Source organism: Nansenia antarctica (assembly GCF_963989245.1).
Source record: "Nansenia antarctica genome assembly, chromosome: 4".
In the NCBI taxonomy this organism is placed as follows: Eukaryota; Metazoa; Chordata; class Actinopteri; order Argentiniformes; family Microstomatidae; genus Nansenia; species Nansenia antarctica.
This window is the reverse complement of record NC_137689.1, coordinates 33224553-33296641: the sequence shown is the minus strand read 5'-3', so window position 1 is coordinate 33296641 and position 72089 is coordinate 33224553. Positions and strand designations below refer to the sequence as shown.

The 72089-nt window shown below is 43.6% G+C and overlaps 1 protein-coding gene across 1 annotated transcript; it reads right to left on the bottom strand.

Moving 5' to 3' along the window:
- Window positions 1-25359: 25359 nt before the first annotated feature.
- Window positions 25360-71112, bottom strand: LOC308154982 (CLOCK-interacting pacemaker). Its single transcript, XM_080528208.1, has 4 exons — window positions 70879-71112; window positions 28569-28759; window positions 28039-28184; window positions 25360-27784 (listed from the first exon to the last, which is right to left on the bottom strand). The coding sequence occupies exons 2-4, from the start codon at window positions 28750-28752 to the stop codon at window positions 26483-26485; spliced, it is 1632 nt and encodes a 543-aa protein (XP_080384334.1). The 5' UTR covers window positions 28753-28759; window positions 70879-71112; the 3' UTR covers window positions 25360-26482.
- Between the last annotated feature and the right edge of the window lie 977 nt (window positions 71113-72089).

Sequence of the window (72089 nt, the reverse complement as noted above, 5' to 3'; positions counted from 1 at the left end):
GCTTTTCAGGTGAACACATATCAGTGCCTGACATCTCAACTCTGTTCACTAGCACACCCTCACTGGGCCTTTTACTCACGGCTGCGGCAACACCGTTCGAGCACACCTGAGTGTGGAACTGGTCAAGTACATCTTGGACCTCTACAGCAGTCCACTTATCGATCGTCTTTGATCTGAAAGTCATGGCAAGCTCTTTGGATGGACAGTTCCTGATGAACATACGTGTCACCTCCAGGAGAGGGCACTCAAGTGTTTTACCTTGTTCTTTGAGGCGATCAGTGGCAACATCTGCAGCTTGATTGAGGCGTAGCCAGTAGTCATACGCTTCCTCACCACTCTTCGGCAGCGTGGTGTAGAAGTCGGCTAGGGGGATAGGTGAACAGGGAACAGCAGCAAAATGCTTACGTAGAAGACCATAGATGGCCTCTGGGTTTTCAGCGACATTAATGCCACTGCTCCTCGTCCCATACTTCACTACATCCTTAGCCCTGCCCCTGAGATGGGTGAATATTTCTTCCGCCTGCTGATCTGCTCTGATGTTCGCCTTTTTCACAAAACTCCTCATTATGTCTTCCCACTCACGCACATTCACTGCGTCCTTATCATCCCCTCTGTACGTTGGAGGCTCCTTCACCCTCCTGTGAGGTACCAACTGGACTTGGGACAGGTCTAGACTCTGGGTGTATGTATCAGTGGGCGTGGTCTGTGCATGCGCAGTGCTAAGAGGAGTAGCATTGAGGTAGCTAAGAGGGGGTAGCGTTGAGTCAAGGCGTGCAAGTATGCTATCTGCCAGCTGTAGACCAACATCTCTAATTATGTCACTCATCTGGCTCACTACATTAGGTAACTGGAAAGCAGAGATTGGGGATGGGGCATCACTGACCCGTGTGCTCGGTGCATGATCAATGTCGTGGCTCTGAGAAGGAACTGTGTCCCCACTAACTGAAAGGGCCCCAGCAGCATCCTGACTACCCACAACATGAACATCACCCCCCTGAACAGGACTATCATAACTCAACACTGGAATCCCCCTACCTCCACTGAGGAGGATCGCTCTACCCCTCCCAATGCTACTGCTTAGTGGCGTACTGAAACATCCTGGTCTGTGGCTCATGTTGAATTACAATTCAAGAAAACAGTACTATACAGACTAATCAGATAAAAGACCAGTAAAGAAAAATGTCACCAAAACAGCAATAAAACTAAAATAAATCACAGATCACATTCATTAATTCAACAATCCATTTGTGCATAACATCACCGAATGAACTGAGTGAAACCATACGCCGCCCACCAGACAGCACGCAGGAGCGGTCCAGCAGAGTGATCCAGTGGTGTGGTCCCGGGTCAAGGTGAAGAGTTGACTTCAGGTCCACAGGTCACGGCACCAATGTGACGGGGTGTATCTTTTCATGAATCACTCTCAGCTGGATGGCTCACGTTCATTTATTCTGCAGAACAACAGTGCATCAATTTCTGCTTCATCAACGGAACGTGCAGGGTCATTGGTCTAATTTCGTCTCAGTGGTTAAGAATGCACTGTTCCATATAGTAGTCACTCACACTACACAAATTATAACAATAATATAAAACAAAAATACAAAATGTGTAGACTACATAAATCTTCACTTGTGTGATCATACAGTGGCACTCACTCAACAACAACAACAAGAAATCATAACATCCAAACGCATGGAAAAACCCCGCACCCGGAATACGCATGGAAAAACCCCGCACCCGGAATACGCATGGAAAAACCCCGCACCCGGAATACGCATGCGCACCACGTGCAACAATGGCTGCTACCTGACTGCTAGGTAAGCCGCGAGCGTGTTGCAAACTAGCGAGGTGGAAGACCCAACCTCATACAATACGGTCTACTAACAGAACAACAGACATATAATAACACAACAATAATAATATTACCTGCAGAACAACAGTGCATCAATTTCTGCTTCATCAACGGAACGTGCAGGGTCATTGGTCTAATTTCTAAAATGATATTACACACGAACAGTCACATTAGCGTCATCAATGCTAACAACAGAAAACTCATTTTACCAATGCTATGATATGTTCCAAGTAAAATACAATACATGGGGAAACTCAAAACAGCTATCTTAATCATCAAACATTCAAATAAAACATAGGTACATTAATAATCTCTTAAATTATATGCGATCTCAGACCCTGCAGAAAACATGACCTTACCGTCTCAGTGGTTAAGAATGCACTGAGGGAGATCACGTTACGTCCCGTGCAAATGCACTGTCCAGCTATATTTACACAGCATCCGGGTCACGGACACAGCATCCGGGTCACGGACACACCCCGGATATACCACGTCATTAAACCCTTAGAAGGCGCAGTTTATACCTATTTTAGTTATAATTGAACTTGCCCTTTCTACTCCGTTACATATGTATAGGTCTCTAAATTTTACAAGGCCCACCTGTTGCCAAAGAGAAAAAGTTACATCTTGCTTCGCTGGAATAAAGAGGTGGTTGTGACATATTGGACTCTGGATTGAAAAGCTTTGAAGTTTGAAATGCGCTCTAAACTGGGACCATATTCGGAGAGTAGAGACAACAACTGCACTGTTGGTGTATTTAGAGGGAGATAATGGCATCTTAGATGTGACCAGGGCGTGAAGAGAGGACGAGGAACAAGACTTTGCCTCCATCAGGCACCAGCCCGCATCTGAAGAGTGAGTCCAGTGGACAACTTTCTGTATGTTAGTGGCCCAATAATAGAAAATAAGGTTTGGAAGAGCTAGGCCCCCCATCCGTCTGCCTCTGAAGTAGTTCTTTGCGGACCCTCAGAGATTTACCACCCCAAATAAAATATGATATAAACCTGTCTATAGATTTAAAGAAGGATTTTGGAAGGAACACGGGTAGGCATTGGAATAAATATAAGAATCTGGGTAGGGCATTCATTTTATCCGAATTTACTCTGCCCGCCAAGGACAAGTGAAGAGCATCCCATCTCTGAAGGTTAGATTTATGTTTGTTTTACGAGAGGTTCGAAATTATGTTTGTAGAGGCCTGTGAAGTCACGGGTAATATTAACTCCTAAGTATTTAAAACCAACTTTGGATGTTTGAAAGGGCAAGCTTCTCTGGGGGATCTGAAGCGCCAAGGCGTTTAACAGGAAGCATTCGCTTTTAGAGAAGTTCAGCTTATATCCAGAGAAGAGGCCAAAACTGGAGAGTAGCTTTGTAATGTCACACATACATGACACAGGGTCGGACACATATAATAACAGGTCATCCGCATATAAAGATAGCTTGTGTTCCGAACCCCATCTCTGTATCCCATGCATAAAGGCTGCAGATTTGAGTGCTATTGAGAGGGGTTCAAGTGCCAAGACAAATAAAAAAGGGCTCAATGGACAACCTTGCCGTGTTCCCCTTGACAAGGAAAAGTACTGATAGCGGGTCCCATTTGTGACCACCGATGCCCTAGGTAAAGCAACTTAATCCAGGAAATATATTTGTGCTCAAAACCAAATCTTTGTAAAACTTCAAACAGATATGTCCACTCGACCCTGTCGAATACCTTCTCAGCATCTAGTGAGACAACTACTTCTGGCATAGTATCAGACGCAGGGGAGTGTATCACGCCTAAGAGGCGGCGAACATTAGAATAGGAGTGGCGGCCTTTGATAAAACCAGATTGGTCTGTCGATATTATATCAGGTAGGATGGGGTCTAAGCGGGTAGCCAGAGCCTTCGCTAGTATCTTGGCATCAACATTTAAAAGTGAGATAATAGGCCTGTAAGAACCACAATTTGAAGCAACCTTTCCTGGTTTAAGCAGAAGTGTAATAGATGCCTCTGTAAGTGTTTGTGGTAAAGTTCCTCTGTCCATGGAGCTTGTACATATCTAGAAGCAAAGGGGCCAATTTAGTGGTGATTTTTTTGTAAAATTCGATTGGATAGCCATCAGGGCCTGGAGCTTTCCCTATCTGCATTCCCCTAATTGATTAAATTATTTCCTGCATTTCCAAGGGTCTATCTGCAATTCCTTTTTGAGAGCGATTCATTAGGGGAATATTTAATTTATCAAAAAACTTTAGCATAGGTGAACTGTCAGAAGGTGTTTCAGAGGTATATAACTTTGAGTAAAACGTTTTGAAAGTGTAATTAATTGCAGTTGGATTAACTATGTGTTCGTTTGAAGTATTTATAATCTCTGATATAAATTGAGTGGCAGACCTGCATTTGAGTTGATGAGCCAGAAGTCGTCCTGCCTTTTCTCCATGTTCGAATACTAAACCTCGTGAACGAAGTAATAGTCTCTCAGCCTGATCAGTAGAAGACAAATTATACTGTGTTTGAAGACCCAATCTTTCTTTGTATATCTCCGGTGAAGGGGATATAGAATATTGTCTGTCCAGTTCAGGAGGTTAATCTGTTCATTTAGTTTTGCCTTCTTTAACCGGGCCGAGTATGATCTCACCTCTAATGACAGCTTTTAGTGTTTCCCATAATAAAGATGGGGAAGTTGAATCATTTTTGTTTGTTTCAAGGAAATTGTCAATTGTCACAGACACTGTCGAACAGAAATATTAGTAAAGCTGTATTTAATCTCCATGGTGGGCGTTCTCTTCGGTTAAGAGAGAAGGAGAGATCCATCAAGACAGGAGAGTGATCGGATTCAGCTATGGTTGAATATGTAATTATCCTTACTGAGGGGAGAAGTGATTTGTCTATAAAAAAAATAATAGATCCTGGAGTATGTGTGGTGTACATGTGAGAAAAATGAAAACTCTTTGCTTTGAGGAAAACTGTATCTGGGGTCCACACATCCTATCTGGGATATAAAAGTGTTCAAAGCTGAAGCCATTTTTGAAGGGGACCTAGATTTAGGGTGGGACCTGTCTAAGCTTGGGTTGATGGTACAGTTAAAGTCACCTCCCAGGATTAATGATTGTGACTGCACATTAGGCATGGACGAAATAAGCCTTTTGATAAAATGTTCATCATCCCAATTTGGAGCATATACATTCGCAAGCAAAACTTGTGTGTGAAAGAGGGAGCCAGAAACCATAATAAAGCGACCTTGGGGATCAGAAATGATATCTGTTGGAGTGAATTGTATTTTTTTGTTAATTAAGATTGCTACTCCTCTCGCCTTAGCACTATAATTAGAATGGAATACTTGCCCCACCCAAGATTTCCTAAGTCTATTGTGATCCTTGACTACCAGGTGTGTTTCTTGCAAAAAAGCTATATCAATTTTATGATGTTTAAGATGGTTGAAAAATCTAGTTCTTTTAACTGGTCCATTAACACTAGAAGAGACCCCTGTGAGTAAAAAATGTTTTCTATCTTTGCACTCAAATTTCAGGACCCTCCTTTCATGACTTTTCCTAGATATGTGCGTTCTACCACCCCAGTGTTTCCTCTATATGTATTTATTGGTGGCGGGCCGCCACGAATGAATTTCCTCCGCCACTAATTGATTCAGTCCACAAAAAAATAAAAAAATAAAAAATCTGAACATTTTAGCTGATTAAAATATATCTGATCCTAGATCAGCGCTATAATGGATGTTGACTAAAAGTGCACCTAAATCCACGACCATCTCTCTCTAACCGCTGATCCAAAATCAGATTAATGACATTAAACATTCAGTTGACGACGTGACACAAGGGCTACTCCTGATTGGTCTAAATGTGAACCGGCATGAGAACCGTGCAGACTCAACCATCCCTGTTCAGCAGTCTTACCTGCCGAAATGCTCGGGCGCCTGTGTTTTCTCCTCGCAAATAACGGGCTAAAAGTCACCGGTAGTACCATCTAAAAGATACAAAAAGCTGATCTAGCTAGCTAGGTGCACAAATAAGATATCACGTTAAATAACTTCGAAAAATTAAACGAAAACAGCGACAGATGGATGGATTTTTCAAGAAAAAAGATGTCCCAGACACTTCAAACATTGCTGAAGCTAGCAGTGGCTATGAGCGATCCGAAACTGCATGGCTGGCAAAGGAGCTAGGTGGTGGATCAGCTAACAACGTTTATGGCGGGGTACCACCACCACCAGCTACAACTACAGCGGGAGAGCCATCAGCATCGGCTAGCTGTGTTGGTGTATCAGCAGACATTAGCAAGTCAAAAAACGATTCTTATGTGCCGTCACTTTAGCAACGACAGTATTGGCAGGGGGAAAAGAAGGGGAGTCGATTTTTTTATTGACAACGGAATTACATGCTGGAAAAACATGCAGCTAAAATTCAGGGAACATTTGGACAATAAGAGACACACAGGAGAAGTACGGGAAAACAGGGCTCATGTGGGTGTCATCAAAGGTAAGAGTTTGTTTTCTTTAACTCAGCTGATACTCAGCTGTTAACCGAATGCTCCATCTGACTGTGATTTTACTTCTGTAATGTGGTGGGTTGACATAATTCACGCATGGAACTATGGGTTGGGAGTATTGTTCCGTCCGCAGTTGAGTGCGTAGTAACCGAGTTGTTTAGTCTGTTCTATTTACTGCTTGAGTGTGTTGTTGACAATCGTTCATGTCCTTCATTAAACGTTTAGCTTTGTCATTTGATACGCTGCCTACTATGGAGGGTGTATCATGCCATATTTAAATGCAATACACACATCGGAATGCAATACACACATCGGAATGCAATACACGTGTAACACTAAATACAATGCAAAAATACGGCATATTTGTGCCAAAATAAAATCAATGTGTATTACATTTGAGCGCAGCGTATTCCATTCGGTCATGAGTGTATTCCATTGAGCATGTGTATTACATTTGGTCACGAGTGTATTCCATTGAGCATGTGTATTACATTTGAGCGCAGCGTATTCCATTCGGTCATGAGTGTATTCCATTCGAGTGTCGGTGTACTCATTTGCATTGCTTTTCGATAGCCCATGTAAATCCGATGTAATTTGCATTGTATTCCATTCCGATGTAGGTATTATGGCACCTACATCGGAATGGAATACAACCTTCCGGTTCCGGCCATAGGTTCTGCCCTTTCCGGCCATAGGATTCGCGATGCCAACGAACGATGACGACGAAGACCCATCTTTAAATACCACATTCGCTCTTGGAAAATGTCACTACAGTTTCTGTAATAGCTTATTAATGAAGATTCGAAAAATTATGCAGACCATCGTATTATCTTAGTTTAATGTCATTTCAATGAATCATAGAACTTTTATTTACAACAAGCATAACGCAAAAATCGCTATTATGCACCGTCTTTGCCCGTGAATAACACCGGCTGTGAAGCGGCTAAAAATACAAGACTATGCTGGATAACTTCACAGCGGTCATTTTAAGCCATCAACCACCCCGCTGGCACCCCGGGAAGTAATGTTTCGAACCCCGAGAGCATGCATAAATGTCTATCCGAAAAGAGTACACTCTCATCGGCCTCTGCACGCGCCTCTCCTCGGTAACGTGGAGGTACGAAAACCCTCCATATCAACACTATCAGACCCTAACCCTCCATATCAACTCTATCAGACCTCCATATCAACTCTATCAGACCGTAACCCTCCATATCAACTCTATCAGACCTCCATATCAACTCTATCAGACCTCCATATCAACACTATCAGACCCTAACCCTACATATCAACTCTATCAGACCTCCATATCAACACTATCAGACCCTAACCCTCCATATCAACTCTATCACACCTACACCTGTCCACGGGCCGCAATTTGAATAGGCCTGATCTAAAGTATAGATAGTCATGTGGAACAAAGGAGCACTTGAAGACAAAGGACTGCAACAGAGAATTTTATTTCATTTTTTGTAAAAAATTGTAAACATACATCATAATAACAATAAATGAATAAGAATAAATACATTTATACATTTTAATAAAAATAAAATAATGAAATACAACAGATCAGCAAACGAGATAAATAATCTACTGTTCATTAAGAGTTAATTGTATCAAGTGCTCTTTTATTGTTTTCTTGAAAGTGCATCTAGAATTAGTTTTACTAACATGCTTGGGTTAATGAATGAATTAATGAATGAATGAATGGTCTTTATTGTCATTGATATAGTACCAAATAACGAAATTTGGGAGGGGGGGCTCCCCTGGTGCTAGGAAAGAAAACTAAAAACAAGAAGGGAAAAGAGCTGGTTTACATAAATAAAGGCTATGTACACTGTCCACTATACTATACTATACAAATAAACACTGTGCTGTACTCTATGCTATGCTATACCTATTCTAACATTTCCTATCTCTGAACCTTATGTACCCGAGGGTTGTCATATTGCACATAGTGTTATTGCACATTCATTTAAAGTGTCGCAGTTTGCAGGTTTGAAATGTTCACAGTTGTGTTTCAGTATTGCACTTGATTTCAATCTAGTAGCTGCCATCAAATGTCTAGATTGTCCAGGGCCTAGAACCTAGGTCTTTGCTGTGTTCAGGGCCTGAATGGCCCTGGGGTAGAAGCTGAGCTTCAGTCTGTTTGTCCTTGCGAACATGGTTAAGAGTTCCATCCTGTTATGGCTCTGTGAATTACAGTAGATTTGTCCTAGGTCTAGGAGGTAAGAGATGTTCTGAAATGGCCTGTCTGGTCAGATAGTTATTTTATACACACTACTTGGTCAGAAAAGTACTGTGGTTTCTGTGCCCCCTCGTTAATCCTTCAAGCAGTAAACATCGTTGTGCATGTGAGCGCATTTGGACAGCATACATGAGGGTACATCAGGGCAAGCTGCCATTTGAATCTAAACAGTGGCAATGTTACAGACAGTTCTATTAACATCTACACAGTGGCAATGTGACAGGCTGGGGGTCAGGCAGGCGGAGTGACTAGAGAAGTCCAAATCCAGTGTCAGTTGTGGACACAGAAGCCACAAGATCATTTGCAAAATCCTGGAAGGATGTGTAGCGACCAGGTAGCTTTAACAGTTCTGAGCATGTGGCTGAAGTGGGCATCTGGACCGAGCAAACTTCAACATGAAGTACTTCTGGCAGAACACTCCACCCTACCCTGAACTTCAAAAGCTGGTTCAGTTCTTCTGATGTGGCTGCAGAAAAAAAGACGCGTTTAACAAACTGACTATTTGACAACTGGACATCCACAGTGCTGTAAAATGTAACTACATTCCCTGAAATGTTCTGTCGAATACAATTGGACATTTCAATTTACCTGCAAGTCAGACAACAGAACATTCACGTACACAACGGTCTAGAATAAATAGCAATACAAATCGATTACTTACCTTTCTCAATATATTCCCTCAAGAACCCAGTCACACGACACCGGCATTCAAGTAGCGAGATATTGGTGGAGTAGTCGTCGTCCGAGTCTTCGCTCTCTGCTGTTGGCCACACAATTCGCCCTAGAATCATCTATGAAAATAAGACGATTTTACTCAAAATATTTGGATTATAGGACCAGTTAAAACTGTCATGTACACTTCCATAACATGGGACATAGTGAGTATCAGGGGCGGATTTAGGATCGTAGGAGATCCGGGGCTTAGCCCAGAGGGAGAATGTAATGTGCGCGCGGAGCGCTCCGGAAAATTTTGCCTTCAACCTTCAACTTACCACCACCTTAAAGCGGACAAAAGGCACTGGAGAACACATATACATTCACACCCTTTAATGAAGCAAACTAATTGTGGTGGTTCTGGGCACAGAGGGAGGTCAGCACACGTAGCTCCCCCTGTCAGTCAGTCACCATCATTTATATTTGTATAGAATTACATAATTGATGGGCTGAGGCTAGTTATGTTACAGTATGTATATCAGGGCAGACTCTGTGCTCACCACTTATATTGTATTTAGAGTCTTGTCCTGTGTTATATGACGATATATTACATGTATTGTTGGCCTGTGTATAGTACTGTGAAATCAAATCCCCCCTGGGACATTAAACAAACTTAGTTAGTTAGCGTTACATCTTAGGATAGATTTGAGTCATGTTCTGTATACATACATACTACCATAAGGGCATACTTAATGTGGTTACTCCATGTTTACTAGCTGTAACATTAACGTTACATCATTCTTTTTCACTTGTTACTCAGTCAACCAGAGTGCAGATATCAAAGACTATCAGCCTGTTATTCACTTTATTTGTATAAGTATTATCCTTTGTTTGATTTCTTACCATGTACTGTAACAGTACCTTGCTATGTTTCATTTTCATTATAACATAACGTTATGTTATGATAGCCAGCTAGCATCAGCAAACCGGAAAAGTAGTGTCAGTGAGTCAGTCACCTTTCTAATAAGATTCACAAACCTGAAACATCATCTATGTCATCACTGCTGGTGATGTCATTCTTGCTGCTGATACTGCTGCTGCAACAGTTCTTGGCGCTTGTTTTGTTGAAAACAACTTTGGGATATCCATCCTTACAATTTTGCAAGTCAGGCACTGATTGAGATCACTTCTTCTTCAGGGCAGGGCAGGCTACGCAGTACGCAGGCTAATGTCGCGCAGCTGCTGCCTCTCTGTTGGACTCCGGTACTGCACGTTACTCAAGATTTTTTTTTTTTTTTTTTTTTTTTTTTAAAGTAAAACATTCGGGGCTTTTCAGAAAACATCCGGGGCTTGAGCCCCAGTAGCTACCCCCTAGCGCCGCCCCTGGTGAGTATACTGTACTCTTGGACATGCAAGGAGTGACAAGGCCAGGTATTGACTGGTGTGAGGCATCGAGTGCTCACTGTATTTTAATACCTCTGGGACCACATTAACGCTTGACGATCTTGGAAGAAGAACCTCCACTGCCTCCGGTCTTTCCTTTAAAAGTTGAAGGACCTGACACTTCTTCAGCCCCTTCCTCAGCTGTTTCACCTGCTCCCTTCTCCGGCCAAGGACCTACAATAATAGTTATTAGAAGAAAAATATTTATAATAGTTATTAGAAGAAGAATCCACTTCTATGGCCAATGCCTTGGTTAAGGCATGAGCCTAACCTGATTACAACAGCAATCTCCAAAGGGCAATTGATTCAACAGCAAATACTGAAACCTACTGCATGGATGAGAATCTTCTCAGCCAGCCATTTCCTATTGTCAGAAGTGAGTCGGGGCAGGTCCCAGTTCAGGCACAGGTCATGCAGGGTTTGCTGTTCGTCCTCCCTGAGGTTTCTCTGGCCATCAAGCTGTGAATTACAAAACAAACAAAGCAGCACGAATCCTGTTAAAAGGTTACATGTAAATATTATCATGTTGTTACACAATCAGTTGACCCTTGATTTCAATTACTAGCAGGCACTTATCCCGAACTACATTAATGTTGTTCACCATTACAGCATTGTCGTCAAATGCAAATGATAAGCAAGGATATGGAGGGAAAATCTTTTAATAAACATGGAACTCACAATCTCAACCATTTCCCGTATGTCCATGTCTGGGCAGTCCAGACAGGACAGCTGAGTGTCGTCAAAGAGTGCCTGGCTCAGTCCAGTCAACCTGGGACCCCCGTGGATAAAAGAATGGCCAATCATTTTGCCCACAACCACAAAAAGCCCACTGTCAAGCAGGACTTTGGAAGTGGATGGCACAAAATGATTTTCCTCCCCTTCAAATAAAAGGGTCTTCCCCCCTGGTCCACCTGGAAAATGGAGTGAGATGAGAACAAGTTTCATTTATCATCCACAATAGTTTTTTATGAATAAGCACAAAACATGCTTTTTGTCATATCTGACACCTATTTGCCATTTGTAATTTGAGGGGCTTACGAGTTTGGCAATGTATAGCTTACATATACAAAAAACTGTGCATAGTACGTTGCACAATACATTATTTTATCTGTTTGGTTGCTTATAATGGATTCTAAACGGCCTGTGTTAATTCATGTAGTCAGTAGTCATTGCCTATTTAGTTAATAATTAGGGAGAAAACCAAATTGCTGATGCAAATGACACTGCCTTGTGTGAATACTCATGGTTAAATAAATAAATGTATCAACAGTTTATCAGTTGTGTTAATGGAACAGCACATTTAATATGGAAGTGAAAGAGGTACCTAGACTGATATCAAATCCAAATTGGAGTTTGGAGATTGTCATTGAGAAAAAGAACCGAGAAACTCCCGGCCCGACAGCTTCATCACCTAAACATTACGAAACACTTATTGTAACTGAAACAAGAGATATGTATTTCGCAGAAGATGCTGCCTGAATAAGAGTGCTGCTCTCTCAATATTCTCCTCCGTCTTCCATTCTGTGAAAACAAAACTGAATTACATTCAAAACCAGAGCTTCAAAAGTCTAAAAGTCATGCTTTACAACAGTAACAATAGGAATTCATGCATGAATAACAATGTAGTATTACTGATTAGTATAGCAACTATTCTTATCACATTTTATGAGTTTTATACATTTTTTTCAACAGTCAAAATAGTGAAAATACCACCGCTCATCCGTGATCAGACTTAGCTGAGGTGTTCAAACAACATCACTTGATTAGCCAATGCACAAAACACCTGTGTCACACAGCTCGCAATAAACAAAGATTTTTGCACAGATTTGAGTGTGTGGATGCTGCTTTTTTTTTTTGCACTCAGAACAGTAAAAAAAAAAGCACAAACCAATTGCAGGTTGCTCGTGGCTTATTGCTCCCTCCCCTGAGGTGTTGGGGTGCATGGAGGTTCCCCCTGAGGAGGGGGGCATGGGGGTTCCCTCTGAGGAGGAGGGGGGCATGGGGGTTCCCTCTGAGGAGGAGGGGGGCATGGCGGTTCTCCCTGAGGAGGAGGGGGGCATGGGGGTTCTCCCTGAGGAGGAGGGGGGCATGGGGGTTCTCCCTGAGGAGGAGGGGGGCATGGGGGTTCCCTCTGAGGAGGAGGGGGGCATGGGGGTTCTCCCTGAGGTGGAGGGGCGCGTGGAGGTTCCCTCTGAGGTGGAGGGGGGCATGGCGGTTCTCCCTGAGGAGGAGGGGGGCATGGGGTTTCCCTCTGAGGAAGAGGGGGGCATGGGGGTTCTCCCTGAGGTGGAGGGGCGCGTGGAGGTTCCCTCTGAGGTGGAGGGGGGCATGGGGGTTTCCCTTGCGGAAGAAAGGAAGAAATGTTTAGACATTTGGTTACTACATTGAAATTACCAATACTATTGTTTCATAAATACTGGCATATGAAATAACAAAAATGTCAAACTTACAAACAACTGTCCACATGCTCATTAATAATTGAGTGTAGGAATCGTTGACCACAATATAAACAGCCCACCATGGGTCCATTACATGGTTCAACATCCATAGGCACCTAGAATTAGACAAATACAACACTGATCGAATCAGATATATGCTACAAGTTTGATACAATAACAGACAATACAGTACTGTTTTATCCTTAAATTTCACTTTGTCCCAATACTAATGGAGGTACTACTGTACAAGTCAGAAATAATCAGTGTATTACTAATTTAAATATACAGTACACGATAATATAAAGGCAAGTGTCCAACCCTCACATCAAGCACACAGACATGGGAATCAAGAAGGAATAATGTCATAACAGAGGAATCTGATGTGTTAAGAAAGCTTGCTTCACTTACAGGATCCAGATCCAGATCTTTCTGAAGGGGCCTGATATAAATAGTGGATGTTCCCAGATGACATCCACAAAGAAAGAGTGGAGTATAACCACTACCAGGACATTGGATTACATCCAGAGCTCTTGTTCTGGTCTGGCCCTGTGGCCTGAGTGGTGTTGATATGGAGGGTTTTCGTACCTCCACGTTACCGAGGAGAGGCGCGTGCAGAGGCCGATGAGAGTGTACTCTTTTCGGATAGACATTTATGCATGCTCTCGGGGTTCGAAACATTACTTCCCGGGGTGGTTGATGGCTTAAAATGACCGTATACCGATGGTGGAGTTATCCAGCATAGTCTTGTATTTTTAGCCGCTTCACAGCCGGTGTTATTCACGGGCAAAGACGGTGCATAATAGCGATTTTTTGCGTTATGCTTGTTGTTAATAAAAGTTCTATGATTCATTGAAATGACATTAAACTAAGATAATACGATGGTCTGCATAATTTTTCGAATCTTTATTAATAAGCTATTACAGAAACTGTAGTGACATTTTCCAAGAGCGAATGTGGTATTTAAAGATGGGTCTTCGTCATCATCGTTGGCATCGCGAATCCTATGGCCGGAAAGGGCAGAACCTATGGCCGGTGTAAGTACCGGAATTTCCGACCCGCGAGGTTTTTCCGACCCTACCAGATCCGGTCATAGGTTCAGCCCTTTCCGGCCATAGGTAGCGCTATGATTCGCTGACGACGATGATTTACGATCACATGATGATTGCCATTTTTACCCATCAGTAATTTGGGCTGTTTATAGATCTAATCTCTGTAGCTACCTTAAGATACATGGATGTTGCACGCGCACCCGCGCGCGACGTGAGAGAGTTTAGGTGAAAGAGAGACAGGTGACAAGATGGAGTTTCATACAGCACTCAAGTTTTACATGATGCATCATATGTATCCTCCTGGCATACCCAAGGTTGGACACCTTAAATCAAGGATTCTAAAGGCGTCCAAGAATTACTTGATGAAAGGTAAGTCAGTGTGAATAACTATGTTATATCCACTCTTGAAGCCACTGCTTGAAATGTCGAAAATGGCGAAAATGCATAGGCCTGTATCAAAATTGAGTGTCTCATTAAGCATCTGCTAACTATTGTGTGCATAAAACCTGTTTCCAGTGGCTTTATATTTGCACTTCTAAATGAATGCTGTATTTTCCTGCTGCATCAGGTGAGGAGTTGTACTACAAGGACAAATACAAGGACAAACATCGCTTGGTGGTGTGCAACAAAGATGGAGTTCGTGATGTCCTGATGGTAACTTTCTTATCTGACTTGAGTTCTTGTCCATCATCTTTCCCAATTATGACAAGATTATCATTGTTGGAGACCTCAAAACCTACTTATTCAATCTCGCCTTTTAAATGTCTGTCTTTATTGTTGTTTCATCTGTACTATTGTTGTTTTATCTTCTTTGCTCTCTGTGAAGCACATTGTGTCACATTTTTGTGAGAAATGGGCTATACAAATGAAGTTTGATTTGATCTGAAGGAGTGCCACGACAACCATGGGACTGGGGGTCATCCAGGGAGACGCCGAACGCTGGAGAAGGTGACGGCGTCCTACCTCTGGTCCACCTTGCGGGAGGATGTCACAAAATGGGTGAGTTTTTGATGTTATTAGTGCATGGTGTGTGTGAACATTGTAATTTATACACTGCCCATTAGCAATGATCTTTTACTCAAAGATCTCCAACTCTTGTGTAATTCTCATACTGACCACAATCTGATTCTGCACTGGAACACCCAGACCATCATACAGGCCGCGGCCCCTCAACCACAGCGGTTCTGCACCTAAGGCACTAAGCCCAGCAGCTAACCACCACCACCAACATGACGCCTCAACCACATCAAGAATTCTCTGACTCTAGATAATTTCCTCTGAAATGTCACTGTTTTAAAGGTTGATGAGTGCCCCCGCTGTCAACATCATGAGACAATAAAGACAGTTGCACCTGTACTCCATCCCATCCAAGTGAAAGAGGCATGGAGTGTCCTGGGGATTGATCTCATTGGTCCACTTCCCACCACTGCAAAGGGCAAAAGGTAGCTACTGAATGTTGGGCAGAAGTATGTGTAACCCCTTTTGGTTAAAGCTAGTGAGATAAGCTGACATCATGTATTGGATAAGTCAATAAAAGTTATGAAGCAAGTTTTTGGTGGACCCCATGAGGAATAGCTGCTGCAATGCTGTAGCTAATGAAGAACAATCTGCATTTTTCATTGCAGATACATTCTAACTGCAACCGACCTCTTCACCAAGTGGGCTGTGGCAAAAACCCTCTACACCAAAACAGCCAATGAGGTGTCCAGGAAGATAGTTAACATTCTTCTTGACTTTGGACTGGTAGAGAGGATCATTACCGACCAAGGACGGGAATTTGTGAATGAGGTACAGTTATCTATATAAGACACAGTGTATGTGATGTGTGACATTTGATAATTGTAATTTAATCTAATTTAATTGCATACACTAATGCATCTGCAGGTCAACCGTGGTGTTTTTGAGGCTCTGGGTGTCAAACACTGCATCACGTCACCCTACCACCCCCAGGCCAATGGACAGGACGAGCGCACAAACCGCACCGTGAAGACTGCGCTTGCCAAGTACTGTGGGGAGGGACAGAACGACTGGGATGTCCATTTGAGGGGCATCATAATGAGCATCAACACCTCTAAGCAGGTAGCCTACTATTGTGTAACAACTGCATATGTAAACAATTCAAACAAACATAGAAAGAAACAAAAAACAATTTAAACAATATAGAAAGATGGTGAAATGCTATTGATTGTACTTTTGTTTTGTTTTACAGCGATCAACCAGGTACACCCCGTACATGGCACTGTTCGGACGGCACCCTCGCAGCCCAGGTGTCATCAACACAACACAGACTGAGGGAGGGTGACGACTCAGCTGTGGTTGTGGTTGATTTGCCAGAGGAGGATGTACAGGCGAAGCAGATCTTTGCCTTTCACAGTATGCACTCTGTCTCACCACTGACGCTCCACTTCAGTTCACAGAGGTCAGTGTTTCTCTTCTCCGACGGTGAGGAGAGTCAAGGAGGAAACTAAATCTGTTACCATTAACATTCTAAACCATAACGGTTTGGCTGTTGTAGCATATATATATCTCTGGAAACACCCATTGCCCAAGCGCACAGAACCATTTTGACTTTACATTTCTTCTCTCAATTTTTTTAGAGGGATATGGGACGCCTGAGGAGATGGTGGTGCATCGTTCTAATGGAACGGTTCCAGATTGAGGGGTAAGACTTCACTTTAAATGTAACTTCCGAAACCGCATTTGTTATACATTGGCTTACTTTTTTATTCTGTCACTATCTCACTCAAAGCCACGGGCAGAGGTTTGCCCACTGGACCGATGAGGCCAGAGCGTTGCTCCAAGGGTCACTGCAGCCGGTTTTCAGGGTCCCCAAGAAGCGGAAGAGGGAACAGGAGGTGAGCATGATGCTGAATGGTAAATAATAGTGTTTTTTGTTAGTTCAATAGTTGTGATTGCACCATGCATTTTATTCCTTCAGTGTGAGCGGTCTGACAGTGTGGTGGGCAGCAATGCCATAAGAAATGACCACAGCTATGCCGCAACAATGCAAGAGGAAGACGCCAAGAAAAAGAGGACAGAAGACGACAACTTGGGTATGTTTCTCTTCACCGGTACTGTATATTACTATAACCTTATATGAAAACGGTGCCACTACACCACTGGCTGTAGAACTGTTTCTATGGACCACTGTAAGAGGACTTTAAACTGTTTTTGTCTTGTAGACCGTGGCAAGTCCACCCTCCTGGGAGCGAAGTGGATGAACAAGAACGCCCACCGGCTGTAAGGGAAGGTCCAGGAGCCTGCTTTTCTGCAATTGGACAAAATACAGAGAGAGGAAATAGAGGCTAAATTGACACTGATTGAAGACGAAGAAGAACGTCAAGAATTGCTGGAAATAATTTTTTGGGAATTTGAACTTAAAATTGATTATGATTTATTTCTGTTAGAGGTCAAGGACAATCTTGGCATCCCTGTGTGCGCAAGTTTCAAGGCTCCCAGTTCGGAAGAGTGATTGATTAATTAGTGTGCTTGCAGTCGCAAATATAAAACTGAATCTGAACAGTAGTGTGAACTACATGTTGGTCACATTACCCCAAATGATAACGGTGGATGACCGATGGCCTTATTCACTTATTCCTTCCAGCTAGAGTCTGGATCTAGCTAGAGTTAGAGTCATGTCAGAGGGAGGGGCTTTTGACACGTGCATGCTGTCTGAGTCAGTCCATCCTCTCCATGGGCGTGGGTTAGATGTGGCTACAGGCCCCAAACATTTCCCAAATAAGATATATATGTATATGTACACATGCTATATTTCGGTTAACCTACACAATGTTTTTACTTGATTCCAGCTAATTTGTGAATGAATACGTTTTTGTTTGTGTATGGTCAATCCATTTTTATGTAAATATGGTTTCATGCTGTATTGATTTACAATAAATTCATTGCATTTCATTAAATCGTGTTGCTTTACTACAAAAAACACATCTGATTGAGGAAGACTACAAAACATTGAGAAAGGATTTGGTAAACCAAGTATTTCATGCGTCATATGGTAAGAAGAGGGGTGTGGCCATAGTAATTAATACATCTCTACCATTCTCTGAAGAGAAAGTGATAAAAGATAATAGGAGAAGATATGTAATGGTTGACCCTATTACATTAACCATAGCTAAAGGTAATGAATCTTTTTTTCATTTCATACCTATTAGTTTACTCTAACGAATTAAAATGATTAACAAGCATAATGGCACAGAGAATGCAGAGATGTATATATATATATACAAAGGGTTGAAATATATGTTATTATTATTATTATTATTACTTTATTATCACATAACAGCTATTTGAAGCAAACTATGGAAAATGTATAACAGAGTAGTGAAATACTCAGAAATAGTGAAATACATTCGTAGAAATGTCTACCGTGTCATGATTACTTGAACACACACACTGTGACACATTGGTCACACGCGCGGGCACACACGCGCGCACGCGTGATGCGCGCGAAACACACACACAACACACAGTTTCAGATCTACTAACGGGTCTTCGTTGTCATCGTTGTCATCGCAAATCATAGCGAATCATAGCGCTACCTATGGCCGGAAAGGGCTGAACCTATGACCGGATCTGGTAGGGTCGGAAAAACCTCGCGGGTCGGAAATTCCGGTGCTTACACCGGAACCGGAAGGTTGTATTCCATTCCGATGTAGGTGCCATAATACCTACATCGGAATGGAATACAATGCAAATTACATCGGATTTACATGGGATATCGAAAAGCAATGCAAATGAGTACACCGACACTCGAATGGAATACACTCATGACCGAATGGAATACGCTGCGCTCAAATGTAATACACATGCTCAATGGAATACACTCGTGACCAAATGTAATACACATGATCAATGGAATACACTCATGACCGAATGGAATACGCAGCGCTCAAATGTAATACACATTGATTTTATTTTGGCACAAATATGCTGTATTTTTGCATTGTATTTAGTGTTACACGTGTATTGCATCCCGATGTGGTATTGCATTCCGATGTGTGTATTGCATTTAAATATGGCATGATACACCCTCCATAGTATGGGACTCCCGTCTCTCGGCACTACAGTAAACAGTTAATCAGTAACGTTAGCCGCTTTTGTGCTCTTATGTAGGCCTACTTCGTATTATATTATAGCTGATGATCTTTGTGTGTGTGTGTGTATGTGACTGTCAGTCACAAGTTTATATTCTGTATATATATATATATTTTTTTGCCATCCTCCCTCTAGTTTTGTTTGAAATTAGGTCGTTGTTTTGAGCGCGCGTGCGCGTTTCATGCGCGTGCACGCGAAAAAACAGGGCTATCCGCCACTAATGTCAAAATTCCTGGAGGAAACACTGCACCCAGTATCCTTACATTTTCAAAATCACTTCAGGATAAGATAGTATGAAGCTATTTTGCAGTTAAAAACATTTTTTACTCACAAATGACCCCACCCATGGCTGTTCTAGTGTTAAGGCCTTTTACGTTCCAGGAAGTAAAGCTCACTGGTGATCCAATATCCTTCACTGTGCTATTTGGTATATTAGCCATTTAGAATACTTGGTACAGTATACAGGACTTGGAAGGATATAGGCTGTGTACCACATTAAAGGTAAAAGTGCAAAAATTATGAGAAATAATAAACCTTAAACCAATGATAACCCCAGAGGACCCTGCACCCCCTACCCACTGAACTAAATCCCGATGACCCCCCTACCACCCCCACCCCTCCCATCCCGAAAAACACACATGTTCCTATGCTCGCCTTCTGAACACTGACGAGCTGCAGGACCTTAAACTTCTCTTGCCTCTCCCGGCAGGACATCCTAACTACAAAAACCTCCCTCTTCTAAGAGGTTCCCGACATAAGTATATAAATTAAAACATGTAGGCTAGTAACTTACGTATATGAAGTGTAACAATACACAGCAATTAAACACACAGTTTAACCTAAACAAAGCATAAACATATTTGTGTATTATTAACATGACCAACTTGGCAAAGAGCATTGTTAACTATGGTAAACATAACACCGTGAGCAATAAAACAAATCAAATCACATCACCGTTCCCATGAAGATACCTCATTTTTTGTGGTTGTATTCGACATGGCAGTCTGTAATCCGACTCCTCCGTGTGTGCTTTGCTGCCCTCTGGTGTTGAGCAACTGAACGTCAGTACAAAGTCTGTAATTCGCCTCCTCCGTGTGTGCTTTGCTGCCCTCTGGTGTTGAGCAGCTGAACGTCAGTACACAGTCTGTAATTCGCCTCCTCCGTGTGTGCTTTGCTGCCCTCTGGTGTTGAGCAGCTGAACGTCAGTACACAGTCTGTAATTCGCCTTCTCCGTGTGTGCTTTGCTTCCCTCTGGTGTTGAGCAACTGAACGTCAGTACACAGTCTGATTAGTGCCTGATATGTACCAGCTTGTAACAACAGTTCTTGACATTAAACTAGTCCTCTCCAGCTGTTGTAGTGTTGATGCGACGATCATAGAACTCTTCAGCCTCTTCGGGTGTCTGGAACTCGAATGTCTTGTTCTGAAAGGTGACGCGGAGTCTGGCCGTGTGGACAGGGGAGGCTGGTTCATTAGGGGCAATTGGACAATGCCCCACCAAAGGGAGAAGAGAGAGATTTTTTTTCTATGACTTCTAGACAGTGTTGCTTCTGAATATCATAGTCCAATCAGCTAGTGTTCTGTGGCGTATATCATAGTCCAATCAGCTAGTGTTCTGTGGAGTATGTTCCAATCAGCTTCAAGTCCCGCCCCTTTCGGGGCAACTTTCACACTACGCGAAATTGCACTAGGCTGTTCTCGTAGACTTGCATGTAAAATCTATTTTGGTAACTTCAGGCCATTCGGTCATTTGTCTATGGGGTTTTGGGACATGCACAAAGAATCGTACGTGCTTACGTCATGTCCGGCGTAGCGTTCGTTCACCGTTCAGCCGTCGTAGCAACCAGGAGAAATTAACAGTAAAGGAATTAGGACCAGCCAGACCAAATTTAATTATAAAGCAAGTTTATACAAAGGCAGGGAAAATTGGAAAATCGTATAACCGAGGATTTAGGAGGATTTCTTTCTGTAAACAAATTGAACAAATGGATTAGAAGGAGGCATCTTTTGTTCCCAACTTGAGGATATTACAACTGGACCTATTACCGAAGTCAAACTTCGTTTGTGGTCGCAATCTCCGCGGCTGTGAGGCTGCTACTGTTGGTGTTTTGCGAAGCCAGAATACACAAACTCGACCTGAAGGTAAGAGAGTCAGCTAAGATAAAAGCTACTTCAAACATTTAGTAATATCGTCAGCATGGTACGTTTTCTATTGTCGTCTTTTAGCTTGTTTGTTTATGTATTCAGCACACGCACACACACACGCACACACGCACACACGCACACACGCACACACGCACACACACACACACACACACACACACACTCACACTCACACTCACACACTCACTAGAGGGGATGAAGAGGTCTGTACAGGGGGGTAGGGGGGATGAAGAGGTCTGTACAGGGGGGTAGAGGGGATAAAGAGGTCTGTACAGGGGGGTAGAGGGGATGAAGAGGTCTGTACAGGGGGGTAGAGGGGATGGAGAGGTCTGTACAGGGGGGTAGGGGGGATGAGGAGGTATGTAGAGGTGGGTAGGGGGGATGAAGAGGTCTGTAGAGGTGGGTAGGGGGCATGAAGAGGTCTGTAGAGGTGGGTAGGGGGGATGAAGAGGTCTGTACAGGGGGGTAGAGGGGATGAAGAGGTCTGTACAGGGGGGTAGAGGGGATGAAGAGGTCTGTACAGGGGGGTAGAGGGGATGGAGAGGTCTGTACAGGGGGGTAGGGGGGATGAGGAGGTATGTACAGGGGGGTAGAGGGGATGAAGAGGTCTGTACAGGGGGGTAGAGGGGATGAAGAGGTCTGTACAGGGGGGGTAGAGGGGATGGAGAGGTCTGTACAGGGGGGTAGGGGGGATGAGGAGGTATGTACAGGGGGGTAGAGGGGATGAAGATGTCTGTACAGGGGGGTAGGGGGGATGAGGAGGTATGTACAGGGGGGTAGAGGGGATGAAGAGGTCTGTAGAGGAGGGTAGAGGGGATGGAGAGGTCTGTACAGGGGGTAGAGGGGATGGAGAGGTCTGTAGAGGTGGGTAGAGGAGATGTAGAGGTGGGTAGAGGTGATGAAGAGGTCTGTAGAGGTGGGTAGAGGGGATGAAGAGGTCTGTACAGGGGGGTAGAGGGGATGAAGAGGTCTGTAGAGGTGGGTAGAGGGGATGAAGAGGTCTGTACAGGGGGGTAGAGGGGATGGCGAGGTCTGTACAGGGGGGTAGAGCTATTCTCATGCTAAAATCGACTGTAAATCCAGATTTTAAAGTTGATATTCTTCCCCGTGGAGCATGCCCCCATAACCTGTGCCCCACCCAAAATGTTTAGCACCAGCCGCCACTGCGTGTGGAGCAGACTGAACTGGATCTTCTTGTGATAGAGAGCTGATTTGACGTCGTTAAATGCTGCTCGTTTCTTGGAAAGGGCCGCGCTCAAGTCTGGGTAACATCTGATGACTCTGTCGTGGTAGCGCAATTCATGCTGCCTGGCCCAACGCAGAGCACGCTCCTTCTCCTTATAGCGAAGGAAGCACACCACGAACGGCCGTGGGGGAGCGCCCTCCCTGGGCTTGGGACGGAGGGAGCGGTGCGCCCTCTCCAGCTCCGGTGGTCTCTCAAATACTTCCCTGCCCATGACTTCCACCAACATCTCAGATATTAATTGGATCGGGTCCTGGCCATGTTCGCTGCCCTCAGGTATGTTTACAATGCGTAGATTAACCCGGCGAGACCTATTCTCAAGGTCCTCAATTTTATCCAAAAGGGATGCGTTGGCCGCTTGTAGTGTCTCCACTGTTTTCTCCGTGGCATTGACTCGTTCGAAGTTTTCACCTGCTATGGTTTGCTATGGACCAAGCGGCTTTGGAATGAGTTAACAGTGGTTCGCAGGGAATCGACAGAGTCTTGTAATGGTTTCACAGAGTCTCTGATCAGAGTGGACATATCTTCTTTGAGGCTGGCACGTTGTTTTGCCAATTCCGAAAGTAACTTCGTCATAGAGAGCGTGTCTTCACCATTGTCATCCTCCGACTGGCTAGCATTGGTGGTGGATGCTGCGGCCATTGATGCTAGCTTGCTGCTCAGGCTAGATTAAGTTTTTGTCGCTGTATCTGGTTGTTTTCCTTTATAGCTCGGCATTTCTTGTTTGAAACTGAACTATATCTTTATGCCCACAATTTGGGAGTGCTTCGTAAGAGATTAGCTACATGTACAAGTTAGAATATTAGTGAAATGTCGGGAGCTCCTCTTTTAACCGTCCTTCTTCTACATGACCAAACCGGAAGCTCGAAAATACATTTTTTGATGTGCAAAATAGTCCAAATAAATAAAGTGAACACTACAAAATTGTTAACTACGTTAACAACAAAACAACAGGCTACTGTAGAAATTATAGATGTCCATCCTTTCACCACCATACAACATCAGTCCTCAAAATTAATATATATTACTAATATAATATTATATATATATATTTTTTTTTTTAAGTGTGGCCCCCTCTAGTGGTTGAGACCGCTTAGTCTGTTTCTACCTTGGGCCGGCCCTGCTGGTCAGTCGCGTTCACACATACACAATACCAGGTAAATTCAATGAAATTGAAGGCTTGTATGTGTGTTGATACTGAATAGTGTTTTCATTGCACACATCCCCAGGTTCATTTTCTACATCTTCTATAAGCCCCCCATCACGCTCCCCCATCCTCCTGGTACCAGTGTTGAGGATTGGCAAGATCTGTATTGGGGATTGGCAAGAGGCAGGTGAGTCCAGTCAAATATCGAACTTCCAATGCAGATTCTCAATTTGGTTGGAAAGGAGTATAAGAAGGGGAGGTATTGTATTTGTGGAGATATTGTGTATTTGTATTGTATTGTGTTTGTGGAGGTATTGTGTATTTGTATTTTCCTATACTTCATTAGTTTTGATCTGCCTATACAACCAACACAGATACTTTTCAGGAGGGCTAATTAAATTAGTATTTAATGACTCTGCGGTAGTTACATTTTAACAATCAGCCTACCGCAGAGTCATGTCTGTGAAATTCTTAACTGCAGAAAGAGATTAACTGCTGGACTGGACTTGCAACACAGACACCCTAACTCTATCATTAGACACCCAAACCCCATCATTAGATCTCCCCCTCCTCTGTAGGGCTAGGAAAACACATGTCTGACAAAGATAGCCAATGGCTTTTGTATTTCACTTACATCACAGTACTTTCACAACTCACCACTGTGACCTGTACACCCTTGTAGACTGGACATCTCTTCACAGCAGACGGCTCTGTCACTGGCTTCATCTTATCTACAGAACCATACTTTGCAAAACACCTTTCTACCTCATCCCTTCTGCACCTCTCTCACCGCCCCGTCATCGTTCTAAGATCCAGTGATCTTGTCCGACTCACCATCCCCAAAGCCCGTACCGTTGTCGGTCGCAGCGTTTTCCGGTTCGCTGCAGCACACGACTGGAACACCTTACAGAACACCCTCAAACTCACTGCCCTCACCTCACTCACTGCTTTCAAACAAATCCTGCATCGAACCATAGTCGATCAATGCACCTGCTGATCACCGTCTTTCACCCATCCCCGGCATAACCCATCACTGCCTCATTTTAAGTACCCCTGCTCCACTACCCCCGCTATCCCTCACCTCCGCTCTTCCTCACCCCTACCTCCTCCTTCTCTCTCCCCTCTCTCTTTAGTATTTTAATGCATCTGTATTTGCCAGTGTTTTATTGTTGTAAATTATTTAACCTTGTTTTATAACAAGGTTAAATAAAACAAGGTTAAATAGAGCCATTGCTTTTTGGTCAGGCTGCATTTGTAAATAAGAATTTGTTCTTACATGTTTGCCTGGTAAAGGTTAAATACATTTTAAAAATTTAAATAATAATACATGTGAGAATGTTCCATGTGGGGATTTAAATGCAGGATCACAGACCACCCACTAACCTTATTGAGACCAGACTTCGAGGTGTGACAACAACGTGATGTGGAGGTGTGAGACTACACCCACACTACATCAACACAGGCCCACAAGAAAGTTCAAGTTGTTTAATTATTCATGATTAACAGCTTTGTCAATTGCATCATCTCTCCAGCCTCTCTCAAGGGATCAGTTCAGTTTGACATAATAACATCCAGTAGATAACCTGATATATCCCATTTATATTCTAATATACATTATTAACTACAATCATTCTCAAGGCCTATCTTTTGTGTTTCAATTGAACCAGTAATCCAACACACCCACCAGTACTCTTTCACGCATGCATGCACGGACACACAGAATCTAAATCTAAATCCTAGGTAGAATACTAATATCTACAGAGCTTCACTACAATTTACCCAATGTGCTTCTTAGAGTGCAATATCAGTGTCCCTAATATTCCATCCTATAGTCTCCTCATTACAGACAAAAGGGCTCAATTCAAGCCCATATCTTTTACTAACAGAACAGAGAATGGATTCAACTCTCACAAGACCAGGAAAAAATGGTAGTTCTGACCACAGGATGAAGAGATTCAGTGAGGACTTCCCCCTTGGTCAATGTCCCCCTTCTCGCCGTCATAGCTCTATTGTTACTAAACATGATAGATTGTGGTTTATGTTCAGTGCCCCTGCTGTTGAACAGCTTTTCTACCCCTGATTCCATGTCAAGGGCTTCAATCAAACTATCCCAGAGGGAATTGTTTTGAGTATTACAGGAAACCTCGTCAATCCTTTGATCATTTCCTGGGACAGGTGGCTTAAGAGTTATGTAAGCGCCTATTGATAAAAAGGGCAAGAAGCAAAAAACGCCTGCGAATCCTTCCCACCTAGAATATTTTATGTTAGGGTTACAAAATCTATGCTTGAATGTGGACCCCCTCAGAAGACTGAAACAGAGTCAAATGACATTTAATAATGAGATCAAAATATAACACCATAATAGGCTGTATTGTGACCATCATGATCATGATTTTAGTGTGGTGGGAGAGTCAACTGTAAAAAAGCAAAAATGTGTTCAACCAATCAATCTGATACATTTGATACAACTGAAGTCAGTTCAGTTCATTCCTCTCTCCTTGGCTCTCCTCCTCCTCCTCCTCCACCCGAAAGCTGCACACGCCACTCTGTCAACTGCCCTCCATGGAAGCCTCTCCCCTTAGGAGCTACAGTAAATATTGGTGGGTGGAGCTATCAGGGGGCATGATGAGGTCACACAAGGGCTTAGCGTTGATCCCCTATCTCCTCCCCTGAGGAGAGATTGCGGAGTGAGGGATGAAGAGAGCGCCGCCGCCATGGTCCGTCTCCTCAGGGGCAGGAGAAGGAGCGAAAAGTGGCGAGGGTGGTGCCGTGACGTCGCTTCGGTGCCCCCAAGACACTGGGTTTTGAGACAGTTTGTCGTTGTTGTTGTAGCCATGACTGTCTTTCTCTTTCTCCATCTCGTCTCCTTTCTCGGCACGGTGGTGACCCTGGGCTTTGAGCTGGGCCCAGTCTAGGCTGGGGTACCGTCCTGACTGGGCCATGGCCTGGAGGAGTTTGTCCAGTGGGCTGGGGCTCTCGTTGGGACCCTGTTGGGGGTTCTCCTGGCCGGTCTGGGCAGCCTGGGCTGCCAGGCAGAGGAGCTCGGCGTGCTGGCACAGCTGGGCCAGGTCTCTCTCTGTGGCGGCGTTCTGGCGCAACAGCTCCTTGGTGCGCAGCGTGATGGCCAGCAGGCCCGACTGGCTCAGGATCTCTGTGGTGTTCAGGAAGTGGCGCTGGCGGGTCGACGAGCAGTCTGACAGGCAGTCCGACAGACAGTCCTCCGCCGGGGCCTCGGGTGCCACGCGGCGTGGGCTGACGGCGGTGGATGAGGAGGCAGAAGAGGAAGAGGTGGAGTTGGAGTTGGAAGGTGGAGAGGGTGTCTGGGAGCTGGAGACAGAGGGGGAGCCCACACAGTTGGAGAGGGAGGGGGAGGGGCTCCGATTGGGCTTTTGGTGGTAGCAGTGGGATCTCTGCTGGGTGGAGGAGGCGTGGCCACCCAGGGAGCGGTGAGGGGGTTGGGGGGAGGAGCTGTGGCTGCTGCTGACGCTGTTATTGGAGTAGGAGTGGGGTCTGCCCTCTCTCTGGTGGTGTTGTTTCTGCTGCTGCTGCTGGGGTTTAAGGAGCTGTGTGGTGGTTGAGACTGCCTCCCTCTTGTCCTCCATGCAAACTCTCTTGCTCAGGCTCTGGCCCTCACTGCCACTGTCTTTGACCCCCCCTGCCCCTGCCCTGCCCAGCTCGGGGCCCTCCTTCCTGGGGTGGGGGGCAATGCGTGGATAAGAGTTGAAGATGGGGAGGTATGAGTTCTTGCTGCTGTGGTTCTTGTTGCTTCTACTGCCTCCTTTCTTGGACTGGCCCTGGGGCTCTAGTAGATTGGAGGGGGTAGGGGAAAGAGCTGGAGTAGGGGTGTGTACCCCCAGTTGTGGGATGAGTAAGAGCTGGGTTGGGGTCTTTGCACCCGACAGATCATGCCATCCTCCACCCCAGGCCAGGGGGCTGTGTAGAAGCTGCTCACGTCCGGTCTGTACCACCAGATTAAAAAGGGGTGTTTAGTGAGCAGGGAGCAGGAGCCAAGGAAGGAAAAGAGAAGTGAGAAAGGGATATAATTCACAGAGAGATGAAAGGGAGGAAATACATACACAAGACACAAAATAAAGGTCAACAGACAGCAACAATTAAATAAGTGAGGGTAGCCTCGAGCAAAGTAAAACCTACATTTACATATAAAACAACACTATTACCCGGGATATAAATAACACAAGCTCGCTGGTCTCACCGGCTTCACCACCATGTTCTTGATGACATAGATGGAGGAGAGCTGATCTTCATATGGAGGCCTGCTGCTATGGCCTGTGCTGCTGCTGCTGCTGCTGCTGCTGCGCTGGTCATCTAGATCAGCCTGCAACAAGTCTGAACCAGCCTCTGAGGAAGATGAAGAGAGGGATGGAGGGAGGAGAAAGAGAGCAATACAGAGAACAGCAGAGAGAGAGAAGGGGATGGGAAAGAGAAGAGCAGAATGAGAGACAGTTGAATGTGTATGCAGTCACTGTAGTACCTCTCGTCAAGCATACAATACACACAAAAATTGTTTTGTGTTTGTGCTTGTGTTAACGTGTATACAGTTTGTCCAGTTCAGTGGAGGCTGAAGGTGGAAGAAATCAGAGGACCAACCATACAGGGTATAAAACATGTGTGGTCCTTTTATCATCAATGCAGTTTTCTGTCTCAGTGTTCTGTGATCAAAGTATTGGACTTCAAGGTAAATCTAAGGTGAAACTAAATATCAAGAAGTGGACACTTGCTCACCAGAGTATCCTGAGTCTTTCTCAGAGTCGTAGCGTGACAGCCTCCCGCTCAGCCCCATGACGCCCCCCTGGTCTCTGTGTGCCTCCAGGGACGCCCGCAGCGTGGCACAGTTACTTTTGTCCTTGGCATTCTTCGAGGTGCCCCTGGGTACCCGCTCTCCAAATTGTGCCTGCTCCTTTGGCATCCTGGACCTTGAGGAGATGAGAGCAGCCAGTTTATGAAAAGTGATGAGGCGCCCTAATACATTTGTTGATTAACACTCTGACTCATGTGTTTAGTGCTATTACCAGAGACAGAGCTTTGCTGTACTGGGAATTTAACACTACGAGCATGGAGGCTGTTTCGCCTACTTTTAGCACGCCCTCGATGTCAAATGACCCCGTAGTCTTTACAATGGGCATCTGTTACTGAGAGACAGCAACTGCTAGAGGGCGTCTCCTGTACATTAGCCCGCCTCCGTTGCTCCGAGCTGATGGCAGTGCACTCAGAGCGTCCCCGTTTGAAAATCCTATATGCAACATATGCAATGCATTTGCCACAGACCAGTCACCTGGCGGCTGTGGCGCAGGAGGTAGAGTCGCCGTCTATGCGCATGAGCGGAAGGTGAACAGGTGCGTTTGGTCTGAGAAAAATTTGAGCGTGTTTTTGACAAACAACAAACGAACATTATAATAACATCTTTATTTAAGCGAGTTTAGGATTTTGAGTACCCCGACAGCTTCGTGCTGATCGGGGGCTTCTAAGGACGGACGACATGGCAACGAACAACGCGAATGGAATGGACGACGAGGAAAGCAACACGGACAAACGGTATGACGCAAGTTTAACGGTGGAAGTGCGACTGGAGCAGGGAAGTAATATCACTATGATGGAAATGTTACGAGGCATAAAGGAGGTGTGTGGAAATGTGGAGGGCTGTCGGGATAAAGGAGACAGGAAATATGAGATCACGCTGGCATCGAGGAGAGGGAAGGACAAGCTCACGGATGGTTTCATGATAAAAGATGTGAGAATAATGGGAAAGGACTTGGCGGTGGATGAAATGGTGGTCTCGTTTTTGAATCTCCCGGTATATCTGAAGGATGACGTGATCAGGTACAGGCTGGAGTCGTGGGGGGTGAAGGCGGTGTCACCTATCAAGAGAAAGACGTGGCCGGGAACGGACATAGCAGACGGGACGAGATACATGAAGGTGAAGTTCACCGAAGAGGTGAGGTCGTTACCATATTCTACCAAGTTTGAGACCCTGGTTGGAGTGGATCACTTTAGGGTTATTCATGACAAACAAGTAAGGGTGTGTAGGCTGTGTATTAAGCCAGGACATGTTATAAGAGAATGCCCGGAGTTCGTGTGTTATAAGTGCAATAAACAAGGACATTATGCACGTGAATGCATGGGAAGGAGATATGATGGAGGAGAGAGAGTGAGCAGTGATGAGGAGGAGGAGGAGGAGAAGGAGAAGGAGAAGGAGAAGGAGAAGGAGAAAGAGGAGGAGGAGGAGGAGGAGGGGGTGGAGGTGGAAGTGGAGGAGGAGGTGGTGGAGGGGGACGAAGAAGAGGAGATGGAGGGAGAGGAGGAGGTGGTGGAGGAGGAAGAGGTGAAGACACAAGGAGAAGGTGGGGAAAGGAGCCATGAAGAAGACGTGACGGAAGGAGGAGGACAAGCTGAGGTGGTGGAGGAGACCCAGATGGAGCCGGAAGTGGAGGGAGGAGCGGAGGGGCCTGGTCCGGTGGAAGTGGAGGGTAAAGAGAGAGAGGAGATTGGAGCCAGCCTCGACAACGCAGTGAGGGATGGAGAGATGGATGAGGCAGGGCCTTCAACAGAGGGCGTGGGGAAAAGAAAAGGTTCAGATGAAGGACTATATGCAGATGTACAGAGGGTGAGGACAAGATCAGGAAGGGGTGCAAAAGGTGCACAAGGGAAGAAGACCAAGGTAGGAAAATGACATGGCGGTGTACATGATTCTTTTTTTTGTAATCTTGACAATGGTCAGGGTTGTTGCTGTCAACAAAAATGGACTCAGGGATAGGAAGAAGATGGAGCTTGTGTTGGCAGCATACAAAGAGGAGATTATATGCCTCCAAGAGACGCATTGGACAGAGGACATAATGGAAGATGTAAGAAGGAGGTGGAATGGACAAGTTTATGTGAGTAATGGAACTGTGTATGCTTGTGGGGTGGCTATTTTGGTAAAGAATGGGGTGGTGAACAATGTAAGGAATATAATGAATGACAATGAGGGAAGAGTGGTGGGAGTGGGGTTTGAATATCAAGGGATAGAGTATGCACTGTATTGTATATATGCACCAAATGTGGACAAATATAGGAAAGTTTTTTTTGAATCTTTGAAAGAGAAATGTGTTGGGAATTGTATTATGGTTGGGGATTATAATGTGGTGGTGGACAGGTTAGATGTAACAAGGGGGGTGAAATTTAGGAATGATCCGTCACGCCCAGTATTATTAGAAATGATGCGCACAAGAGGAATGGTGGATATATGGAGGGAGGGGCACCCTGATGCACAGGTTTTTTCAAGGAGACAAATGGTGATGGGGGTTTTGAGACAATCAAGGATCGATTTGTGTTTAGTGAAGAGGGAGGTGAGGCACCTGGTTGGAAGGGTTGAGTATCGGTTTATGGCTTTTAGTGACCACGATGCTCAGTCTTTCCAGCTAGGTGCGAGGAACGTAGGGGGAAGAGGAGGGACATGGTGCTTTAATGCAAGTTTACTGAAAGATAGACGTTTTGGGGTGATAGTAAGAGAGTGTGTGAGTGTTGCTATGGAAGACCAGATGTATGAGAGTGATGTGTGTGTGTGGTGGGAAGGGATGAAGGATAAATTAAAAGCTGTAATAATAGCATTCGCAAAACGGAGAGGGAAAGAGAGGGTGAGGGAGGAAAGAGATTTGCAGAAAAGGTTAGGAATAGAACAGGAGAGAGTTGATAATATTCCAGGGCATGATTTAACAGAGTATTTGAGAGTGAGGGAAGATTTGAGGGAGCTAGAGAAGAGAAAGTATGAAGGGGCTTTAGTAAGGAGTAGGGCAAGGTATGTGGTTGAGGGAGAAAGGAGTACAGCATTCTTTTTAGGTTTAGAGAAGAGACAGAAAGAGAAAGGGAAAATTAAGGAATTAGAGAATGATAAAGGTGAAATAATAACAGACTTAGTGGGAATAATGGATACTGTGCAGTCATTTTATACAGACCTATATACATCTGGGGGTGTGAATGAGGAATGTATGAATAAAGTATTAGAAGCAGTGGAAGCTAGGGTGACAGAAGAAGAAGGGAAAATGTGTGATGCAGACCTAAGGGTGGAGGAGGTTAAGACAGCCATCATGGGGTTAAACCCAAATAAGAGTCCGGGTTCGGATGGGTTGACGGCTGAATTTTATAAAGCTTTTGTTGACATCATGGCCCCTATATTGTGCAGAGTGTATATGTGTATGGGGAATAAAAGGGTGGTTCCGGACTCTATGGGTTTGGGGGTGCTCACTTTATTGTATAAGGGTAAAGGGGACAGGAACAAATTACAGAATTATAGAGCATTATCATTACTTAATTGTGATTATAAAACCATAGCAAAAGTATTAGCAAATAGATTGAATAAAGTAATGAAAAACATGATTGCACCTACCCAGGCCTATGGAGTCCCAGGGAGGGATGTGGCAGAGAATATGTGCACATTAAGGGATGTTGGGAAGGACATGAGGGAGGAAGGGGGTTTATTGTTATCTTTGGATTTAAATAAGGCTTTTGACAGGATGGAACATGTTTTTTTATTGAAAACAATGGAACATTTTGGGATTGGGACTGTTATGAGCTATTGGATTGAATTATTATATAAGAATGCAAGAAGTAAAGTAAAGATAGATGGATTATTGACTGACTCCTTCCCTTTGGGGAGATCAATAAGACAAGGGTGTCCACTGTCAGCATTGCTATATAGCATATCTGTGGAGCCATTGGCAGCTTATATTAAGCAGGAGAAAGAAATTAAGGGAATAAATATGCCGGGGGGAGGAGTTAGCATAATCCATCAATATGCAGATGACACGACATGTACTGTCAGGGATGTAAATAGTGTGAACAAAATAATGGGGTGTGTAAACATATATGGAAAGGCTTCTGGTGCAAAAGTGAATGTTGACAAGTCTGAAATGTTGTGTATAGGGGGAGTGAATACAGACAATTGTGTTTTTGATTTGAAAATTGTAAAGGGGATGATAAAAGTGTTGGGGATATATCTTGGAGAGGATGACAGGGAGGCTGTTGATTACACATGGACAGGGGTTTTGAATAAAATAAGAACAACATTGAATTATTGGAAGCAAAGGAACATGAAACTGAAGGGAAAAGTTGTAATTGTTAATGCACTGTTAATGTCAAAATATGTTTATGTATTAGGAGTATAGAATGTACCAGAGTGGGTTCTAAAAGAAACCAGGATGTTAGTGTCAGATTTTTTGTGGAGAGGAAAGGGGGTTAAAATAGCGTATGATGTATTAGTAGCAGATTATGATAAAGGAGGGTTGAAACTGGTAGATTTGGAGGTAAAGATGAGGGCAATGAGAGTCAGAACAGTCAAAAGGTTTTTGTATGGGGAGGAAGGACAAGGATGGAAAGGATACTTTAGGGAATGGGTACATAGATGTGGTACATAGGGGTGTGGGGATTATGGGTTGTTGATGTGCTTTAAAGCACGGATGTATGATAGGGTGCCGGAATTCTATAAAGAGGTGTTTAAAGCCTGGGGTAGTTACTAAATACTAGATACTAAATGCTCCAGTTTTATTGAACCCTGTAATAAGAAGAGAGGGGAAAATGTTAGAGTCTAGGAGTTTCTGGAGGGCAGGACTGATTAGAGTAAGGGATTTTAGGTATGAGGTAGTGCCAGGGTTCCTATCAGAGCAGGCAATTATAGAAGTTGTTAGGGAAACAGATGAGGAGATGAGAAGGGGAGAAATAGTGAGCATGTATAATAAAATAAAGCAGAGTATACCAGGGGAGTGGGTGAGTAGGTTAGATAGGGAGTTAAGAGGGAAGGAGCAAACAGAGTTACCTAGGTTAAGACTAGGGAAAGGGGAAACAGTGCGGGACTTCGCAGCTGTTAAGGTGAAGGAGTGCTACTGGGCACTGTTGGAGAGCAGAGTGAAGGAGCCTGCGGCAGAGAAGGTGTGGAGGCAGGTGTTCCCAGGATTGGAGGTGAAGAACATATGGAGGAATTTATTTTTAAAATACAATAGTTTAGAATGTACACATTTTGATTTTATGCTCAGGCATAACAGGGTTTATACTAAGGTGGTGTTGCATCAGGTAGACAGAACAGTTTCGAGGGAGTGTGATGTGTGTGGGATACAGGATGAGAACTTAATGCATATGCTTTTTGAATGTAGAGAAATGAAGGGATTCGAAGAAAGGTTGATTGATTGATTGAAAACCTTTATTGTCCCCAATGGGGAAATTTTGTTGTCAAACAGCTTAGTTAGGGCAGACAGAAAACATTCAATAAAATACATAAAACAGTGCAGGCTCAATAAGTAAAAAGTTCCAAGTTCCAAAGTTCCAGCTCCAGGTCTCCCCCACCCTGCAGGGCCTGGTTGTAGAGTCGGAGTGCAGCTGGAACAAAGGACTGTCCAAATCTTTTTGTACTTTGACGGGGGAGAACAAATCTGTGGCTGAAGTTGCTCCTCATCCCCGCCAGCTCGCAGTACATCGGGTGGGAGGGATTGGCCAGCATGGCCGCCAGTTTTTTCCCCATCCTCTGTTCTGCCACCACCTCTAGGCTGTCCAGCCCGGTCCCCACCACAGAGCTGGCCTTCTTCACCAGTTTGTTTAGCTTCGCAGCATCCCTGGCACAGATGTTTCCACCCCAGCAGGCCACGGCAAAGAACAGAACGCTGGCAACCACCGACTGATAAAACATTCGCAGCAGCTTGTTGCAGACACCGAAAGACCTCAGCCTTCTCAGGAAAAACAGTCTGCTCGGCCCTTTCCTGAGAAGAGCCTCAGTGTTGTCAGTCCAGTCCAGTTTGTTATTAATTTGTACTCCCAGGTACCTGTACGAGTCCACCCTCTCGACTTCCACCCCCTTGATGGTGATGGGGGCTGGGGTCCTTCTCTTCCTCCTAAAATCCACCACCAACTCCTTTGTTTTGCTGGTGTTAAGCAAAAGGTAGTTGGTGTCGCACCACTGCACAAAGCTCTCCACCAGGGCCCTGTACTCCTCATCCCTGTCGTCTGTGATGTAACCGACGATAGAGGAGTCATCAGAAAACTTCTGCAGGTGGCACTGGTCGGAGCTAAACTGGAAGTCGGAGGTATAGAGGGTGAAGAGAAAGGGTGACAGAACAGTTCCCTGGGGGGCACCGGTGTTGCACACCACCACCTCAGACTGACAGCCCTGCAGTCTCACATACTGACGTCTGTCTGTGAGGTAGTTGTGGATCCAAGCCGTCAGGGAGTCCTCCACACACATCACTGCTAGTTTGTCAGCCAGCAGTGATGGCTTGATAGTGTTAAATGCACTGGAGAAGTCGAAGAACATGGTCCTCACCATGCTCTGTGGCCTCTCCAGGTGTGTGTAGGCCCTGTGCAGCATGTAAATGATGGCATCCTCCACCCCAATGCTCTCCTGGTATGCAAACTGCCGGGGGTCCAGGAAGTCCTTCACCTGGGGCTTAAGGTGTTGCAGCACTAGCCTCTCCAAGATCTTCATGACCTGTGGTGTCAGGGCGACAGGTCTGTAGTCGTTTGGGGTGCTGGGCCGTCCCTTCTTTGGCACTGGGACGATGCAAGAGGTCTTCCAGAGCTGTGGCACCCTCCTCAGTCTTAGAGATAGACTGAAGAGATGTGAGATGAAAGGACTAGTGAAGAAGCATTGGGGGGTGGAGGTGGTGGGGATGCAGGAGTGGAGGAGGATGGTGGTTTTTGGGGTGGAGGGAAAGAGGAGGGGAGTGAATATATGGTGTTTAAATTATGTATTATCACAGGCTAGGTATGCAATTTATTTGAGGAGAAATTTAGCAAGATTTGAGGGAAAGTGGATAACGGTGTGGAAAGTCTTTGAGGGATTGGTCAGGAAGAATGTGGGACTGATGCACAAGACAGGGAAAAAAGATTTTGAGAAGTTGTTTATTAGGGATTGTGGGTTTATAAGGGTGGGGGTGGATGGAGGGTTGGAGTTTGATTTAGATTTTGGAAGATGTTTTTTGTGTTGCATTCATTTGTTATTGATTTATGTTAAAGGGTTATCTTGGTTATGAAGGACTGACGGAATAATAGATGGATGCATCTCATACCAAAATGGTATGGGTGTGTTTTGTTTTTATTTATTGTTTTTTAATTTATTTTATTTGAATTAGAATAAAATGAAGGCTATAAAATGAACATGTATGAATATGTATAGCTATGATTGTATTTAAAAGAATATTTTTACAATAAAAAAAAAGAGTCGCCGCCTAATGATCACAAGGTTGGCAGATCGGCGGTTCGAGCCCCGGCTGGCCACATGTCGAAGTGTCCTTGGGCAAGACACTGAACCCCAAAATTGCTCCCAGTGAGCGGGCCAGCGCCTTGCATGGCAGCTTGCCGCCATTGGTGTGTGAATGGGTGAATGAGAGGCCGTTGTAAAGCGCTTTGGAGCAGCTTTGGAACAGCAAAAAAGGCGCTATATAAGTGCAGTCCATTTACCATTTTTACCATTTACCTACATGACCTGCAGATGTCAGATGTTTTGTCTGCCTGCCCATAGCATAAATCATTCTTGTCTAATGTTCAAGGCTACTGTATTTTGCGAGAAGGAATAACACAAGGGAGTCCCCTCTCCCTCCCCCTCCCATTGTGTTATTATAATGATGAGCTTCATAGTTGAAATATGGAGATCTTTCTTGGTCAGGTGGCCGGAAATGATATATTGATGACTCAGAGAGAAGGTTGAATCGTAATCATTGTATTAGGCAGATCTGGGTTGCATTCTCTTGTACAGATGTTTCCAAGGCAGCATGCTCTGTTAAGTCCAGGCTTCAAGCATGGCTACGACATAGGGGATGCCGAGCTTGGCTACGGCTGGTGCCGAGCCTGGCTGTGGCATAAAGAGATGCCAAGCAAAGTACTGATGTTTGTTACAGCTTATATACCGCTCTCAGAGAGGGAATAGCTTTACCTCGTAAATTACAATACTGACATTAGTTCCCATACATGGCTCTATCCTGTGTCCATGCTGTTCTACCCTGCTGACCACTGGTAACCTATACTGGTCCCCACTAGCCGTGGTCTCTAAATCTGGCTCAGGTCCAGTTACAGAGAAAAGCATGTTGACTAAGAGTGGTCAGTTTATGTCCTGAGAGTGGACACACTTAAAGTATGTTTAAGGTTAAACAATGAGTATTGCAATATTTGATAGGCACACAAATTTGGCATATAGTCACACAAAAACGCATCATATCAGCTCACTCTTTTTTTTCTCCCATGATAATCTTACATCATAACCACATCAGAAATAAATTAGGCATCGGTTCCATCATACAAAGTACATTATATGTCAATATAACAATGTCTGGAAGTAGATCTTCAATCAATGGAACGGCCTTGTGTTTCTGGTAACAAGGAGTGCTATTTGATTCTTTGATGGTCATCAGTCTTGCACGTGTTCTTGCCTCTGTTCACAGCGTTAATAGGTTTTATTAACTTAAGACAATTTTAGCATTATCATTACACTACAGCCCTCCTTTTCTTGACTTAAGTCTATAAAATCTTAGGCTTTCCATCAATGGATTGTGGAATTAACCTGCTCAGAAACAGTTGGAAACAAAATACAGATGTTAAGCATAAGTCTGTTAATTGGGTTATCTGGACTGTTGTTCCCGTCCCTTAGAATTCCTAGAAGAAAGTTTGTAAGTTCGTGCCATGAGTAGTGTGTGCATGGTATTGCAAACTTGCAAGTGTTGGTTCTCTCTTAAGAGTATACCAATTTTGTATGTTGAATTCAGCTGTTTACTGCTGATGACACTGTTAGTTGTGTGCGTCAGTACAATTGAACAATTACGACTATATAAAAGTATGTGTAAGTCTCTCTTGTCATCATCATGTCTCTGTCTTAAATCAGCATCTGCAACTTTCTCTCCCCACTTCTGCACTAGACCAGATCTTAACAGCATCTCGGTCTCTGAGTCCTTCGCTCAATGTCTCTTGATTTCCTTGATTCTGTCAGGAAATAGAATTGACAGGCATTGTCAGAATACATTCCAGGTCTTTCTTGCTGAATTATGTTTTCTCCATCAGAAATGTCCTCCTTTGATGTTTCATAGAGTCTTAGGGCCCTATTATGCACTTCTTAACTTGCCGTCTTAAGTCTTAATTAAGTCGCACCGCCTGGTTAAGACCTACCGCCACCCTTATTATGCGCTTCATACGCGCTACTGCTATTATGCAGGTGTCGATAGGCGCCCACACATAAGTCGTAAGACTCCCGTGCATATATTACTCATTGTGGGAGTGTTCATATGTTAATGAAGTGCACTAGGCGCCCCTGCTATTATGCGATCTGACTTTGCTCCTAGCGCTAAGAAGTGGTTTGAAAAGTTCTTAAGTTTAGACTTCATGCACGTTTTGAAACACGAGCGCGCCTCCGCGGTTTGCGCATGCATGTGGGCACACATGAACACGCACGTGGCTCCACGGCAAGACGTCAATTACGGTCACAGTATAAATGCCACCACTGGCAAATGTTAAGCCAGAGAGAGAGAACAATGGAATATATCCTAGGAAGGAATTATGATAGACCAAGACGGCGCGCCGAGCGCATATACCGGCAACTACTTTGTTACCTCGGGCTGACAGGTAGGCCAAATCTCAAATCAATCCTGGATTCGTGATCTAAGCATTTTAGCGCTTTCAATTGGTGATCCAACTGTTAATAATGCTATAATATTTTGCAATTACAATTATATTATAGCCTATTATTAAAATATGTATAATATAGCCTATATATATATTCTTTTATTCTGTTTACAGAGCAGCAATGCTTGTATGAGCTGCGCTTCACCCGTCAGGCAGTAACTGACATATGTCGTTTGGTCAGCAATGACATAGCCACCAATGCCTGTTTCACCACCTCGGCTCGGGGAGGATTTCGCACCGTTCCAAAGATTGCGAACTGACGAGCCTTGACCTCACGCACAAGCTTGTTACTTTCTTCTGCAGAGAAGCGCGCTGACCTCCTTCTTAGGACTTCCATAATAGCATAGCGCTAAAGACTCAACACAGCCGGTTCTTAAAGCGAATGGCACCTGGCACGCTGATTGGGTTGATTGAGAAGACGCCCAAAACACACCCATGACTAATTTCTTTGCTTAGCGCCGGGTTTTAGGCGCCCACTACCGCACGCATAATAGCAAAGTGGCCTTGACCACGCCTCCACGTCTTAAGTTTAGATCTACCGCCTCGTCTTATTGCTTAAGAGTTATGAAGTGCATAATAGGGCCCTTAGAGTCTTAATGTGTATTTCTCTGTTCACTAAATCAATCAAAATGTTATATGTCTACTGAATTAATACAGATTTGCATGATAATTTCAATATGAGATAAATATGTCTATGTATGTGTGTGTGTGTGTGTGTGTGTGTGTGTGTGTGTGTGTGTGTTTGGTTACAGGAGCAGTCTCCGTTCTATTAATAGCCTAGGGTCAGAGTTTTAACACTCTCGCCCTGTTGTGATGCTTGGTTCAGAAATATGGTTGTTATTCATTTCATTCTTAATGAAATTCTTAACACATTCTGCATGCCATTCATACTAGTTTGCTTCCCATGATGTTAATAGACATGCGGTTTTAGTAATCAATTATGTTGATTGAAAATTCTCTTAGAGTCTTTTAAATATTATGGCCAAATCTTTTCAAACTTAGTTTTCCTCAAAGTGCTGTGCTTTCAATCACGTATTTAAGGTCTTGTCCCTAACTTAATACACAATAAATATCTCAGTCTGTACTGTTTGTCCACAGTATTTCCATTACACAATAGACTTCTGCTTTGTTTCTCTTCAAAGTTCAGAATCTCAATAAATCCTAACTCTCAGTGTTTTGACCAACGTCTTTGACTATACAGCGCCTTCTATTCAAACTATATTTTAATTTAGTACTTTCCAATATCAATACATCTCCTTTAAAAAAAAAAAGAGAGATTCGTTCTAGAACAGCAATTCAGGTTAAAGCAAATAATCACATTGTGTTATCATGCCTTACCTGTTTCGCAGAATCTAGCATCCTGTTCGTTAGACGGCATCTGATATATGGAGATCTTTCTTGGTCAGGTGGACGGAAATGATATATTGATGACTCAGAGAGAAGGTTGAATCGTAATCATTGTATTAGGCAGATCTGGTATTGTATTGTATTGTGGTTTATTTACTACTGTTCAGCACTGTTGTGCATGACTTGTGCTACATAAATAAATTCTGAAAGCGACAAGTAACAAGTGTGCCCATCAAAGGTCTAACTAGCCATTAGGCACGGATGGAAATGGCATACATGGAAAGCAGGGCATGGGCATTAATTCAGTCACTGTTGTCCCATTGTGTTTCTTGTGAATGTCTCAAAACGAGCCGATGACCAAACATTCAATGCATGACTTATGCTATATAAATAAAGTTTGATTGATTGATGTATATGCGCATTGCGCTGCAGATTTATTGACTGTATCATTGTTATTTTCACACAACAACAACAACAACAACAGACATGTGATACATGTTCCAGTTTTATTCTTTGAACAATAGAATAGCAAACAATAACAACATCTATAAATACATATAAATACAAATACAAAACTTGAGAGAACGCTTGTTTGGCTAGAGATCAGATCGGCTCTGAATCCCTCAGTCTGTCTTCACTACCATTGAAATTGATAGACACCTCGCCTCGCATTTAGCATATTAATAGAACGCCGAGCTCTGTGCAGGGTGTGGGGAGTGGGGTGGCTGTAGCATATTCTGCCCGCTCATGTCCAGCTCAAGATATTCCGATTAATTTCATTTCATTTTCTGGTATAAGGCAAAGCACTGAATAGTATGTGGTGTGAACATGGCACGGTGTGGGGAGTGGGACCTGCGCACTGCTTTTCTGGTACTTTGTTTTACTCTGCAATGACAATAAAGTTGAATCTCATCTAATGTAATTTGGTTTACCAAGTGGGTTATTGAATAGGGTTAGGGTTTGCAAGAGGCTTGGTTTATGTTGGCATGGCCATTAAAACGTAGTTAGGATAGTATATGTACAGTTATGAAATGATAAGTACAGTATGTCTCCAAATCCCTTCGGATTTGAAATGTTTGCTGGTATCTCTAAGTTCGCCACCTTACGAACTGCACTGGCTTCGACCAGGGAAATGTACACACACCCAACCTCATCATGTTTCCGTGCTCCACAATTAAGTTTATTCTTTCCTTATCTGCTTTCCGCAGCCTCCTGATCAACTCATCCTTGCTCAGCCTTGACAACCCCTTGTTGGAGACCTTGGTAAAATTATCCCGCTGTCCGTCCAATACAATTGTGGCCATATTCTCTACTGGTTATGCGCTACCAGTTTCAATGGTATCAGAATCTACAACACTGTCTAAACCAGCCCGGACGGAGATATTGTTATCAAAATCGAATTCATGATTGATGAAATAAGTGACATAGGAGGGAGAAACCTAAAACATGATGAATTATCAAATAAAAGCGAGCCGAGCAGGGGACCCAAATAGACGTGTGGGCAAGCACGCAGCCGAACTGCCGTTAATCCCCCGGTACAACATCTGCAAACCCGCAAAAATGTGTGTTTCGTTCAAGATCCAGTGTCGGTTACTTAAGCCCCTTTCACACATAGTTCCCTGTAAACTGCATGGAACCCCAACCCGTGTCAGCCGGGCATTTTCACCGTTCACACATGACCGAATTAGCCGGCAATTACCTGGTTGCTACCTTTCACACATGTCCGCAATTACCGGGTTGCGCGATCAGAATCATTCAACTGGATGCAGAACTGGAACAAGACAGGCGTGTGAGACTGCCATATACCAGATATATCTCTGCCATATATCATACCTCCGTTTTATATTGAAAAATATGATGATGAATACATATAAAACAGAGGTATGATATAGAAGATATATATACAGTGGGGGAAATAAGTATTGAACACATCAACATTTTGTCCAGTTTGCACCAGACTTTGGTATTAACTCAAACAATCCAGACAAAAAATCTAAACATTTAAGTCCACATGTAAATAAAGTTATGTGGAATAAAGTGGAATGAAACAGGAAACAGGAAAAAAGTATTGAACACACTAAGAAAAAGCAGTACGCCACAGTAAGGAAAGGCAAGGAACCAGCTAAAAACCATAATAATTAGGAGGCAACTCTACCTCCAATCTGTGTTAATTAATGTCAGCTGAGTTAGAATATATTGATGGGCTATAAACGTTTTTTTTTGTTTTGTTACCAAGGTGCCACACAACAAACATCTAATGATGGGTAAAAGTTGAAAGAATTGGCTACAGACGTATTTCACAACTTCTGAATCTTCCAGTAAGCACCATTGGGGGCATTATCCGTAAGTAGAAGCAACATCACTCCACCATCAACTGGCCACGCACAGGAGCTCCTCACAAGATTTCTGATCAGGTAGTCAGAAGGATACGTAGGAGAGTAGCCAAAGAGCCAAGCACCACTAGGAAAGAGCTCCTGGGAGCTATGTACTATGTCTACTGGGAGCATGTACCGGTACTCTGGTCAGATGAGACCAAAACTTTTTGAACTTTTTGGCTGTCACATAACACACCATGTTTGGAGGAGAAATGGCATTGCACATCACCCAAATAACACTACCAAAAGTGAAGTTTGGAGGTGGAAGTATCATGGTATGGGGCTGTTTCTCCTCTTGTGGTACTGGCAGACTTCATACCATTGAAGGAACAATGAATGGAGCCATGTGCAGAGAAATTCTTGAGATGAACCTGCTGCCATCCATCAGGATGCTGAGGATGAGACATGGGTGGACCTTCCAGCAGGACAATGATCCTAAGCATACAGCAAAGGAAATTCGCAATTGGTTTCAGAGAAAGAAAATCAACTTGTTTGAATGTCCCAGTCAATCACCTGACTTAAACCCAATTGAACATTTGTGGAAGCATATGAAGATCCAGATTCACAAGAGGGCCCCCCGCAAAATTCAAGATTTCAAGACAATCTGTGTAGAGGAATGGGCCAAAATCACACCTGAATACTGCGGGCGAATAGTTACTTCATACAGAAAGCGCCTTGAAGCTGTCATTACAAACAAAGGCTTCTCCACTAAGTATTGAATTAATTTCAGTTAGGGATGTACCGAATTAAAAATTATTGGCCGAAGCCGAATTTAAGGAAACATTTGGCCAAATACTGAATACCGAATACGTACCGGCAGTTTTTCATTTATTTTTGTACCATTGCATAAATTAAATTAATCTTCCTTTTTATTCATGCTTTTCAAAGAAAATGTGTATAGCGCTTTTCCTGCAAACATTGCAGCTCAAAGTGCTCCAATCATTATATAATCATAATTTAATGATTTAGTCATTTAAAGGCAATATTAAAAAGATGGGTTTTTAGTCTTGACTTGAACATATTTACTGAGGTTGCATCCCTAATGTAAACTGGCAGTGCATTCCACAATTTGGGTGCATAAGATGAGAATGCAGCCTCACCAAATCTCTTCTTTTGTACATGTGGTACACAGAGAAAACCAGCGTCAGAAGACCTAAGAGCATGCATTAACAAAAGCTGCATCAGCTTGTCAGAGAAAATGTCTAGCTTTTGCAATATTCCGTAGATGATAAAAACCATTTCTAGTGATAGACTTGATGTGAGGCTCAAAGCTTAAGTCAGAATCTATAATCACACCTAGATTCTTAGCTTCATGTTTGCAGTTTGAAAGCAAGGTTCCCATTGTATTTGACTTTGTCTTTTTGTGGTTAAACTTTTGGCCCAATGACAAGAATCTCAGTTTTGTCCTGATTTAGTTGTAGACACGTTTTGGACATCCAACATTTTATATCTCTGAGACAATTCTCCAGCGAGCTGAGTGCATGTGAATTATTAGGCAATACTGATATGTACAGCTGAGTATCATCAGCATAACTATGACAATTTACACCATGTTTTCTGATGATTCCACCTAATGGGATCATGTACAGGGAGAAGAGCAAGTGACCAAGAATAGATCCCTGAGGGACACCACATGTGATGTCAACATTATCAGAAACAGAGTCTCCCAGGACAACAGAGAAATGCCTACCAGCTAGATAAGATTTAAACCACTCTAATAATAAGTCCTGAGAGACCGACACAGTTTTCTAAATGATGTATTACAATAGTGTGATCTACTGATCAAAAGCAGCACTCAAATCTAACAAGAAAATAACTGATACACCACCAGCATCTATGATAAGTCTGAGATCGTTTCCAACCTTTACTAATGCAGTCTCAGTACTGTGGTTTCGTACTCAGTACGAACACCTGATTGGAACTTCTCAAATCAAATGTTTTTGCTAAGAAAATCAGTAAGTTGTCTGAAAATCACTTTCTCAAGGATTTTACTTAGAAATGAAAGGCTAGATATATTGGTCTGACATTTCCGAGAACAGAATTATCTTGCTTTCCTTTCTTAAGTAGTGGTTTTATAATGGCAGATTTTAGGGGAGTGGGAAAGATGCCAGTTGATAGGGAGCAGTTCACAATTTCTAATACATTGTCAGTTAAACAGTCAAAAACACTTTTGAAGAACCATGTTGGGATTGGATCAAGTTGAGGATTTCATTTGTGAAACAACTGTTTTTAAAGTATGGGGGTTGACGAGCTCAAATGAATCCATGACAGCAATAGGCATATTTCATCAATTTCAAGTGGCATCTTTGTAATTATGACGACGTAGAATCTAAGTCTAAGAATGCATTTCACCATTTAGATTCCCAATATAGTGAAAATACCACCGCTCATCCGTGATCAGACTTAGCTGGGGTGCTGCAACTGAAGAGTATCAAATAGAGTGCAAAAAAACAGCATCTGCACACTCAAATCTGTGCAAAAAACGATGTTTATTGCTTTCGGTCTCCAGGCTATCGGACAATGTAAACAACAGCTGTATGTACGAGTTTGTATGACGCAGTTTGACGAGACTGAAGAGACACGCAATGCATTTGGGGGATTTAGTACCCCAGTAGTGTCATATCATACTTAAATAATAGCGAAAATATAGTATACATACTAAATTTCTTGCATACTCAAATCTTGCATACTATACAGTGTAAACGCTCTCGCATACTCAAATCTATGTCATATCTAGTATGCGTATTGTAGTATGCTAGTATGCCATTCCGAACACAGACAAAGTTTCGCCGAAATTCCCCCCAGATAGCAGCGCGTCACAGCAGTGTGTCACAGCAGTGTTCGTCACCTGACCTGAATACCGCATGCTGATTCGCTGAACGAACTTATCGGGTTCTATTCAAAAACAGCACTGGCGTTTGTCCTTTTCTGCTGCAAAGCAGGATAGCTACTGTTCTATCTCGCTACATGCACATACATCCATTTTAAACGTGTTTGATGGATGCAAACAAAAATAGAACCATGAATATGAACTGAAACATAAAAAGAAATAAAATAATGCTTTAACCGCGGTTAAGAGAATCAACCTTGATTACGTAAAATAATCGCGATTGTTTTCCTGCTGGACTCGCTGCCTGGGTTTGAACAGACTTTGGGATCAACTACAACGTCTCCAGTAGGCTACATTAGAACTTTGCATCCTTTGAAAAAAATGGCAGGCTGTAAAGATCTTGTAACTTAGCAGCAACAATAGCAGCATTGAAATAGTTTAGTTTATGTACTTTCATGTACCTACTTCTGCAAATCTTCTAATAAAGTTTTCAATCAATCAATCAATGTTCAACTGTAAAGGGTAGTGAGCGCAGACTTTGCTGGGAGTTCGTTAAAAATGACTTTCCACCAAATAATCATGTAGAGCCGGTGAGACTGCCATACACCATATATCATACCTCCACTATGATTGGAAATTAAGTAGTGTCCAGTTGTGGAATTATATTTAGCAGTAGCGTCTGGGGAGTCTGGGGCAGTTCTTATGCGCTCTGCCCTGCTGGTTGCGCAATGCAGGACAGCTGTGAAAGGAGACAGACCAGGGAATCTTAAGGCTTCTATTCACACTTACCCGGTACTTTCCATGAGATTATACATTATACAAATTACACATGGTACGTACCCGGTACCTTCCATGAAATTATACATGGTTTCAACCCGGGTAATGGCCCGGGCGGATTTCTCTGGTCAGTCGTGTTCAGACATACGCCGACCCTGGAAATTGCATGGAATCTACTGGGTAGGCTGGTATGTGTGAAAGGGGCTTCTCATAAGTTTCCTTTCAGGGTTCCATTTGGGGATACGCCGTACCTGCTTAAACGGAAGTTGGGCTGTGTACTTGCCTACACCACTTATTTGGGTGTATTTAGTGTTACACATGTATTGCATTACGAGACACATGTATTACATTTTGATGTGTGTATTGTATTTCATTGTGGCACGATTCGTCCTCCATGCAGAACACACGTTTAATAATCGCATCTCCCAGGGAGAGTTCTAAGCTCTGATTAAGAAATGTGTATGTTGAATGTTGATCTCATTTGCATACCCACGTTGTGTGTTGTCATACGCAGGTTCACGTATGTTAATTACGTTCATGTCTATAAATGTGAGAGCGCCAAATAAATCTTTCTCTTTCCGGAATGTTAACCGATGCGAGCAGTCGTGTGTATTTATTGATTACCAGAGACAGTTAGCAAGCATGGCTTCCACACCGCCAACAGGTTATGGGCCCAGGCGTGAAGTAGGAGGAAGCAGATGGTCTAGACCAGTGGTTCTCAACCTTTTTTGGGCCAGCGCCCCCTGTCCATTATCCAGGTCTCTTACCGCCCCCCATCAAAAAAAGTAGGCTTATTTTCTTCCCTAAATATTAATGTTGACTAATATTCTGTGTTATATAATTTAAAAAGCATGTCACTGAATGCCAAATAATAGATTGGATTTAACTGGGCAGTTGGAATATCATTATCATTAGTTTACCAGAGAGCAGAAAAGCCATGTGAATAAAAATGCTGTTTTTGAGTGTTAAACAAACTCAGACAACATCAGAGAATACAAACAGACTGCTACGGAACAGCAGCAATTTCACACATGTCCGATGCAGAACAAACAGTAGGCTGCAGAACTGTACATTACAACTAACATTGTTAGTTTTTTTTAAGTGCGCTGGTGTTGCATTTCTCCAAATTGCTGTTTTATGATGCTAATATTTATTCATTTTTGATTGGACTTTGGGGGGGGGGGGTGGTGGTGTCACAATATGGCGGCAAACGCTAGGGGGCTATTATTTTAATGTTTTATTTAGTATTCTATGGTATTATTTTCATAAACTGACCACTTCGAATTTCTCATATCAAAACATATCAAAACATAACAAATAGTCAGGTTCACTATGTTTCAATTTAAACTTTCGTGGGAATTTTTTGGGGATTTGCTAATCTATACATTTTTGGAAAGGGCATTGTATGAGGAATCAGAAAATATATGTTTCCATTTGCACAGATGTCTGAAAGGCGGCCATCTTGGCATTTACAAAATGGCCGCCATAATACACACGTTTTGTAATATCTTGGCTTCTAAATAAGCTAGAACATTGCTTTTAACTGCTAAACCTACATTTTCAGGGTCAATGAATCCAATGGTTGGAGTTACAAAGCAATTTTTTGTATTCTTCTTCTTAAAAAAAAAAAGTATATGGGCACAGGCAGCCATTGCTCTGCAGGATCCATAGGCTAATTGGATCCCCTGCAAAATTGGTACTCCAAACATGAGGATGGCATGCTTAAACCAACAACCACAGACGTCCTCCCAGCCCCAAAGTCCATCATTGAGATGGTACAATGCAAATGCAAAACTGACTGTTCTTCTGGCAGATGTTCATGCAGAGCTAAGAACTTAGCCTGTACCGACATGTGCAGCAGCCAGTGCCAGAACGATGACGATTCCCAAGCTGTGACCCACGAAAGTGATGATGATGAACTAATCTAACAGCCCAGCTCACATTGGCACGCATTGGACTCGCCATTCACATATCACATCACACATAGCATAAACGCTTATACATAGTCAAGAGACACAACCCGCCTGTCATTACACATAGAGTAAATACACATCCCACAAACAGAACAACCAGCACACCATACACTCCCCACATTCCTCCCATTCATTTATTTTGTTTCATTCCCTATTTTTATCATTAAATATGATATACGGAGCTTATTCTCCATGCCGCACCCGCCTTGAAGTCCTGCCTGAGAGCGTTCCTCACTTCCTGTTTGCGCCAACTCAAGATCCCCAAAATCTGGCGAAGAGCCCTAGTTGTTGCGATCCCTAAACCGAATAAGCCTGAAGGGGACCCTAAGAGTTACCGTCCCATCTCTCTGTTATGCATCCCCTTCAAGATCCTCGAGATGGGGCCGTCTTTATAGACCTGACGGCTGCCTACGATACCGTATGGCATCGCGGCCTCACCTGCAAGCTGCTCCGCCTGCTGCCGGACAGGCACATGGTCAGAATGATCATGGAGCTCATCCGTAACCGCAGCTTTACCCTTACCACCGGTTGCGGACAGCTAAGCAGGCTTCGACGCCTTAAGAACGGCGTCCCTCAGGGATCGGTCCTGGCCCCCCTCCTCTATAATATCTACACCTATGACCTGCCCAACACACTCTCGCGGAAGTACGCCTACGCAGACGACCTCGCAGTGGTGTACTCTGCTGGAAATTGGCAGTCTGTGGAGGGGATTCTGAGCCAGGACATGCAGACACTAGTGGCATACTTCCGGAAATGGAGATTGAAGCTTAGCGAGGCAAAGACGGTGTCGGCTGCCTTCCACCTTAACAACAGGGAGGCTAAATGTGAGCTTAGAGTATACCTAGATGGAACTCCCCTGCCATGTTCCGCTGAGCCAATCTATCTCGGCGTGACATTGGACAGGACGCTCACGTTTCGCCGGCACCTCGAGTCACTGCGCAAGAAGTTAACAGCTCGTGTGGCGTTGATGAGGCGACTGGTTGGCTCAGGCTGGGGCGCCGGCGCAAAGACCTTGCACACGGCAGCCCTAGCCCTCCTTTATTCAACTAGTGAATACTGCGCCCCAGTATGGTGTCGCAGTGCCCACACCCGCCTCATCGACTCGCCTATAAACGAAGCCTTGCGGTTTGTGACAGGATGCCTGCGTCCTACCCCCGTGGACAACCTTCCCATCCTAGCAGGCATCCAGCCCGCAGGCCTCCGCCGCATGGGAGCCACAGCACGTCTCGCCTGCCGGGCCGTGGAGCTTAATAACCATCTGCTCCACGATAGGCTCACTATAACAGCGGAGCCCTCCCGGCGTCTCAAGTCGAGACACCCATTTGTGCCTGCCGCACAGGATCTCAGGCAGCAATGCAGAGATCTTAACATCAGTGCGGCAGGATGGGCGGATTATATGTGGCGCGCGGAGTGGGAGGCAAACACCTCCAAACTCCGCGACCATATCCCAGTCGCCGGCCCTGAGCCCCTCGGGATGGACTTGCCAAGGCTATCCTGGGTGAGGCTCAATCGTCTCCGGACCGGCATCGGGCGTTTCCGCTCATCAATGCACAGATGGGGCTTGGCCCCAAATGCGTCGTGCGAGTGTGGCGCAGAGGACCAAACCGCAGACCATGTTATCCTGGATTGCCCGGTGTACCACCCACCCAACGGGATGCATGTTCTGTCGGTACTAGATGACGAGACGATGACGTGGCTTCTGGAGGGGTGTCCAGAAATATAGCCCGGGTGAGCCCCTCAACCAGGTCTCGGGGTGGTAAAAGGGGAGCCCCTCGGCCCCGAGCATGGTGGAGTGGAGAGGAAAACAACTACCCATACGCCGAAAGAAGATCATTAAATATGCCATTAGGCTAAAGATTTACCTGCCTCTGTATTGCCTTACTGGTTGCTGGCTGTTGCCATAACATCCAAAAATGTATAGATTAGCGAATCCCCCCAAAAAGCCAACAAAAGTTTAAATCATAACATCGAGACTAATGCAGGAGGTTGTCGTGATCATACTGTGGTCTGTGGACTCACGTATGGAAGTAATAGAAAAACGACAATTTCTTAAAGTATAATACATTTTTATGTGATGATATAAAAAAAAAAAGAATACAAAAAATAGCTTTGTAACTACAACCATTGGATTCCTTGACCCTGAAAATGTAGGTTTAGCAGTTAAAATGTTCTAGCTTATTTAGAAGCCAAGATATTACAAAACGTGTGTATTATGGCGGCCATTTCTTAAATGCCAAGATGGCCGCCTTTCAGACATCTGTGCAAATGGAAACATATATTTTCTGATTCCTCATACAATGCCCTTTCCAAAAATGTATAGATTAGCAAATCCCCAAAAAATTCCCACGAAATTATATAACAAACCTGACTAAAAGTTCCAAAGTTCAGAGCTCTGCGCTCTGACTGAAAACACGGTTTTGTCCGAGCGAACTGACCGTTTGTGCATTTACGAACGTACCCGTAATAACACTGATGACAGCTTGATTGATTGATTGAAAACTTTATTAGAAGATTTGCAGAAGTAGGTACATGAAAGTACATATTACATACAAGGTCAACTAACAGGATAAAAACCCAAGAAAGCCACTGGCTTATTTCAATTGGGGTCCTTGAAGCTGATCAATACAAAAGACGCTGCAGCTGATGCTTCGTTTCCAGGACATCACAAGAGGAGCAACATATCACAAAAAAGCGATCGTATTTTAGTTTGCAAACACATCGCAATGCTAACCTCAGAATGGCACTAGGGATAACATCCACAACAACACTTAACAGTAATACATTTATGTAATATACTGTAATGAACCTGCGAGGGGAGGGGACATTCGTAGCTGATTTCTCTAGGTTCGATTATTGGTAAGCGACAGAGAACTTTCAGGACTGGTTTATTACGATCGCTTTTTTGAGATAGGTTGTTCCTGCTGTGATGTTCTGGTATGGTGGTATGGTATTAGCACTCATTTTAACTAAATTAAATAAGCTGTATTGAAAGGAAGCGAACGAAGCGAACGCAACAATTACAATGAGCCCACAAACTGAAACATATGTCACTCAAGCATAGCCTACAAGGAAAACACTCATAGAAGTTGGGCGTTGGTCAACATGATGTTACAGATGGGATGAACCGGGGTTCTTTCTATCATAGCATAGTATTGCAATTTCAGCACCAGTGTTTCCTCTATATGCATTTATTGGTGGCGGGCCGCCACGAATGAATTTGCTCCGCCACCAAATGATTCAGACAATCCACTTTGATTCAGGCTGCGCAGAAAGGCAGCGAGTTATTATGACCGGAGAACTGAAAAAAAGCTTGTGTCCCTGAACGCTCCGCCAATCACTGTGAGTAAACTGACTCTGAGAATGTCCTCACGTCACATTTTACCGTAATACCCTATATGTTGGTTGAAGTGCAACATCTCAGCTTTCAGGGACAGTTGGATTTTTTTCGATAGCACAAACCGTTTAGAAATTACGGTAATTACAATGTCGGGTGCGGATGTGCGGTACATTCGGCGCAGAAGTGGTATCTATACCAGATAAATAATAACCATTTGCTTACGTAATTTTTCGTTTGTTTACATAGTCTGAAACTACAGATGGTAAGCTTTCAAATGATGCGTCAGACATTGAAATCGAAAAAAAAAATCAAGACGGCACGAGTATTTGAATGTTTGTTTGTATCATGTTTTGCTCAAGAATGGTGACTGCTAAAAACCCTGCTAGCGGCTAACGTTTCGTTCTAAAACGAAAGTATTGTAACGTCCCCACTTGGACAGTGGTTGAAATAATGACAGATAGCTTCTCTCATGTAATCTGTGCATTTAATTGTAAACTATCTCATACACAACTTTCTTAGTTCACCCGAGCTCTCTCTCCCAACGGTCTCAATAACACACACAGCATCACAGGGGTGCATTGGCACACACAGTAACAGTGCGAACATGAACATGAACTCAAGCATTAATGAACATTAATGAACAGGGCTGTTCTATCTAATTTATTATGTTTGTGTTATGCTAATAAATGTAGATCCACACAGGTATACAAACTGAGATCCGTTGCCAAGTGCCATTCATTCTGACAACCAGTGTTGGGCACGTTACTTTAAAAAGTAATTAGTTATAGTTACTAGTTACTTATCCAAAAAAGTAACTGAGTTAGTAACTGAATTACTTCATTATAAAAGTAACTAGTTACTAGGGAAAGTAACTATTGCGTTACTTTTTACCACGGTGCAGTGGGCTAGCCATGGTGTCAGTCAGCCAAATGTGACAAGGAAAAGCTTACCCACTGCCAGATTAGAAGATAAATGTGCCATCTAGGGGACCAAAGTGTCCCTATCAGGAAGAAAATAATTTGGATTTGCAGGGAACTTTTCATATTTATTGCACTTCAACAGACCACAACTGGTATACAGTACATACTGTACTTCAAGTATTTCTTCATTACAAAAGTAAACATTTAACAATATGAAGTGCTTTTAAATCTTTGTTGTGTAAATTAAATAAATCAAACTGTCACACAACTTCAACTGGTAGACAGACTGTAACTTCAAGTATTTTCAACACAACAAAAGTAAACAGTTAAACAATATGAAGTGCTTTTAAAGTAGTACTGAAATCCATCCATACACTCCTTCCTAACACTCATCCATCCATGCATGCATTCATTCATCCAGCCAACCCAGTCATCTAACCATCCTAGCCATTAAACCAGTGATTGTATCTTAAAAGCAGAAGCTTTTCAAACTTCTGGTCAGAGAGCCTGTTCCTCTTTGGAGTGAAGACGAGCTTCCCCAGGCTAAAAAGTCTCTCTACGGGGGCGCTGGATGGAGTGGCTGCATTGTATTTGAGTGAAATTTTCTTTATCCGTGGAAATCCATTAAGAGTGTCCATCCCTTGTCCTCCTGATTTGAGATAATCCATAACTTCACTTTCAGCAGTAGCAGAGGGGTCATCCTCATCCTCAAAGGAAAAGAACTCCTCTATGGCTGAGTTAGTGAGTGTTGGTGTGCTGGTAGTACCTGTTTGCTGGTCTTCGTCTTGGACACTTTTCCGGCACTCTGCCAGCAGACTTGCCTTGGCCTTATCCTTCCTGTCCTGTGTCCGCAGCCAACGTAGTTTAAACCTGGGCAGAGTCACAGCAGCCAAGACAGCATTGTCGCTTTCCAGCACCTCTGCAAATCTTGTTTTGATTGCCTGAAATGATACATAATGCAAAGAGCATATTATACTGACTGTCTTACACACACACACACACACAAACACACACACACACACACACACACACACACACACACACACACACACACACTAATAGCATTACACATTAACCATATTTTAAAACTTTTCATAATGTATGGATGCATTTAATGTATTTAAAGATAAATACTAGTTCTTACCTTGACAACTGCCTCTGGGAGGTCAACAAGGATTTGCAGGCCACTCTTCAGTTCCAGGGTCTTGAACATCAGTGTCTCGAGCGTGGGTAGGAGTGTGCCATGGAAACAGTGGTCTTCTCCCTGAAGAATGTCTAAGGCCACTGTTAGTGGCTTCATTACACTACAGTACTCCCTGATGAACTGATGCTCTCGTTCAGTGATGGCTTTCAACCCGAACTTGGAGGAGATGGTGTTCAGCTCGACTATAGGGATCTCACAGATTCGAACAAGGGCATCATAGAACGAGTTCCATCTTGTAGTGCAAGGGACTAGCAGCTTCCTTGCGATGACATCATCCACGGTCTCTGCGGCCACCGTTGAACGGCTAGCCTTGTTCCATAAGCCTGTGCATTTTGTCGTAGCACTTCTGTATATTGCTTTTGCTTCTGGTCTTGACAGTAGCCACTTGTCAACATCAGTACATGAAACCAGGTTTAATGTGTGCGATGCACATCTCTGATGTGGCGGCAAAGTAATCACAGCATCATCACCAACACTGTTTTGCAAGACATCATTAATGTTCATAAAAGTCACCTCATCCTCATCCTCCCCAGAGTCATCCTCCTTGGCTGGCTGGTACATTTTGAAGGCCTTGACGAAATTAGAGCCATTATCCGTGACAGTTGATGTTATTTTGTGGGATATGCCATAGGATGAGTGAATGTAGTCAAGTTCAGTTGCAATACTGTCGTGAGTATGACGGCCCTTGAATCGTCTGCATGCCAGGGCTGCTTTCCTTCGTTCCATGCTATGTGGATGAATCCAATGCGCGGTCACGCCAAGATAGCTTTTATTATGTGCAGTCCAAATGTCTGCGGTTGTAGAGACATATTCTAACTCTTCAAATTTATTTTGGAGCTCGGCATTCATTTTGGCGTACTCGGCGTCTATATATTTAGAAAACGTCTTTCTGCATGGCGGACCGGCCCCTCCTCTCGCCGGTATTTTGGCAATTAGGGCTCTGAAGGAGTCAGAATCAACTGTTGATAACGGAAGCATGTTCTCAACAACATACCTGCCTATCATTCTGTTCAGTTCAGTCTGTGTCACAAGTTTTTGTGGAGCTGACGCAGAAAAATCCTGCTTTAGCTGCTTGGACGGCGTGGCTCCGTGTGCCGTTGAGAGATGCTTCATCAGGTTAGAGTTGCTTACAACGGACGTGGACAAACGTTTAGCTCCGGGACATAAAGTACACATCACATGTACGTTTTTACATTTTACCTCAATGAAGTTGAAATAGTGCCTGTATTTCCACCGTGAAAACGCCACGTTCACCTCAGAACACTCGGGACTCGCCCTTGCTCTCTGATCGTTTGAGTGTGTGTGTGTGTGGTGCTGTGCGCGCGTGTGGTTTGTGTGTAGAAACATCCGCACAACACTGAACTATGGTTGGCTCTACCATACCCAATCATGATCACTGTCTCGCACTGTCTCGCCCCTCCCCTCCCCAGCAATCAAAAACACCGTTGCAGCTGTGACTGAGGTCGGATGACAATGAGAAGCTTCAGTAAAGTAACTAGTAACGCGCCGCATTGAATTACCGGTAACGGTAACGGCGTTATAACGATGGAAATAGTAATCATTTAGATTACCCGTTACTGAAAAAAGTTACGTCGTTAGTAACGCCGTTTATTCTAACGCCTTTATTCACATCACTGCTGACAACACACACACAGTCGTAAAGCTCTAACAGAACGTGACGTCGTAAAGTGCAACAAAGTGCTGCAATGACATACTGTCGTACATAACAATATTGGTATTTGATCACCTTCTATATAAAATCACCTGCTCGGCTTTAATGACTTAACCGCTATTTAAGAAATTATATTTGTTTTCGCGTGCACGCGTTTTATGCGCATGCACACGTTTTATGACGACCACCCCGCCACCAATGTGAAAAATCCTGGAGGAAACACTGAGCACTGTACATGAACTGTCAAGATTCTTCTACAATGCAGCTTACCCAGACACATTGGAAACTATCAAAAGCTCTGCCTTTGCTAGCTGAGTTTTTAGCTTCATCTTCTTGATGACACTCTCACTTTTATTTTTTGGGGCGCTGCGCTACGTGTGTCTGCATCACAGAGCCCGGCCAAGTTCAGAGCGCTCAGAGATGGGCACGTGTAGGGCTCTACGGCGCACTGCAACCAAACTAGCAGCTTTTTAGAAAAGGCTTCCCGCTCAGCCAATCACATTTCTACATGTCGTTCTATCAACCAATAGCAGCGGCCGTGGCTCGCATTAGGGCGGGACAGGCAGCCAGCAGGGTCGAACAGTCGACCGAAACACGGTTTGTCCTAGCGAACTGACCGTTCATCGTGTATCGACATTCAGCTATCGTGCATTTACGAATGTGCCCGTAATAACACAGCTGTTTTTCATGAGAAAAATACTTAATGCGCGAACGCCCCCCAAGAACACCTCAACGCCCCCCGTTTAAAAATATCTGTTCCAGCGCCCCCCGATGTTGTCTGAACGCCCCCTGGGGGGCGGTACCGCCCCCGTTGAGAAACGATGGTCTAGACTGTGCTTTGATGGAGACGAGAGAAATTACGAACTATGGGAGACAACGTTTTTGGGTTACCTACGTTTGATGGGACTGAAGGATACGATCCTAAACAACCCTGACTCTGAAGCAGAGTCGGATGATGAGAGAGACAGAGCGGATCTCGACAAGAATGAACAAGCTTACGCAGAACTTATCCAGTTTTTGGACGACAAAAGCCTGTCCATAATCATGCGAGAGGCAACAGACAACGGGAGAAAGGCTTTCCAAATGCTGAGGGACTATTACGCGGGTAAGGGAAAACCCAGAGTGATTAGCCTATACACAGAACTAACGTCTTCGCAGAAGTCTGCAACTGAAAGTGTGACTGAGTATATTATCAGGGCAGAAACAATAGTCACAGCACTTCGAAAAGCTGACGAGAAGTTCAGTGATGGACTATTGATAGCTATGATCCTAAAGGGACTACCCGATTCTTTTCAGCCATTCAGTATCCACGTTACACAGGGCGACGAGAATTTGACTTTACTGAGTTTAAGACAAAGCTCAGAAGTTTCGGGGACACCGAAAAGTATCGTGCTGACACAGAGGACAACGTGATGAGAGCGAGTGCTTCCGACGGCCGAGGGAGAGAGAGGACTACAGGATTTGACGCCACGTGCTTCAACTGCGGAGAGAAGGGACACATCGCCCGGGCATGTCAGCGCGGCGAGCGCCAGAAGCAAGTGAAATGGTGTGGATACTGCAAGAGCTCCACACACACAGATGCAACCTGCAGGAGTAAAAGGCGAGACAACGCAAAGCAAGCGGTCGATGAAGCAAGCGACGTCCAGCTAACCGGTTCCAAGCACAAAGGGCTGATGGTGGACACCGGAGCAACGTCACACATAATAACGGACATACACAAATTCAAGAAGTTCGACGACACGTTTCAGCAAGAGAAGCACTTCATCGAGTTGGCGGATGGCACCAGGACAAGCGGCGTGGCGATCAAAAGGGGCGATGCAGAGGTGAACCTGGTGAATCGCGCTGGGAAAGTGGTGAAGGCCAAGCTGAGGAACGCACTCCTGATACCATCTTACCCACAAGAGATATTCTCGGTAAAAGCAGCTACTGCCAACGGAGCTTCAATAAGGTTCAAACAAGGACATGACGAACTCATCCACAAGAGTGGCACGAAATTCGACATTAAAGAACACAACCGGCTCTACTACTTGAACACTGTGAGTAGGGCTGTTACGATTAGTCGACGTCATCGACGTCATCGACTACGTCAATACGTCGGTTTGCGTAATATGCGTCGGTTAGTCGTAAATAAACAAAATGGCTGCGACCAGTGCAAACACGGAGGCAGAGCCGGCGGCTAAAAGACTTCGCCCACGATCGTCCAAAGTATGGGAGTACTTTACAAAAAAAGAAACCAATGGCAATGTGGTGGTCTGTAAACTGTGCAAAAATGAAATGGCCTATCACAGCAGTACGACTGCAATGAACGAGCACCTCAAGCGAAAGCATCCTGGAGCGCTTTGTGAAGACAGCCGCAAGATAGCACCACCGTAAGTAGTGTTGTTCCGATACCGATACTAGTATCGGCATGGCCACCGATACGCACAAAAATGCTGGTATCGGTATCGGCGAGTACTTTACAAATTTTTTATTTTTTAAAAAATGTTTTACTTAAGTTTTACAAAAACTTTACGAGCTGGTTTCACAGACAAGGATTAAGCCTAATCCTAGACTAAAAAGCATGTTCAATAGAGATTTTACATTGAAAGTGTGATTTAGTCCAGGACTAGGCTTAAGCCTTGTCTGTGGAACTGGCCCTACGAGTTTTACAAAGGTTTTGAGCAGTGCCAGACTAAGTGTTAGCAATCATTTTACATCGAGGTGAGTATGCGGCTCAAAAAACATGTTTTTTTGTTTTGTTTTTTCAAACGCCGTGGTATCGGATCGGTACTCGGTATCGGCAAGTACTGCACGGTCAGGTATCGGTATCGGTATCGGGATCAAAAAATGGTATCGGAACAACACTAACCGTAAGTCACCGTTGTATTTCTGTTCACTTTTCCGTCCGTGTATGAGTGAAAAATGGATAGCTACTAGCTAATGTTACACAAGCAATGTAGCTCACCACAGTTTGTATGTCTTGTCTTCTGGTGTTAGTAACGTTAGCTATGTAGCTGGCTAGCTACGGTAGCCTTACTAGCCTATTGTTATTGTGGTGCTCGCACCTACTGTACGTTATCTAGCTCGTAGCTCGCATGCTACGTTAGCATCAATTTAGCTAATCATAACATAGCAGCGAGAGTAAAGTTAGCTAGCCATGTAGCTACTAGCTAGCTATGTGTTGTGGTGATGGACAGACTTCTAAATGGCCATGTTGGCTAAACATAGCAGTGAGAGAACACAACTCCATGCACACCCCAGACGACCCCGTTATGATTCACACCCCAGACGATCCCAGAACATCGTTTAAAAAAAAAGAGCAAGCCTGACCTCTAAGCATGTGGACATGCTCACATTCCTCCACAGTAATGCCTAAGGTGGAGGGGGGAGAAGGGAGAGAGGGAAAGAATGTTATGTTTGTTATTGAGATTGTTATTGTTAAAGATTGTTACTGAGAGGTATACGGTATTCCGGTTAGAATTTCACTTTTTTACAGAATTTACTGCATTACTTGCACTTTTCCTTTTACTTGAAGTTAACTTTTATATTTTATAATATTATATTTTATGTTGAGATTGTTATTGTTAAAGATTGTTACTGAGAGGTATACGGTATTCCGGTTAGAATTTCACTTTTTTACAGAATTTACTGCATTACTTGCACTTTTCCTTTTACTTGAAGTTAACTTTTATATTTTATAATATTATATTTTATGTTGGACTGTAAGAAAGAGAGGATCTTTTTTGTTGTGTGGAATATTGCCCTGCAGTGCAAGAATAATTGAATAAAATACTGAAATGTTGATAAGAGAAGTTTTTGACATTTATTTGGGGAAAATTAAGTGATACATTAACCGAACAGTAAAAAAAATAATCGTTAGACTAATCGTTAAATTACTAATCGGCAAAATAATCGATAGATTAATCGTTAGAAAAATAGTCATTTGGGACAGCCCTAACTGTGAGTGATGCTCCTGTAGTAACTGATGATTCATGTAACGGCTGTTATGATATCCAAACGTGGCACACAATTCTTGGGCACTGTAATTATGATGATGTTTCCAGGTTACAGAATGTTGTAAAGGGAATGCAGATAAAGGGTAAAATTGATAAGACTAAAATGAATTGTGAAATATGCACACAAGGTAAATTCGTTCAGAGCAGAAATAGGGAACAAGACACAAAAGCGAGGGAAACATTTGAACTTGTACATACAGATTTGGCTGGTCCTATTGACCCAGTAGCCAAAGATGGGTTTAAATATGCCCTAGCTTTTACGGATGACTACTCAAGTGCAGTATCTGTGTACTTCCTAAAAACTAAGAGTGATACGGCGAAAGCTACAGAGAGATACCTCGCAGAGATATAGCACCATATGGAAAAGTGAAGTGCATTAGGTCCGATAATGGGACTGAGTTTACAGGACAGGAGTTTCAATCTCTGCTTAACAAGAACCGCATTAGACATGAGTTCTCAGCACCGTATTCGCCACACCAAAATGGCACGGCTGAGAGAACTGGCGCACACTATTTGATATGGCACGATGCATGCTAATTGAGAGCAATCTGCCAAAGGAGATGTGGACGTATGCTGTACAGACAGCGGCAGTAATACGCAACAGGTGTTTTAATAACAGAACCAAGCAAACTCCATTCCACACGCTGACAGGCAAGAAACCTAACTTATCTAGGATGAGGGTATTTGGATCGGTGTGCTACGCATACCGACAGGACAAAAAGAAACTGGACCCACGAAGTGAGAAAGGGATTTTTGTAGGATACGACAAAAATAGCCCCGCATATTTAGTGTACAACCCAGACACTAAGAAGGTCATGAAACATAGGCTAGTGAGGTTTGCCACAAAGCCTGTCTTGGTAAAAGAGACGCAGACAGACCCAATTATGACTGATGATGACGACTTACCTGGGGGGAGAAGTATCCCTAGCACAAGAGCAGAGGTGACAGAAAAGACAGGCGTGTCTCAGGACCCTGATAATTCTGATAGACCGGACAATAATCAGATTGAATGAATGAATGAATGAATGAATGGTCTTTATTGTCATTGCTATAGTACAGGTACCAAACAACGAAATTTAGGAGGGGTGGCTCCCCTGGTGTTAGGAAAGAAAAAAACTAAAAAAACACAAGAAGGGAAGGAGCTGGTTTACATAAATAAAGGCTATGTACACTATCCACTATACTATACTGTACAGATAGACGACTACCCAGTGAGCAATAGACGTCTTTTCAACCTCGCGTCTACAATATAAACCAATATAGACCAGCTATATTACGGCTATATTTTCTACTTATCTTAAATGCATGAAAACCGTTATTAAACCCCTCTAAACTGTCAGAATACGTCCCAGACGTCATGTAGTATGAGATTCCATGTAGTCTAGCATAGTTATTCATGCGGAAGTGGTGGTTTAAATTGCGTCTATACGTCGCTGTCCTTTAACCCAGATAAATGCTGTCTGTGTCTAAACCTGTTTTAGTCTAGCAGCACTTTGAGTTTAAATTAATACCCTAAACGCCTGTAGATTGTCAAAATATGTACCAGACCGTCATTTAGTCTGAGATTCCATGTAGTCTAGCATAGTTATTCATGCGGAAGTGGTGGTTTAAATTGCGTCTATACGTCGCTGTCCTTTAACCCAGATAAATGCTGTCTGTGTCTAAACCTGTTTTAGTCTAGCAGCACTTTGAGTTTAAATTAATACCCTAAATGCCTGTAGATTGTAAAAATATGTACCAGACCGTCATTTAGTCTGAGATTCCATGTAGTCTAGCATAGTTATTCATGCGGAAGTGGTGGTTTAAATTGCGTCTATACGTCGCTGTCCTTTAACCCAGATAAATGCGGTCTGTGTCTAAACATATTTTCTACTTATCTCAAATGCATTAAAACCGTTATTAAACCCATTCTATTGTCCTTACGCTCTACTCTATGACTATGAGGCTGGGAAGACAAATCAGCAACACACTACATGAACTGAATTGAGATTATATAGAAAAATAGTCATAGTACCAGGTGTTGATGACTGCAGAGGAGAGTCTATCATTGTAGAGTCATCAGTGGCTTTTCAAACAAAGATCAAAGCACATGAACAACTTTAAACAGGAACAAGTAGCACAGAATGAGAGGAAAGACCAGTTATATTTTAAAAATACAAACGCATTGCTTACAGGCATATTCTTCTTTGTCCTTTTCTTTTAATTCAAAGAGGTCCATAGAAACTGATCGTTAAAAGGAAATATCGTTAAAATGTGCTTTCTTAAATACAAAAAACGTCACATAATAATCGCATTACGTTTTGCTACATGTAACCGGTTGGTTATTATTTCCAGTTTGCGGTTAATGTAATTTTGGTTAACAAATGCTTTCTTTCGCTACGATTGGAGACGGGTTACCACGTGACCATGGGACGTATTGAATTTCCCGGTTGGAACAGTGAAAAGTAGTATTTTTGGGATGTTTTGTACATTGGCACTACATTATTATTGTTAAAACACTATTCCACTAATACCATTATTATTATATAGTGGAATGCCTATAGAAACTATTGTTGTGGTTAAACCGTGACCTACATTGACGTGCCAGAGAATGAGTACCCTCCCTCGAAACCATAGCGGGTATCGCTTCTCAGCCTTTTGGCTAAGATCAAGTGTATCTGTTCTTATCAGTTTAATATCTGATACGTCCCCTACCCGATTTTTGGAGCAGCGAGATGGAATAGGGGCTTGCTCCGTCCACACCACGCATCGACCTGGTATTGCAGTACCTCCAGGAACATAATATTTCAACGGCATTTCAAGGTCTAAATATACGCCAAATTGGAAGTTGAAACAACGTCTATGTTTAGATGTTGAAATGCCGTTGAAACATAGACAGGGAAACAACGTCTATGTTTCAACGGCATTTCAACGTCTAAACATAGACGTTGTTTCAATTTCCAATTTGGCGTATATTTAGCCTCGATTTCGCCTAGACGTCTACAGGCCATTTAGACGTTGTTTAGACGTCTAATCAACGTAAAATTGCTCACTGGGTAGGGTTGTCATATTGCACATAGTGTTATTGCACATTCATTTAAAGCATCGTTTCTCAACGGGGGCGTTCAGACAACATCGGGGGGCGCTGGAACAGATATTTTAAAAAAGGGGGGCGTTGCGGTGTTCTTGGGGGGCATTCGCGCATTAAGTATTTTTCTCATGAAAAACAGCGGTCATTTCGCTCGGACAAACCGTCTTTTCAGTCAGAGCACCCATCTCTGAGCGCTCCCAGAGCGCAGTGTTCTGAACTTGGCCGGGCTGCGTCCTAACGATTCCCAACTAAGTTGGGCGCTCCGCCACGCCCCCAGCGGGCTGCGTCCTAACGATTGGCTCCGCCACGCCCAGCGGGCTCCGCCCCCCAGGCTGCGCGCACTCAGGTCAGTGTGTGCTCAGATGTCAGGGAAAACGTGGAGGAATATCCTCAATTGAAGGCTGCGCATCTCTTTCCTCGCTGCAAGATGTCGATGCCTCGCTGCAAGATGTCGATGCAAGACTGCCGAGGCAAGGGAGTGGGTGAAGGCAGCAAAACACTCCGGGGTAACATGGAGGGTCCAAAGAACCATTCCATGTCTGGCAAAGCGCGTTCTTTTCAGGGTAACAGTTAAAATGTCTTGTGCCTGCTCCAAACAGTCACGTATCAGGCGGATGGCATTCACATAGGTTCTCAACTCCTTCCACTTTACGTTTATATAGTGAATATAATGTTTTGTTTAGGTGGACTACAAGTGTCAGCACCATGTTGATGTGAGGTCTATGACGGCCAATTCGAGACCTTCATCTAAAAACACATGCTGTCCAGCCACAATGTCTCTCACCCTGAAACAGTGCCAGCCTCTAAGGCGGCGGATTAGCCGGTGAGTTGAGAGATGTATGCAGGTCTACTGTACGCTGATAATCATGTTGTTATATTCATCCTTGGCTTAAACTTAACATCCTCGTTAGCAGAGTATTTTTTTCCATTTTAAACTGTCCTGTATCAGCTTCTCTCACTCCAACCATCTGCAGGTCCACCCTCACCACACCATATACCTTCTTTTAGGCCTCCGCCTTTTCCTTCAGCTCTATCTCCAGCATCCTTACCCCTACCAGCTTGTCTCCTATCTGCCATGTCCAAAACCAAGCTCTGCCTCTTGTTTAGTTATTTGTCAGACAATGCCACCACGTGTAAACTTTCCTTTTCACTATTGGTGGTAGAATTCTGGTAGCATTCTGTCACAAATCATTCTTAAGACACTTCTCCACCCACTCCACCCAGCTTGCACTATCTTCTACACCTCTATTTTACGCTCTCCATTACTTTGGATTGTTGACGCCAAGTATTTCAACTCATCCACATCCTCCTTGTTACCTCACCAATCCACTGATTCCCTCATTCACTGGCTCAAACTTAACATAATGTTGATATGATTCTGTCAACTGCTGCAAGGACAGACACATGCCTGACTTCCCATTGGAAGTCAGGGTAAAGAACACCCACAACCACAACCTGTTTGTGGCCGAGGCCCTTGGGCACAGAGATGTGGGGAAGGCATCAATTGAGAGCCTGACGAGGCTTTTTGAAATCGGCCACTCTCCCACATCAGCACTTTGTGTGTTGAAGCACGACCTGCATATGCAGTATGGCGTGAGATATGTCCATGCCTCAGCGAACAGAGAGATCTGCCCAGACCTCCAGTTTGTCCAAAGGTGCACCTTTTTTTTAAGATCATATTGTAGTTATTATGTATGTATTGTCAAAAGACCCCTCACATGATTGGGGTTGAGACTGTATAATACTATGTTGATGATGGTTGTGTATGTGTCACACATTTGAACACATATGAGCAGTGGAGTGGGATGTATAGTTTGAAACGGTATACAGCATGCATATTATAACTTTATTGGCTAACATTCTTTTGTTCAGACTCTTCCAAAAGGTGTGCAGGGGAGAGTATGGTGCACAGCAAGGCCCTTCTATGCTGGAAGCGCTGGAACGACAGGTGGTGGAGTACAACACCAAGTGTGGAGAAGTGTGTGCCAGGATGACCACTTCCTCTGCTGGAGCTCCTCTCATCGCGATATGCTCCCCACTGATGAAACGCCTTCACACATTATTTATTGAATGTTTTCTGTCTGCCCTACTAAGCTGTTTGACAACAAAATTTCCCCATTGGCGACAATAAAGGTTTTTTCATTCATAATATTTTGGTGCTCCTCTACCCCCTTTGTATATATTGAAGACCCAAAGACGGCTCAAAAGGACAGTTTTGACTGCCATTGTATTTAATAGGCCTGCTATTGTCAATCTGTTCACTTCAATCTGTTCATATCAATAGGCCCTTTTCAATCAGTTCATATCAATCGGTTCTTTTCAATCAGTTCATTTCAGGTTCTAATGTTCATTTTTACAAATCTATACAAAACCTGATCTCACATGTTTTATCCTCAAGGATACATATCCTCAAGGATACATAGGCAGAACAACTGAAATAAATGAAACTTTAATCGACTCAAAAACTGCTTAGCTGGTGGGATGGACTCACACTCATGGACGCACATTTGCCATGTCTCTCCTGTGATGTTATGCTCTGATATTGTAATTTAATGTAACTTATCGCGCGTCTCGTTAAGAGAGGTCAGGGAATATTTTTTTACAGCTCACTTTTCTGGCCCCTCTGTTGTCCTCTACCTCTGTTTTACTAGTTCTGGTGAATAAATATCTGACAGTGACATATTACGTGGTTGATTGAAACGGTAATGTTTAAAATAGCCACGCAGTGCGCGAAAATGTATGCAGTCCGGCAAAATGTATGCCGTTTCGCAGTCGAGCCCGCTGGGAGTCGAGCCCGCTGCGCGTGCGTCGAGCCCGCTGGGGGCGTGGCGAGCCCGCTGGGGGCGTGGCGGAGCGCCCAACTTAGTTGGGAATCGTTAGGACGCGGCCGGGCTCTGTGATGCAGACACACGTAGCGGGCAGCGCCCACATTTTTTTTAAAGTGAGAGTGTCAACAAGAAGATGAAGCTAAAAACTCGGCTAGCAAAGGCAGAGCTTTTGATAGTTTCCAATGTGTCTGGGTAAGCTGCATTGTAGAAGAATCTTGACAGTTCATGTACAGTGCAGAAATTGCAATACTATGCTAGTCTACGATAGATAGAACCCCGGTTCACCCCATCTGTAATGTCATGTTTCAACCCTTGCCATCCTTTTCTTGCATAGCACCCGCAAATGAACACGGATAGGAGTGGAATAGGCTATATAACTGTAAATAGTTGATTGTCTTTGGATTTAGCCAGTTGGCGAAGATTTATGAGGAATAGGCTATTTAATTTGTGTTGCTCATCTAACAGCGATAAGGTGTTGTTTAATTTACGGTCTTGTTTAATTTCTATGAGTGTTTTCCTTGTAGGCTATGCTTGAGTGACATGTGTTTCAGTTTGTAGGCTCATTGTAATTGTTGGCTATAAGCGAGAGAGAATATTTCTTATGTTAGTTTTGATACTGAGTCCATGTCCCCGCCGGTGACGTAAGCCTGTCGTGCCAAATACTCCCTCCCCGCGTATACACACTACCCTCAGCGCTTATGCGTTCGCATCCTTTCAATACAGCTTATTTAATTTAGTTAAAATGAGTGCTAATACCATACCACCATACCAGAACATCACAGCAGGAACAACCTATCTCAAAAAAGCGATCGTATTGTAATAAACCAGTCCGGAAAGTTCTCTGTCGCTTACCAATAATCTAACCTGGAGAAATCAGCTACGAATGTCCCTTCCCCTCGCAGGTTCATTACAGTATATTACATAAATGTATTACTGTTAAGTGTTGTTGTGGATGTTATCCCTAGTGCCATTCTGAGGTTAGCATTGCGATGTGTTCGTCTTAACGTTTACAAAATAAAATATACGATCGCTTTTTAGTGATATGTTGCTCCTCTTGTGATGCCCTGGAAACGAACACATAAGCACTCAGAACAGCTGTCAACGTCTTTTGTTGCTATAGGAAACCACTACTGTCTGCTTGCGATTGATCAGCTGTCAGCAGTGTTATTGTAGGTACGTTAGTAAATGCACGAACTGTCAGTTCGCTCGGGCAAACCGTCTTTTCAGTCAGAGCACCCATCTCTGAGCGGTCCCAGAGCGCAGTGCTCTGAACTTTGGAACTTTGTTAACAAAGTCCAATAAAAAATTAATAAATATTAGCATCATAAAACAGTCTGTTTGTATTCTCTGAAGTTGTCTGAGTTTGTTTAACACTCATAAACAGCATTTTTATTCACATTCACATGGCTTTTCTGCTCTCTGGTAAACTAATGATAATGATATTCCAACTGCCCAGTTAAATCCAATCTATTATTTGGCATTCAGTGACATGCTTTTTAAATGATATTATAACACAGAATATTAGTCAACATTAATATTCAGGGAAGAAAAAAAGCCAACTTTTTTTGATGGGGGGCGGTAAGAGACCTGGATAATGGACAGGGGGGCGCTGGCCCAAAAAAGGTTGAGAACCACTGATTTAAAGTGTCGCAGTTTGCAGGCTTGAAATGTACATATTTGTGCCTCAGCACTACACCTGATTTTTTCAGTCCAGCAGCTGCCATCAATCCGTCCAGACTGTCCAGGGCCCAGAACCTAGGTCTTTGCTGTGTTCAGGGCCTGGATGGCCCTGGGGTAGAAGCTGTTCTTCAGTCTGTTTGTCCTTGCGGTAATGGTCCTGTACCGCCTTTTCGAGGGCAGCCGGGTAAAGTGTTCGTACCCAGGGTGGGTTGGGTCTCTGGAGATCTTGGAGGCCTTCCTGAGACAGCGTGTGTTGTACAGCTCTTCCAGAGAGGGGAGGGGGGCGCCGGTGATCTTCTGGGCTGTTCTCACGACTCTCTGTAGCGCATTTCTCTCCGCGGTTGTGCAGCTGGAGAACCAGTTGCAGATGCCGTAGGTGAGGATGCTCTCCACTGCGCCGCGGTAGAAGGTCACCAGTATCTCCTGCTTGCTGTGTTCCTTCCTGAGGACTCTCAGGATGTAGAGCCGCTGTTGTGCCTTCTTGATGGTGGCTGTTGTGTTGTCCTTCCAGGACAGGTCATCCTGCATGTGCACCCCCAGGAATCGGAGGGTTGAGACGGCTCTCTCAGTCGATGAGCAGGGGCTGGATCTCGGACTTTTTCCTCCTGAGGTCCACGATGATTTCCTGGGTCTTTGACTTGTTCAGCAGCAGGTTGTTAACCTTGCACAGGTTGCTCAGTTGCTCTACCTCATCCCTGTACGCCGCCTCGTCCCCCCCCGGGTGAGCCTCGTTACCCGAGGAGAAATAGGAGAACCCCACCGTACCTCTCTGAGTATGTTACTGATGAGAGTTCAGATGATCATGTGTCATTTAGTGTAGATTACTGCTACAGAGTATGTGACACACCGCAAACCTTCAGAGAAGCAATGAGCTCAGACAAGGCAGAAAACTGGCCTAAGGCCATGCATGAGGAGATGGATTCTCTTAGAGAGAACGATACATATACTTTGACCAACCTACCAGAAGGTAAACGGGAAGTGGGGGGTAGATGGGTCTATACAGTGAAAACCAGTGCAGATCAATCTGAAACCTACAAGGCTAGATATGTAGCCAAAGGATTTAAAATGAAAGATCTAGGGAAACTAACACATTTCCTAGGCATTGATTTTGATCAGGATGATGCTGGAACAGTAAAGATGAGCCAGAAAACATACATCTCTAAGGTACTAGAAAGATTTGGTATGTCAAATTGTAAGCCAAGGTCCACCCCATGTGAACCAAAATTAGACAACAACAATGACACTGACCCTGTGGATCCCAAAAGATACCGTGAGGTTGTAGGGAGTCTAATTTACTTAATGACCTGTACCAGGCCTGATTTGAGCTGGGTCGTGGGTAAATTATCACAGCATTTGTCAGAACCAAATGGACAACACTGGGTAATGGCTAAACATGTGATGAGGTATTTGAAGGCCACAGTAGACCACAAGCTATGCTCCAGGAAGAGTGAGACAGATCTCCATCTTGTGGGGTATAGTGATTCCGACTGGGCATCTGACTTAAGTGACAGACGAAGCACGACTGGTTATTGCTTCAGTTTAACAGATGATGGCCCACTGATTTCATGGAAATCAAAGAAACAAGCTACAGTAGCCTTGTCAACCTGCGAGGCAGAATACATGGCGCTGGCTACGACCACACAAGAGAGTTTATACCTAATACAATTAATGAATGGGATGGAGAACAATGGTCAATATGCACCAGTGAAAATATTTGAAGATAATCAAGGTGCAATTGCTTTATCAAAAGATCCAGTGTGCCGCCAAAGGTCCAAACATATTGATATTAGATACCATTTTGTTCGTTCAGCAGTAAATTATGGTAAAGTCATACTAGAGTACTGTCCTACAGAAGATATGGTGGCAGATGTTATGACGAAACCAATGACCAAGTTCAAGATGGAGAGATTCATGCAATTCATGTTGGGTGTGTGATCTATTAAAGTGTCTGTCAAAGTACCTTGTTCTTTACGGTATTGTACAGATCTGAGATCTAGTGGGGGTGTTTAATGTTTAATGATAATATGTTCCTTGTTCATTACTGTATTGTATAGTCTGAGATCAAGTGGGGGTGTTGAATGTTGATCTCATTTGCATACTCACGTTGTGTGTTGTCATACGCAGGTTCACGTATGTTACTTACGTTCATGTCTATAAATGTGAGAGCGCCAAATAAATCGTTCTCTTTCCGGAATGTTAACCGATGCGAGCAGTCGTGTGTATTTATTGATCACCAGAGACAGTTAGCAAGCATGGCTTCCACACCGCCAACAGTGTAACAGAAGAGTGCAATTGCTATTCCTAATACGGAGTCTTACCAGGATAAGAGACAATGATTTCTGCCGTGGGGGGAGATACTCAGATGGGGGGCGGTATAATTGTAATGAGACCCCATTTTGCGTGGGAGGGGCAGCCAATCTGAATGGCTTGTTGAATCGCATGTTTTTCGGAAATACGCAGGCCACAAAAAACTGACTGAATTGCGTACCCCTCCATTTGGTAGAGCGTGCCCTCATGCTTCACTATACCAAGTCCCCCATATGAACATATCTCTCCGATGGCCTCATGGCATCCCACCCCTAACACCAATATAATGAACTGCGGGGTAAAGTAGCTTGCCCTAAGTGGGTATCAAACTCACAACCTTCCACTTACAAACTGGCCACGCTAGCCGCAACACAGGCCTTATACAGGGTTGTTACTAGGGCTGGGTTCAACAAACGATTTACCAATTCAAAATCGATCTTAATTCATTTAATTAATTGATTCAACATGAATGAGCGATTATCGATTCATAAATCCCATGATCAATCTTAGATGCCTTTTCCTGCGTGCAGCTTCAACCCGCAACGAGATCTCGTGGTCAGATCTCGCGCAATGATACTGGTTTCAACTGCCCTAGTCTGTAGAACATGACATGACACTCCAGTCATCGTTGATATAGCGACAAGTGATAGTCCGGTATGAATCCATTGCTCTGGATGTCCAGCTGTCACAAGTTATGGCGTCTCTCTCTCTGCTGGTTGAAGTGAAATTGTGACGTCATGTTTCACATTCGCGTACATGTTTGGGATTATCACTTAACTCAACTGTTTGCGTGTCGGTAAAATGTAGCGATATCGTTACTGCACAGAGAAGCTGCCTCACTCCGCAACATGTACAAGAAAAATCTTACCATCTCCAAAAAGTGAGAAAGCAGTCATGAAGAAGCAGTCATGAAGGGGTTTAGTTTCATGGACTTTACGGTTTACCATGTCCAGAAATTTTTTGTTGCCCAAAATACCCTCATCTATTGCACTATTTTCAGTGTTTTGCACATTTTAATTTCTAATGCAAATATGCTATTTGAGACAATCATACTAGAGCAAATTGTATGTTTTCCTGAGGGATAAGTGATGTCTTGTTTACAGGTAGGCTATGTTTGTAGCCCCCTTATTTACACTGGCTGCAGTAAAAAAAGTACTTTTTGTAGTCTGATTTTGCACAACTTGTGCAGTTGGTCAATGCTGGTCATGGTCATTTATGTTCCAATAAAAAGTACATTCATGTAACTGCTTTGGAGTTTTAACAATGCAACATGTTAGAGGGTTCGTGGGACCATTTCTAGCATTAGTTCTGAGAATATATTTCATATTCAAACAAAATCGGTATTGTAACTAAATAATCGAATCGTGAATCGAATCGGGACCTTGTGAATCGGAATCGAATCATTTTGGGAAACCAGTGGTGATACCCAGCCCTAGTCGTTATAATACAATGAAATGAAAATACAGTGTGGGAGGAATGGAATAGCTCGTCTTTCTTTGCCTAAACATTGATGTTGCCATATATGCAGTAATCACTACTTATCCAAACACCAATTCATGTGTTTGTGAATAGAGAGTGTCTGGAGTAGCCTGAGCTGTGCTGAGTAAAGTTTTGACATCTGTTTGCTGTAACTATGTGTTAACACTCGAGGACACGAGGATGAGGCAGGAGTAACTTGATAAGATCATCTGCGGCTAGACAGGCTGTGTATTCCCTCCCCCAACTGTGTTATGTAATTGCTTGTTGGCACTGCTACATGGAAATAACAACCCCCAGTAAGCCTCACTATAAATGCATGAAATATTCATAGTAGTCGTAATAATAAGAATAATACAAATATGTCTAGATATGGATTTCAACATGCATGGAATAACAATACGTTTTAATTTTGTATGTCACTGTTTCTCCTTTCCATATCCGTTTCAATATGACATTGGAATCTATAATAGCCAATACTACAAAACATCAAGCTGTTATTTCTACTACATTATAGTAAAAATATTGTTAAACACAACACATGAGCGAATACATTTCGTTGTATACTTTGTAGTTAGGACGAAATGCTGAAGCCTAATTGATGTATCTGAAATCTTACCAGAATTCTGTCCTTGTCCTCTAAGCCTTCTGCTTTGTCAAATTCTGTCCCTGGACTTGACAAGAGTTTTCGTTTACGCAGACACCAACTATAGCATCCCTGGATCCTGAAGACAACTATTTTCCACAAGTTTCCAGTTCTAGGGTTCTAGGGTACCATCCTATAGAAAAATGTTCTATCTATTGCTCGATAAGGCATCATCATCCAGACTAATAATGGAACATAAGTCTTTCAAACGCCCATAAATGTTGCCCGTACGTCCACAAGTTTACACATTGTTGCCAGCAGCGTATGCCCTTACCTAGCAGCCCTGTACCTTTCTCATTTGATATGTACCGAGAGCATCCATGATGTGAATGATGCCCAGACCCGCCTCCTCATTTGAATAGTAATAACCCAGTGGTGTTGCCCCGGTCAGCGGTGACGTATCAGTCATAGACTGGCAGCGCTGTGGCCACTCCCGTGCGTAAACACGTGAAGGGGCGGCGACATTTCAGAGTCCACGTGAGTGTGTATTTGTTAGCGAAAGCCAGAGCGGCATGTCGGAGCAAGCATGTGCCTCAGTCACACAACAATAGACCTACGTCCACGCTATTTATTTATTTGATACAATAGGCATGTACAAATGCACGTTGTGAGTTTTTCCATTAAGAAATTAGGGTAAGCCTGATGACGATTGAAGCGGCTATGCGTCTTATAGAATTGAATTGTTCTGTGATGTCCTATGGCTATGTCTCATCGATCACATTCCAACTAAACGCGGTACAACTGTATTTGTGTGGGAAAAAAACTATTTATTTCACGTCAGAGATCGATATTATGTCGCAATTCAAGATGGCAAATACAGGATACGTATTACGCAACTTTCGGTGTACTCTCTCAGGTGTGCCCTTAACGATCGACGTCGTGACAGAACCCTAAACCACGTTGACAGTTTTAACTCCTGCTACGGGGCAGCAGGATGAATGTGTGCGGCAACATGTGAGAGCTTCAAGAGGCGTGGCCGCTCCTCCAGCGCACATGTTCCACGCGGTGAGTGCGTAAAGTGCCACCGTGAGGCTCGTGTGTCTCCAGGACGTCATACATAATCGGCGAAAACCACTCGAGACTGAGCACATTTCATTATCCCCGTTACGTAATTTATGACTGAACAACATATGCGAGGAAATGTGCTTCTGTCACACAATAAAGATTGCTGAGATAACCTTATA

Excerpts from the sequence above, each read along its gene's own strand:
- LOC308154982 (XM_080528208.1), bottom strand. The coding sequence starts at position 28,752 with ATGCCAAAGGAGCAGGCACAATTTGGAGAGCGGGTACCCAGGGGCACC. Across the intron at positions 28,185-28,568 it reads GAAAGACTCAGGATACTCTG|AGGCTGGTTCAGACTTGTTG; the intron begins GTGAGCAAGTGT and ends CATCTTCCTCAG. Across the intron at positions 27,785-28,038 it reads AGAACATGGTGGTGAAGCCG|ACCGGACGTGAGCAGCTTCT; the intron begins GTGAGACCAGCG and ends CTGGTGGTACAG.